The following is a 72,089-nucleotide window of genomic DNA, read 5'->3' as shown; positions in this document are numbered from 1 at the left end:
ACCAAGGAGATAGGTCTAAAATCTTCAACGCTCTCAGGGGAGGTTTTCTTTGGAATCAGTGCTATAAACGAGTAATTAATAGATACATCGGTAGCCAATATGGTATAACATATTTGTCAATGCATAAAATGGTTAGATTATTCAAACTTTCTTGTAACATTAATGATCTTAAGTTTTCAACAATTTTAACTTCAAAAAATTATGTCTGCAAATACAATTTTCACTAACATCATTAAGAGGATTCGATAAATAATCGAAACATTTGAATAACAATCCACAATTTTAATAAACTTGAGAATTTGAAATGTTGTTATTAACTCATTTGATAAAGTTTTTTGCGATACTTTTAACTCTAAACAACATTTGTATCGATATCATTAAGCCAATTATCATATTAACATTAAGTTATTGAAAAATAATTGAACATTTCTATGTTATATGGGATGTTGTAGCACTATAGGCCAATAGTCACCCTTATTCTAATAATTTCCTTTATCGCTTAAAGGAAATTCATGTTCATATACCTTGGAGATCCATGATAATTTGTATATATCCATTTTCTAGTCTTGCACGGAAGTTCGGTTGTAGTAATGGGTAGCCTAAAAAGAAGTTAGGTTTAAGTATAATAATAAATTAAGACCATAAATGAAGGGAAGAAAGGAATAAGTTGTCCATGTTGATAATCTCTTTCTTGATCTTCTTATTCCTAAACCTCGTCATAGCATTGGAAGCAATATGACATATTCAATACGCATGAAATGTATGTGGAGGTGACCATATATTTCCCAGTATATCAATCGTGGCCATCAACCCAGGTGAACGGTCTGAGATCATACAAACCCCATCTTGAGTAACAACATAGGCATGCAAGTTTGACAGAAAGAATTTCTAGGCTTCCTTAGACTCATTTTTAATAATGGAAAAGGCAATGGGGAATATGTTTCTATCACCACCTTGTGCATCAGCTATCATCAAGACGTGTTTATATACACCATACAAAAAAATGTCATCCACTTGAACCATTTGTTTGCAGTAATGAAAACCTGCAATTGATGACTTGAAAGCCCATAAAAAGTCTCTAAAAACTCTCTTGCTTGGGATAACATGTCCATCAAATGTGGTCGCAGGATAAGTATAAGAGCAAACAATGGTTCATGGGATGAAATATTTTATTGCGTGCAATAGATGTGGAAGCTTATTGTACGAATAATCCCAATCAACGTACAATAGTGTCATAACTTTCCTCTTGGCCATCCATGAATTGTAGTAAGATGAAATATAATTAAATATTTTTCGTATTGATGCCACTATCATTGATATCGGGATCCTTGAATTTTTTCCAATAGTAGCTTGACGTATTCACATATGACATCGGAATCTAAGTGCTTGTGTTCTTGTGTTAAGGAGTTGAATGTGCAACTGTGCTGGTTGTGGAACCTTATGACTTCCTATAACATCTTTATGCGTATGTATGACACATATCCTCCACTTACAACAGACATTGTAGTTTATACACCTGACTAAATATGTCTTCTGATCAGACTCCACAATATTGAATTCCATATGAGCTTTGATACAAAACTTCTTCACCGCTAGTTGCGCATCCTTATTACTTTCAAACTGTGACCCAACTCTATTGATCTGTCATTTGAGGTACCCCAATGGGCTGCATATATATATGATATTTCAAGAATCTTAGGATTCCTCATGGCGTCATAGTTTATCTCATGCGTTGCAACTGTATAATGATATTGAGGCATCTAGGGTTACAAAATTTTTGGTTGTCTGGGTGTTAGTGGATGTACCCAAATTGGCGGAGCATTCTATAGTGCATGGCCACGAGAAACCACTGCCTCCAAACATCACCCTCTATATCAAACCTTTGTCCATCTAAAGCAGCCTCGGCGACACCAGATTCATTAATTATAGGCGTGTCATCATCTACCATAAGTGGAATAAAATTTTCATCATCCTCGCTAAAATCAACAAGGATTTCATCGAATCGCCCGACAAGGTTATATACATCTTCTGATGATCCTACTTCTTCGATCACGAGTGCAACAGTTGAGGAAGTAGGAACATCTATAGCTCCAGTCTATATCTCAATCATTTGATTACTAGAAGATAGATGAAAACCAACAATAAATGCTACATCGTCATCATTATCAAGCTGGATTGCTCCATATATGAGCGAAGTCTATGAAATTATGTAGTGATACCTCAAATATGATATAAAAACTCCAAGTTTTCTTTCAATTTTCATTTTCATTTATCGGTAAGATACATCTACATGGAACATCATGTTTACAGGCCTCTGTGACATGAAAAGAAAACTATCATCAGTTTGGACAACTTGGCCATTTGAGTGGATGACTGTGAAAATTTTGTTTGCCATAACTTGAGAGAATGTGTGGTATTTTCTTGCTCAATGTAGTTGTGAAAATAAAAATTCTTGTGAAGATACATCTGAAGTAAGCCAATTTAAAATAAAGACGACCCATCATTAATTACTTTTCAACAACTTTTCAGTGAAATGTCATCTCATAATGCACTATTCATCAACTTTTCAGTGGTCAATTAATGAACCGTATCAGTAACTTTTCAAAGGTCGTTTAATGCAGCAGTTAAACAACTTTTTAGAGGTCATTTAATGCAGCATTTAAGTAACTTTTCAAAAAACAGGTGAAATAGTGGTGCATTATCACTTCATATCAGAAAAATGTGTATTTCTCACATGCTAAAATAATGTACCATTTCACCAACTTTTGCATTGGTAATTTAATCATGTTCAACAACTTTTCAGTGATATATCAACTCAAGTCAGATAACTTTCCAGTGGTGCATTATCACTTCATATGTGAAAAACGTGTTTTTCATATATGCCAAATAATGCACATTTCACCAACTTTTGCAGTGGTTATTTAATCATCTTTAACAACTTTTCAGTGATATATCAACTCAAATTAGAAAACTTTTCAGTGGTGCATTGTTACTTCATATCAGAAAAAATGTGTATTTCACATAGGCCAAATAATACACTATTTCACCAACTTTTGCAGTGGTCATTTATTCATGTTTAACAACTTTTTAGTGATATATAAACTCAAATCAAAAAACTTTTCAGTGCTGCATTATCACTTCATATCAGAAAAACATGTATTTTACGTAGGCCAAATAATACACCATTTCACCAACTTTTTAGTGGTCATTTAATCATCTTCAACAATTATTAATATGAATGCGTTGAAAGTCATTTTACGTATTTGAAGCAAAAAACAAAACTAAAGCACCTTCAGTCTTTCACTTCCAAAGCTTGAGTTTTTTTCAAACATGTCAACTATTCGTGCAACTGTTTTTTACGATTGCAAATCTTTAACCATGTGTTTCGAAAAAATATTCAACTAGACGAGTTGAAGCTCACTATAGAAACAAGGGTTCAACTGGGAAGTAGTAGAAGAGTATCTTCGTTACATTATAAATTGTCACTATCATCAACGAGGTTTCATCTAAGCGATGATGTATACTTTGCTGGCATGATTTAGACATACTTCTATCATTCTTTGTCTGATGTCGATTTGTTTGTAGAGTTTGTTGATCTCGACCTTGCTCGTACAGTTGAGAATGGTGCTTCCAGTTTGAATAACCCACCAACTCAGACAAACGACCAAGAAACAAACATAGATGATGGAGACCTAGAAGCATGGTTCCAATTTGTACACGAAAGACAATAATAAAAAGAATGGAGAATTGAATAACTTAATATTACTTTTGACAAATCTACTGATTATGAAGATTAAAACATCTTAATCAATATTGTTATGTTTATGGTTTTATTTAATGTTTACGATGTTTGTAAGGTTAGTCATATTCACGTCCTTAAGGTAATGTATTAAGTTTAATGTTTTTTTCTTAATGTGCATTTCTCATGGTCCGTTATTGTTCTCTCCATAATGTCATGTTTGATGGTCTAATGTAATGTTCACAATTTGTTGCTCTTTTGAACAATATCTATCGCAATCTGATTAATTTTTTAAATATAAAATCTTTTCACATAGTTTTTAAATTATAAAAACAACAACTAAATATAAGCACTCAAATCTCATGTTATGGCTTTATTTTTTAAATAGATCATTACAAAAAACCAACCACACCAAAAAAAATATTTTAATCCAAAGGAACTCATCACCTCAACATTATTTTAATTATTCAATTCAAATTAAGAATATGAAAAAATGTAATAATTTTTTAATGAAAGTGACAAGTTTCTAAAGAAATATTAAAATAATAGATGATGAATATAAAAATAATATCCCATGGAACTCGTCAGGTGACGAGTTCCCCTGTATATATAAAATGTCATATATCTCAAAATAATCTTTTGACAACCCTAATTCCCTATTTTTTTCAAGCCACGATAATGAGCCAAAAACTTCAAAAAATACAAATTATTATGCAGTGATAACAACATCATCCGAATCACAATATCCACAATCGTTATCTCCACAATATCATATGTTATTAAAAATTCACAATCATGATACTTGTAGTGGTTGTAACTTCATTCGTTATGTGGTGACTCCTAAAATGCTATAGCTTAAGTTCAAGTATACACCAAGGCCCAAATAATACGTGGTAACTTAAAGAGCTATGAGTATCGTATCCACAAAGAGCAAAATGTTATCATTAGAGTCTCAGTTTTAATGAATTGATGGGTATGTAAAAGACACTATTTAAACGAGATAAAAATCAAGGTATGAAAGACCAGGTCATGCTATAGTACTACAAAGAGCGCCAATTCAGCAATCGAATAACACAGAATAAAATAATGCAAATCATACTTTAAGTAGGCAGAGTATACTACCTCTATGTGATTACCAATGATTAAAACCCTTCGAACTACTATAATCAACTTTCATTAATTAAAGGATTCAAAGTATTAACAAAGCTAAATAATTTGTCATATGTTTTTCAACATACACACTGCTACTCAGTAACACTAATGTTATAAAAAATGCAAAGCAAGTCAATCAACTCTATTTCTAGAAAATTAATTGAAAAAATATATGTTTAATCAATAATATTTCTACTAGTATTCATGAAGCAAATAGCACATAAAAGTAGTAGCAATACAAACATAAAATAATTAATCCAAAATATCATCCACAAAGTTTAAAAATATCTAAATCACTCCATCTCTGAACAACAAGCTTCGAATGGTGATATGTTGACTGTTGATGCTACTCAACGAGATCTCCTTATGTTGTAGCAATCCCTGGCAAGGGCTTAAGCTTCCATGGCATAAGATGGATTAACGTGGAGATAATACTTTTCAAATGGTTTTCCAATCATCCTTTAAGCTTGTAAAGTACTCCCATTTATAGTCTTGAGGAAATTTTCATCCTCCAATAGATTCCTTCCTCGTTTCAGGTGGTTTCCAGCCCATTGATAGTGGCCTAAGCAAGCTGTCTCATCCAAAAAGTTCTCCTAACCATATGGTGATTACTTGGCTGTTGCATCATCAACTCAGCATCTTCTGCAATGCTACAGCATCAAAGTAACAGTTTTGTATCAACAAAATTCAAATGCAACCCTAGACAACTCACAAAATTCTCAATATGAAAAATATATAAAACTAAACAAATATTATCCTAAAATGCTTCTAAAAATGCTTAAATTCAAACTAAACCTATGTGAAAAAGGTTACTAAAAATAACTCTTTTGGAGAGTTATCACACCCCCAAACCTAGACATTTACTTGCCCTCAACTAAAAATGAATGAAATGTACTAACTAAAAACAATGCCATAGAATATTTTTATAAAATCAACTCAGTAGATAAGTTTCTTTTTTAGCCCTCATTCAATATTGTATAGCATATATAAATTCTTGAATTAGGAAATACAATTTCATCTCATAAAAATTAGAATCCACAGAGTGCAGTGTGTGCAATTCTGGTGTATCTAATCAATACTTAGCTAAGTTAGAAAAATATGTACCTACTATGTTAAAGATGTTTAATGCTACACCAATATTCTTCTACCAATGTTGAATTTCCAACATATTTCTCACACTATGTTGGAGCTATTACTAGCATTACCCAACTTATTCTCTAAACTATGTTGGAGCTATTACCAACATTACCCAACTTATTTCCTAAGATCTCTTATTTTTTTTACAACATTGTTATAACATCTAATAAAGATAAGAGATTTACAACTTAAAAATTTATAAAGTATCTAAGTATTGAAAACATACACCTAGAGTGTGAAAATTATTCGTAAGGATCCTAATTTCAATAAGAGACTATAACATTCCATATAGCATTTCATACCAAATAATTATCATCATCGGGCATCACTAAAATTCCCTTGAAAAACTTCATTGATTTCTACAAAATTATCATATATAATTACAAATACAATTCCAATATGCAAAACTATATTCCTAAATGAAATATTTAACTAACAAAACACCCCCAAACCTAAGGAATGTATTGTCTCTAATGTATACAACAAACAAAAACAACAAAAACAAGAATAAAAACTAACACAATAAGCTAAAAAATGAGAAAGGGAAGTAGAAGTCCCATAAGTGGGTTTCCATGGGCTCTTTCGTAGGCTGAGAATGTTGGGATGGAGATGTTTCGCTGTAGTGAAAAGAGCATTCACTAGCTTCATTTTGATTGTCTCAAAGGACTTAAGCACTTCTTCATCAACAACGAACTTTCTGTTTTGCTCCAGCAAAGAACACAACGACTTAGCAATTTGAGAAAAATCCTTGATAAACCTTTTATAAAACCAATATGACCTAGAAAGCTTTGAATTTCCCTAAATTAGTTAGAGATGGTAGTTTTTCAATAACTCCAAACTTTTCCTTATCTGCTTCAATGTCACGGCAGGAAATACGGTGTTTGAGCACTATACCTTTCGTCACCATTAAATGGCATTTCTCCCAATTCAAAACCAAGTTGGTCTCCTCACATCTTCTCAATATTGCATCCAAATTAGCTAAGCAATGCTCAAAATCTTTCCCAAACACAGAAAAGTTATCCATGAATACCTCGAAGATAATCTTCTATCATATCGGAGAATATGTCCATCATGCAGCGTTAGAATGTCACTAGAGCATTGCATAACATAAATGGCATTCTATGGAAAACAAAGGTAGTATACGGACATGTGAAAGTTGTTTTCTCATAGTCCTCTGGTTCTATAGCATATGAATTGTAATGGAAAGTGACTTTTTCTCGTCGCTTTATTGAGTTTCCTAAAGTCCATGCATATCCTCCAACCAATACTAGTTCTTGTTGGCACTAATTCATTTTTATCATTTGTCACCACAGTAATGTCGCCTTTCTTCGGAACATATTGCACATGGCTGACCCAATTATTGTTCGAAATTGGATATATAATCACAACATCCAACCATGTGATAATCTCATTTCTAACCACTTCCTTCATGATTGGATTTAACCTTCGTTGATATTCAATCGAACTACTATTAGGGTCTTCTAAAAGAATTTTATGCATGGAAATGTTGGACTAATGTCTTTTATATCGATAATACTCTAGGCAATAGCTCTATTGTGTTGCTTCATCACAACAATCAGCTTCCTATGATTCTGTAAGCTGTACTGCCACAATGATTGGCAGTGTTTCATTATCTTCCAGATAAACATATTTCAAATTCTTTGGAAGAGGTTTCAATTCAAGTAAAAGTATTTCTTTAATAGACGGATTCGGAGATCAAATAATATGATCGGGCATTTCTAGAGGTTCAATATTATACAGGTAATAGCTACAACATTCACCCTCGACATCATCAAATAATTCTTCAATTGCTACCTAATTACTGGTGATAATATCAGTGTTGCAACATTCTTCCCAATACTCATGTGCAAAGACATCAATCACATCAAGTGAGAAACATTCAACATTGTCATTTATATAAAAAACATTCAAAACATTAAAAGTGATATGCTTATCATTTAGGAGCATGGTTAATTCTCTCTTTTCAACGTCAATTAAAGCTCAGCCCGTGGCAAGAAATGGGCGGCTAAGAATAATAGGAACATCTTTATCCACTCCATAGTCCAAAATGATGAAATCCGTATGAAAAGTGAACTAGTCTACTCTCACAAGCATGTTTTCCACAATTCCACTAGGATGCACGGTAGAACGATATGTGAATTGTAAAGTAATTGTAGTTAGTCTTGCTTCACCGCTATCAAATTTCCTAAAGAACATTAGATTTATGCTAGCACCCAAGTCACATAAAGCTTTACCTACAAATGTATCACCAATATTACAAGAAATAGTAAAAACTCCCTGGATATTTAAGCTTTGGTGGTAATTGACTTGTAGCCATAACACTGCATCCTTCGATAAGAGCGACAGTCTCAAATTCACCAAGTCTCATTTTCTTCGATAGAACTTCCCTCATGAATTTGATGTAATTTGAGTTTTGCTCTAAAGTATCAATCAACGGGATGTTAATTGTGAGTTGGTGAAGAACATCAATGAAAGCTTTATATTGTTGATCTTTCTTTGTCTTTTTAAAGTGCTGTAGAAATGGTGGAGGCATATTTGGTTGTTGTTGCTGAGGCACTGAAATAGGCAGTGTCAGATGTTACAGGTGTTGTTGTCGGCATTGAATCTGAATTACTACACTATCTTGCGTCTGATGTTGTGGTACAACTCATATATGACTCTAACTTAACTTCTTTGTTCTTTCCTTTACCATGCTTAGGAACCTCCATATTATTCTTCCTAGTCTCTTCAATTGGATCCCCAATATGAGTTACACCCCTTGTAGTAATAGCCTTGTAATGCTCTTTACCTTGCTGCTTTGGATTTTCAGGATCGTTAGGCAGCGTTCCTTGTAACCGATTATCGAGAGAATTTTCCATTTGACCCACTTGATTCTCTAGAGCCCTTAACGATGTTGACTGTCTCACCATGTACTCTTTCATCAAAGCTTCAAGAAAGGAAAAAGTGAAAGTTTGGGTTTAATATTGTCCTTCATATGTTTGCCTTTGTTGTGCCTAAGCAACTGGATGTTATGCTTAAGCAACTGGATGTTGTGCTTGTGGCTGCGACATTGGTTGGTGTTGATTGTACTATTAGGGCTGATAATGCTACTGTTGCAGATTAGCAATGTTTTGGCTTCTTTAAGAAAGATTGGGATGATTCCTGAAATTAACATTATATGTGTTGCCAAAAGCATTATCATTCCTTTGATAATTTTGCATATAGTAGACTAACACTGGATTTTGGGGGCATTGATCAAAGTTGTGATTATCTCCATAATTAACACAAGTGATAAAATATGCAGACTTGACCTCATACATTCCCCTGGTTTTTGTAATTTCCTCGCCATATCTATCAATGCTAAAATTTGAGATGCCATAAAGTTAAAAGTTTCAGAATATACGGCTGTAGCATTACATCGACCAAACATATTCCTTGTATTAGGGTATTGGCAATCATTAGTTGAGATCCTCTCCAGAATATCGCAAGCTTCATTATACGTCTTATCTAACAAAGCTCTATTTGTTGAAGCATCGACCAACATACAAGTGTGTATGTTTAACCCGTTGTAAAATATCTCAATTTGAGTCCAATGTGGGAACCCATGTATAGGACACTTCCACAGTGAATCTTTTAATCTTTCGCATGCTTTATACAAGCTTTCATCTTACATTTCCTTGAATGAAGTTAGATCATTTTGGATTTTAGCATTCATGTTCAGTGAGTTAAATCGTAGCAGAAATTTCTACGTTAACTCATTCCAATATGCTATAGCACCTGGTGGCAGTGAACTCAACCAAGCTCTTGCTTTGTCACGCATTGAATAAGGAAATAGCTTCAGCTTTAGTGCTTCCTTCAGAACATCTTGTTGAATAAATGAATTATAAACCTCCATGGATGCTCTCAAATGAGCCCTAGGATCTTCAGCAACAGACCATCCATATTGTCCCATAGATTGTAGCATTTGGAACATGATCGGATTCAACTCAAAGTTTGCAGCATATATCATTCGCCACATTATGCTCGGATGAAAATCATTCAGCGTTGGCACTACATGCTATCGGATAGGTCGATCATGATCATCCATGTTATAAAATGATTATCCCGCCCCATTGCTAGTCGACAACTCAGCATCCTCTCCATTCTGCAGTAGTGGTAAAACATTATTCCCTCATCCAACAATAATTGTTCGATTCCTTACAACTTCACAGCGTCGTCTCCTATAAGTCCCAACAATTTCTGGATCAAACGGTTCTAATTTGTCGTCACTATGGGGCATAAACTAGGAGAAATAAAAGCTAAAAAGTACCTTCAAAAAATAACAAAATAAGAAAAACTCTAAATCCTGTCAATGCTCTCTAGTAACGACACCAAAAACTTAATGGCTGCTAAAATGATATAGCTTAAGTGCAAGTATACACCAATTCCCAAGTAATAAGTTAGCTCAGCTACGAGTATCATATCCACATGGAGAAAATTGTTGTCATTAGATTCTCAGTTTTAAAGAATTGATGGAAATGTAAAATATGTTATTTAAATGAGATATAAATCAAGGTATGAAAGACCAAGTCATGCTACAACACTACAGAGAGTGTCAAGTCAACAATCGAATAATATGGAATAAAATAATGAAAATCATACTTTAAGTAGGAAGAGCATACTTTAAGTAGGCATAGCATACTACCTCAATGTGATTACCAATGATTAAAACCCTTCGAACTACTCTAATCAACTTTTATTAATTAAAGGATTCAAAGTATTAACAAAGCTAAACAATTGGCGTATGCTTTTCAACATACACACTGCTATTAAGTAACAACAATGCTATAAAAATGTACAGGAAGTCAATCAACTCTATTTCTAGAAAATTAATTAAAAAAGCATATGTTTAATCACTAATATTTCTACTAGTAATCATGAAGCAAATAACACACAAAACTAGTAGCAATACAAACATAAAATAATCATCTAAAATATTATCCATAAAGTTTAAAAACATCTAAATCACTCTCTCTCTCAACAGCAAGCTTTGGATGGTGATCTGTTGACTATTGATGCTACTCAGCGAGCTCTCCTTGCTGCAACAATCCCTGGCAAGGGACTTAAGCTTCCATGGCGTACAACATATTAACGTGGAGATAATTACTTTTCAAATGGTTTTCCAATCGTCTTTTAAGCTTGCAAAGTACTCCTACTTATAGTCTTGAGGAAATTTTCATCCTCTAATAGAGTGCTTTCATATTTCAGGTATTTTTTTAGCCCATTAACAGTTTCCCAAGCCAGCTGTCGCATTTAGAAAGTTCTCCTAACCATTTGGTGATTCCTTGGCTACTGTAGCATCAACTCAACATCTCATGCAATGCTACAACATCAGTGTAACCATTTTGCAACAACAAAATTTAATTTCAGCCCTAAACATCCCACAAAATTCTCAATATGCAAAATATTTAAAACTAAACAAATATGATCCTAAAATGCTCCTAAAAACGCTCAAGTTCAAACTAAACCTAGATGAAAAATGCTACTAAAGATAGCTCTTTTGGAGAGTTATCATTATGTCTGCAATAATGATAAGCACAACGACCGAAAACACAAATACAACTTATAATTTAAATCCCTTATTAGGGATTATTTTTTTTATTCACCAACAGTGCTACCAAAATCTCATAAACGGGCCTGGCCACAATCTACCCTCTCTTTACCCTGTCAGTACTAAAGGCAGAACTCAATCCCACATAACAATTGATAACCAACATGGAAACTTTGTTAGGAGATTAAATAGTACATTATTGCATCATTATAATATATAGAGCTTGCTAACCATATGCACGTATATCTATATTTATCGAACAAAGAAATCAAATAAGAATAAATTGTCAAAACTCATGGTGCAAAAATCTTATCGAAATTTGAAATTAAGAAGTATAAACTATCATCTATACTACAAAGCCAAACCCAATGTCAAAGTTTCAAGAGGCAATGGTGGCATTGAACTCTAAAAGAATTAGAACACAAGAAAGAGACCGAAATCATTATAGCAAGGAAACTAGGAGCACCTCAAAAGCAAGAGAAGAAAAAATGGCCATCTCACGTGGTATTTACGACCCAGAAAAAACAATGTGATTTTAAAGTTGGGCATTTGGTCTAGGAGCACCTCTAGATCCATCCCTGCTTCAACTAATGTTCATATTTCACAGTTTACAGGTAAAGTAGTTAGCATCCCATGCACGTATAGAACTCTATAGTATCATCTTTGTGGAGAAAGGGCTATTAAGACATGTATTTTTGTGAAACAATATGTTCCTCTATTAACAACTCAGAAACACCTTGCTACATATTCCACTAGTAGAAAAGCTAATAACTATCCAGTTCTCATAAGAGACTTCATCAACAACTAAAGGTATGAGTCATTTCTTGATAGTTTACTACCTACGGATGATATAATAATGATAAAACTTTACAAATGAACACATGGGCATTTGATCTAATGGTATGAATTTTACTTCGGATGCGAGAGGTTCTGAGTTCAATTCTCGAAATGCCCCTAAAATTTTCCATTAAACATTTAGTCTAGTGGTAAATTCATGCTTAGGATGCGACCTTTTCCATTTATGGTTCCATATCACGAAGCTCATTGGTGTACCTTTAACCTCATTATAGTAGACTCGAAAAAAGTAAACTTGACTACAAAAGGAAAAAATATAACAGAATAAAAGATAGATTTACATTTGACTGGTTGTTTAATAAAATTTTACTGAAAGAGCATATTTTTGCTTTGGGTGTGGGAAATCTATTGAGGGACGGAACTACGGTTTCAATGAATGTAAGTTTTATCTTCACAAGCTTTGCGCCCAGTTAGACTTACAACCTCAACTTAACCATCCTTTCCACCCTCAACACCTTCTCACTTTTCTCCCAAAATCACCTTATGATGTTGAATACAGGTGTAATTTTTGTGGTGGGATATTTTGGGGATTTGTTTATCATTGTGCTACTTGTGAGTTTGATCTGGACATCAACTGTGTTTTGCTTCAATCATCCATGTCTGTAAATCTTTCCTATTTATTTGCACCCTCACCCATTGTTCTTCATTTAAAACCATAAGGACCAAGTCAAATATGACTGCTACGGATGTAAGAAATCGTTATCTGGTCCGATTTACCACTATCTCAATTGTTCCTGCGAATCAAACTTTAACCTTCATAAGGAATGTGGTGAACTCCCCCTTGAGATAATTCACCACTACGACCATAACCATCCTCTTACTCTCTTGTTAAAGCCACCATCTCATCCTGATAAATGTGATTGTCATTTATGCAAAACCCAACTCAATGTAGGAGAATTTGTTTATTCTTGCTCTCTTTGCAACTTAGAGCTTACTCTTGATTATTTTTTCACCATGAACCATGTAATACCCCAAATATCAGGCCATTAACTTTATTGAAAAGATTTAAAATTTGAGGATTTATTTAATATATGATAAAGTATAAGAAAATAATTTAGAATTTTTTTTGTTAAGGCCAATTTCTAAGAATGAAAGAATGAAAGTGGTATTTTGGTCCTTTAAAGGGGAAATGAGTTGGGGCATTAAAGTAAAGTAAAGTAAAGGGGAAAAAAGGGAAGAGTGTTAATACCTTAGCTATTTTTTCTTCTTCTTTCCTGTGTTCATGTGTTCTCCTCCATAGATAAGATCATAACCAAGCTCCCGAGTCAAGCAAGAAAAAGGGCAAGAACAAAGTTGCCGAGTAGTTGGACATCACTGCAGCATAGTAGGGAAGCATATCAGGTGAGTGCATATATTGTAATTATATGGGTTGAGGGAGACTCACAATAAGTCAACCTCAAATGTTTAAATTAATGTATATTTTACCTTATATGATATATGTTTATAATGTGTGTGTGGAATTGATATTATGACTAATTTTTAGGGTAAGAACTGTTCTTAAAATAAAAGATTAATTGCATAGCTGTGCATTTGGCAGAAATGTGCCAATATTACAAGTTAGATGAAAGGCTAAATGCTTTTGAGTAAAAGATTAAATGATTAACAGTGTATTTTGACATAAACGATGTCATTTATTGATTTAATTAAAAGATTGTAAAGGAGGCTCACAAAGTAGACTAATTATCATGGTGTTGATAGTCAGTACATACTTATAAATAAAATTGTAGTTCCTTTACAAGATTATGCATCACTAAGTAAATATTTAACGTGTGATGATTTCACGCGTAGGTAAAAATCAAATATTTGCTGAGTAAGGAGTGCAACAGCAACAACCATAATCAATTAAAGGTTGACTCATCAATAACATTAGGACAGTCATACTCATTTTGAAACTTAACTGGCATGTAATAGAACTTAAGAAAATATTTTGTAATGTATTTAAAGTGATATTTTAGTAATATATTTCAATGAATATTTAATCATTGTGTTAAATTGTGTGGTTTTAAAATTTAAAACAAAAATTTTATGGGTTTTCAAATGAGTAAATGTTTTAAAAGTGATGTAAGATATGTATCTTGTATACGAAAATGTATACGAGAGATGGATGTTACAAACCATCATTCATCCAAGTCATGAACACCCCTGGATTTTTTAGGTAAACTTTCTACATAATAGGTATATTGTCTGGGAAGATCATCTTTCTACACAGTAAAATCAGTTGTTAAGTCAATGTTAAAAGTAAAAAAAATCAGATCTATTTGTTCCATAACAAGATTCTTTTGCAGTGAGTAAAAAATAAATAGATTTTTTCCATTTTCCAAAGTTCATTATTATGTACTTAGCCTTAATCTTATATTCATCAAGAAAAAAGAACAAGAAAATGAAATGAAAATGTGATTAACAAATAGCACAAATAAACATAATAAATATTTTATTGAATACACCTATTCATATTCCAATAAAAAATGTAGAACTAAAGGTAAATATTTTCATCCTTTCTTAGTGAGTACCCATATTCTAAGACTGCTTTTATTTCGTTTTTCTTGATCAACTAACATACTACACTATGAAGGGCTAGCTCTCCCCCTTCCTGCAACTGCAACCTCACTTACATACACTTTGGTGAAGGTTAGATTCAGGCCAACATATGTATGCAATATCCAAACAATTTCATCAGAAGCATTAAGATCTAAAGAGTATATAACCAGCTTTAAAAGTTATTGGGGTATTAAACCTAGATTAGATTTCTACTAGCTGCGAGTTGTTTGACAATTTCATTTTTTAAATTAATTTAAAGTATAAATCATGATACACTAGTTTTATTTTTTATTACATTGTCCAAACACTTGTTTGATCACATGAGGGTGGCAGTTCTGCCACATACTCTGGTAATCTCAATAGAAGATGATGTGATTATGGTCGATTTCAAGCTTTTAGATACTCAAGCGCTCACGCTGTTGTTGTATGTATGCATGTTAATGTTGATCTATACTCTTATGTTGATGATTGTTATAGCATGCATACTATGCACAATATATATATTTTTGAGTTTAGTATATCCCAAACGATGCTTATTGGCCACCGACTATTACTAAAGAATGGTTGTCAAATCCATAATTACATAGGAAGTTAAAGGGTCGACCTGAATCTAGTCGAATTCATACTGTTATGGATGATCCTCAACGAGAGCAAGGTCTACCAAAGCTTTATGACCACTACAGAGGTGAAGGCCACAACAGAAAGCATTGTCCACATAATCCTAAATATCGACATGGGTGATAAAACCTTCGTAATTGTGTTTTCATGTTGTTTGTTGTACTTTCTTTACTCTCTTTATGTACTTCTCTAATTTTTTATCTTTAGCTTCATTTTTTTAATTTTTTAACATCCTTAAACATCTTTATTTTTAAAATTTCATATATAATTATAAACTATTCATAAATAACTTTTAACTAAAAAAACTAGTTACTTCATTAGTAAACATAAATTTATACATATATTTAAAACATTTTTTCAACATAAAAAATCAACTTTTTGTCTTCTTCTTCTTTTCAATTTCCATACTATTTTTTTATTCCTCTTTATAAGTTGTTTGCTACGCCAGATTGGTAAGTATTCATACTTATTCTTCTTCTCGATTTTCATCTCCTTATTCTCTTCTTCAAGTTTCCTTATCTTCTTCAAGTTTCCTTCTCTCCTTATGTTCATCAAGTATCAACTTTATTGTCTTCTTTATCCACTCTTCATCTGAAGACGAGCTTGAATCTGAATCGTCAGATTTGATCGTCAGACCCAAAAAGACTGTTCGGGAAATCAGACTAATTTTTCCACTAATATATGATTTGATTCTCAAATTTTTTTTCTTTTTCACTCAATATATAAACACCATCACCTCACTCCTATTTATACAAAAAATATATCAATATGACTGTTGGAACTCGTCACGCCCACATGATAAGTTCCTTATCAATTTAAAATGAGGTCGTTGTTATAAATGGGTAGCTTTTTAAACCAAATGGAATTCGCCACTTCGGTATAACATGGTTTTTTTATTAAAAAATATATTTTGAAAAAAATTTATATTAAAAAAAACATTTTTGATGGAACTAGCATGTCGGCGTGACAAGTTTTGAGAAAAATAATAAAATATTACACCCAATTGTTGGGTCTATTAAAATATATTTTTCAATTGAACTCGTCATGCCGACATAATAAGTTCCAAGTATATTATAGAAATTTCGTAGTTTCCTAAATAAATTACTTTTTGCCGTAATGGATTAAATAATTAGCCCGTCTGGCCTAATGGGCCAATTTTTCTTACTTGCGAGTCATAATCGTTGTTGGTTTTTATTGCGGTTGGCCTTGTCTCAACCCGCTAAATGACTCCATTATGCTACTCATGCTTTGTTGTTGTGATTAGGGGTGCAAACAAGCCGAGTCGAGTATTGTTAAGCTCGACTCAAACTCGAAAAATTTAAATATAAGCTCAACTCGACTCAAAAACTCGCGAGCCTAAAATTTTCAAGCTCGACTCAAACTCAAAAGATAATATTTAAACTCGACTCGAACTCAAAAAAACTCCAAAACTTCAAGAGCTCAATTAAAACTCAAGATTCGAACTCGATTCAAGCTCGATTTATACTCGAAGCCTAAGAGGGGGTTTAAAAGACACGCCTCGATTAGAACCGAATGAGCTGCGTCATTGCCCCCAACGCAAATCTACCTTAAACATGTGTATCCTTGCCTTTTATAATATCCCCCGGCGCAAAGCTTCCCTAAACCTACCGATATGGGATATTGGGATCAATACATACCTTCCTCTTTCTTTTGTTCATCCACCACGTTCCCATGGTTGTAATGGACCTCTCTGCAAGGTAATTCTCGAACGAAACAAGCGGCTCTACATTGCCGTGATCAAGCACCAAACTCTCCTCTTCCTCCTCCCCAAATTTAATTCTTCCAGACCCCTCTCCAAATCACCCTTACGAGCAGATGAGGGACAGACAGTTTACCATGCATCTGAAACTGCATCAAAGAGTGCTCAAACCGTGAAGGTTCAGCCTATTGAAGTCCCTGAAATTCCAGTAGATGAATTAAAGGAAATCACAGATAATCTTGGCCCTAATTCTTTTATTAGAGAAGGCTCTTATGGTAGAGTATATCATGGAGTTCTTAAAAGTGGCACTACAGCAAAATGGGTCTATAGCGGCATTTCTAGTGGCGTTTTTTGAACAAACGCCGCTAAATACTAATACTTTTGTGGCGCTTTTATACAAACGCCGCTAAAGACTGTACTTTAGTGGCGTTTTTCTACAAACGCTGCCAAAATACAATCTTTAGTGGCGTTTTCAAAACAAACGCCGCTATATATTAGTACTTTAGTGGCGTTTTTTGAACAAACGCCGCTATAGACTAGTACTTTTGTTGCGTTTTTATACAAACGCCGCTAAAGTACTGTACTTTAGTGGCGTTTTTGAACAAACGCCTTTATAGACTAGTACTTTCGTGGCATTTTTATACAAACGCCGCTAAAGTACTGTACTTTAGTGGCGTTTTTTGAACAAACACTGCTGTAGACTAGGAATTACAGAACGATCCGAACCCGACGGGGAAACCCGAAACCCGACTAAGTTCGGGTTTGAAAAATTTTGGGTCGGGTCGGGTATCGGGTTTTTTCGGGGATTTTTTCAGGTTCGGGTTCTGTATCGGGGCAAGGTATCCCCGCCCCACCCCGACCCGATATATATATATATATAATATTTTATTATTTTATATTTTTTATATTTAAGTGATTTAACCTATCATATCAGTTCTATCTTTCCAAGATAAAAACCTTCATTTTTTTAAGGCTTTCTTTGGTGGATGGTTTTCCTACTTACTGTTTGCTTACAATATAACTCCAATTCAAACATGACGAATAGCCATGGACACTGTTTTCTTAATTTTAAAAAATGCTAGCACTTGCTTCTAAATTCAAACATTAAGAAGCTTTTAGCTTCAAATGGGAAACGAACATTATTTCCCTAAATGTTTAACAATATCTTCTTATTATAATAAACTACAAATTAGGGGGTGGATCAGTGGAGAATTGCACCTCTTGAAGAAGGCAAGCAGCAGCAGGCAACCAACGCCATGGAATTCGAAGAGATAATTTCGGGGGAATCTTCTCTTTCACATTTCCGGCGTAATCCGTTTCGAAAAGCAGCTTATCCCTTACATCCATCAAAACTTCCTGCAATGAAGAGGGAAAGAAGGAAATAGGGTTTTTTTTTTAAATCCAAAAAAAGGTACAAAAAACGACCTCTTCGATCACCTGTCGAGAAACAACAACATCACTAGTGTAACCATCATCAACCTCGGTACCCTTCAAATTCATCACCGACTTCACAATCTCATCTTTCTCGGCTTGACTCGAAACGCCGATCAGCTGGTAACAACTAACCGGGATATCAACAACGGCGTTTCCTGCGACGGTTGATCCACGCAAGTTAGAAGGAGAAGACGATGAAACCGGTGCGTTGTTCTCGACAATGCCGGCGACGCATTGTTAATTTTGATCAGCCTTAAAAATGAAGGTTTTTTTATTTTTTGTTAATTTTGGTTGTGTATATTTTGGTTCTAAATCTAGTACTCAGTTTTCTTTAATTATATTTTGAGGGGCTTTTAAATCGGATTTAATCTCTGGGACTTTGAAAATATGCTTGTCGTTCTAATTTCCATCGGGACTTTGAAGGAACAGATTCTCAGAAGCTTATATATGGCGAACTCGGAAGTCAAGGTTTGAAGGGGTATATCAGTGAGAAGATTAGTCTTCTTTCAAACTTGATAAGCCTGTAAGTATTAGTTATGCTACCCTTCTACGTCCTCAACTCAACATTATGTATACACAGTGAAGATATGAGGAATCAATGATTTACTAAGCATGATTACCTTTCTAACTTGTCGCACTTGGAGCATTTAACACAAATTATAGTCTTTCATTGCTGCTTCCTTGGGAATGACTTATCTTGTTAGTGAAAGTTACATGTTTTCTTTACAGAAATGGGTTCTCTTGGGGTTTGCGTTCCTTTTCCCAATTATCTGGGGAGCCCTCTTTTACATTTTGATTTGTGTTAAAGGAGAGAATTACTATGAACTTTGTGGCTGTGCCTAATGAATGTGAATCTTGAGTGGCTTTGTTAAGAGTAAAATTTGAGTCTTTGCATTAAAAATGGGTCTTTTCTTTCTTATTATGCCACCAATGTCTGCTATGTGTTAGACCTACATGAACCAATTATTCTTAGATGTTCATAGTTATTTGAATTTTGTTTGTGCAAAGGAGGTTAATATGTTTGCATTTGAACTCCGAAATTACTAAATATATGAACAAACTAAATTAAGCTCCGGGGTCATAGTTACTTGCACGAATGAAGTTGCTATCTTCTTGTCTTGTTTTCAATTCATAGATGAAGAATTATCCTTTTTTTGTGGACCCATGGTGGATCTTAACCCAATAGAATTGATTACTGCAGACTTGCATGTTTGTCACGCAATTTTATCACTTAAAAGCTCTTGCTTTCCGAGTTACTTTAAGAATTTAACATTGAAATTTGCTACAGATGCCCATTTCAGGAAAACTGGATTGCAAAGTAGGACATAGAAAAGTTACATGTATTTTTTAAATTGTTCAGGAACCTGAGTACTAATTCCTTGCACGATTGTAAGTGTTAATTCTTCCATTAAACTGAAGTGCACTGCAGACTCTTATAACAGTCTTTCTTCCATTTTTCTGGCATTTGTTTCCTTCTGCTAGGTGTTCTTTTTACTCTTAACGAGCAAAAATATTGTTTGATCACAGTTTGTGTTGTAAATTTCTGTAACAGCCTTTTTCTGTTAATTTTCTATATCCTACTTTACTTTTCGATGTTTCTGCAAGATGATTGATCAGTAGCTTCATGATTCAACTTTTTATAGAACCTTCTTGGACTATTGTGTTTCTTTTCTTGAAGTCGATTACTCTTATAAATTCCCAGGGAACATGCTCCAGTATAGAATATTATAGAGAGTAAATAGTCGGCTATTTGTTTCTTGTGGTTGCACACTTTATGTTCAAGTCTTTTTGGTGTCATTACTTTCTCTATCTTTTCCTATTATTATACATTTATTAGGATTTTTCTGTTTTTATGTTGGATGTAAAAACTATTTCTACTGGATGTGCATGAGAATGACATTGTAGCAATCATATAAGTTACGTCTATAATCCTTTATTACTTGATAACTTGTGTCATTTGGATGTTTAGGTACCTTTTGCCGTTGTTGCTTCAGTATGATTCAACTGTAGAGGAATGAGGAATCTGATACAGCAGAGTCCCATGGTGTTGGTGCTAGCATTCAAAAGAAGATTGGGAATGATGTTTGGAACTGTTGGAAATTGTGATGTTTGGAAATGTTGGATGAGGTAAATTGTGATATGGAAATTGTGATGTTTGGATCTGTTGGTTGAGGAATCACTATATTTCTTTGTCAACATTACTACTTTGACGTGAATGATTGCTATTATGATTTGATGTGGTCTTTTAATCTTATTGAATTTAATAGCTAGTCGTCTAATGATTATAAATTTTACTTCATTTTTTATGGTTTTTTTGTCGGAGTCGGTGACCAACGTTTGTACTTCCAACGGTAATCGACACGACTACGAAAGCTCCAATACATTTTTGAAACTAGGGTAAATTCAATTGCGCAAACAAATACCAAATTTACTGTTAAAAAGCATCGGCCGACTCCCTTTTTATTCTTCCTCGGATGTTTTGTAGGTTACCGTATGTTACAAATAATGTTGGGTAATGCTAATAGTCTCTGCTCTGCAACATGCCATTGGATAGAATTGTATATTTCTCACTTGTTATACATCAGGCCATTCACGGTGGTATGTACTTTCCTTGTATTACATATCTCGTTTATTTATTTTCTTCTGTTAGGGGTTAGAAAGCATGTACAGTTTGGCACAGAAAAACATTCAATTGAAACCAATGGCCTCTGCACATAAGTTGATGGGGCTTATAATTGAAATTCTTGGGGAAAATACTGAGGTGACAAATGGGGATAAAATATTAATTTACAATCTCCGTTAAATTCTCTTTTTGCTTCCTTATCTTTAAGTTAGATTGTGCTTTTGTCTGTTCTCAGGTTGTTTTAGCAGAATGCTTGAAAGGATTTGGTCCTTGGTAAGCTGTCATATTTCCATATTTATATATTTCAGTTTGTTAGGAATACAGTTTTAGAGCCTTTTTCTGGGTGTTATTGATTTAAAAATATGTTTGGTTCGATAAGCTGTTAGAAGTTATCATGAAATTCAAGCTTGGATGTTTCTGCACAATTATTAAGATATGTCTCTATATTTTGCTTATCATCATGATGGTTGCCCATGCCATAGAGTTGTTGACTGCTGGGACTGACCATGCAGAAATGTGTTGTTAACTTTTTTAACGTAAGATATAATGGATTTTCATATAAACTGATGATTTATTTGGATATGAAACTAGAGATCGGGTTTGCATTGCCATGGATGGGGCCTTTTCAAGTGGCATGCCAATTGGAGTAAGACCTCATGAAGCAAAATATCTGTGCAAGAAATGACAGGACGATACTAGCTCTGCATCATTGTTTTCCCATATAAACTAGATTTATCTCTTTGAATTTAAGCGCCTCATTGTGACGAAGAATTTTGAAGAATGTGTAAGATTAGAAGCAAAATATCTTAGATATTATTGTTTATTATATTTAATAATGTTGAACAACATTATATTTTACGTTAATGTAAACTTTGATTTATTATTATGGATTTCATTTTTCTTGTTATGGATTTTAAGTTTGTTGTTATGGATGTAAAGTTTATTGGAAAATGCTACAGGTTAAATTTAGGTAATAAAAGAGTAGAAAACAACATTTGACAAATTAGTTTTAATTTGCAAAATCAATTTCTTTTAGCTATAGAGAGGTAATTAGCGGCGTTTGTATCTTAAAACGCCGCTATAGATATGACCTTTTGCGGCGTTTGTTCAAAAAACGCCGCTATATACTAGATCTTTTGCGGTGTTTGTGGGAAAAACGCCGTTAAATCTCAAGACCTATTACGGCGTTTGTGAAAAAAACGCCGCTAAATCTCAACACCTATTGCGGCGTTTGTGGGAAAAACGCCGCTAAATATCAACACCTATTGCGGCGTTTGTGGGAAAAACGCCGCTAAATATCAACACCTATTGCGGCGTTTGTGGGAAAAACGTCGCTAAATCTCAACACCTATTACAGCGTTTGTTGGAAAAACGCCGCTAAATATCAACACCTATTGCGGCGTTTGTCCAACAAAACGCCGCTATATATTGTTATCTATTGCGGCGTTTTTTGTTACCAAACGCCGTGAACTTTAGCGACGCTATTTTCAGCGGCGTTTTTTGCGACGTTTGTCATAGTGCCGCAGGTGTTTTTTGCGGCGCTTAAAAACGCCGCTATAGGTAAAAAAAAACGCCGTAAATGTAAAGTTTTGCTGTAGTGTGGGCAGGCTGCAGCAATAAAAAAGTTAGATGCCAGCAAGCAACCTGAATACCTGATGATGAGTTTTTAGCCCAGGTTCAATTAACAGCTATAATTCATTCCATTTACTGCATCTCAACGATAGTAATTTTGGAGTTTCAGATTTTTATCCTCTGATTCATGATTTTCAGGTTTCCATGGCATCAAGGTCGAAGCATGAAAACTTTGTTCAATTACTTGGTTATTGTGTTGATGGGAGCTCCAGTATTCTTGCCTATGAAATTTGCATCCAATGGATCGTTGCATGATATTCTCCATGGTATATGTGACGATGCTTCTTTCATTGCTCCTGTTATAAAAAAAGTTGAAAAGCATACAAGGGTGTGATGATGCTTGAAGCGATGATCTGACGCAATTATAAAATTTAAAGTTTCTTTCTCTTTTAGAAACAGAATCTCCATTTTGTAATATTTGCATGTATTGCTGTTAATATCACAATATTTTTATTCTTTAATTCAGGGAGAAAAATTGTCAAGGGAGCTCAGCTGGGTCCTGTTCTAACATGGGCTCAAAGAGTAAAAATTGATGTAGGAGCTGCCAAAGGACTCGAGTACTTGCATGAGAAGGCTGATCTTCACATCATTCATCGTGACATTAAGTCCAGAAATGTGCTAATATTTGATGATGACGTTGCCAAGATTGAAGACTTTGATTTATCTAACCAGGCTCCTGATATGGCAGCTCGTCTTCATTCCACTCGTGTACTTGGAACCTTTGGTTATCATGCACCCGAGTATGTAATTTATTGTTCTTCTTACACTTCATGATATTTTATATAGCTATTATGAATTGTTTGTTGGAACTTGAAAATTTATAAGTTGACATTTGATTACTGAGATGTTTCAGAAAACAAGCATAACTTTAACAACCTAAAGTTATCGTTCTATATAGCTTATTTTTTGAATGAATGCCTTGAACATCGGCTGTTTTGTTTGTTTGGTTGCCAGATATGCAATGACTGGGCAATTAAATGCCAAGAGTGATGTATACAGCAAGCCATCCAGTGATGCAAAAACCAGCTGATAATATCTTTGCCTGATTCCATTGAAGTGTCAGAAATTTAGTATAGTTATCATTTGCAATATGCTTTTTTCAATTCAATTCCGAAACAGAACATACCCTTTTCAACCAATCATGTCTGCAATCCTACCACTAGCGACAGTTAGCACCAAACATTGCACCAATAGTTAAGATGGAACCAAACATTGAAAACTGGAAAAAGAAATCCGATAACAAGTTAGTGTCGGTCGATAACAAGTTAGTGTCGATCGATAACAAGTTTAATTTTACATTTAAGTGAATTTAATCATCATTCTAAAGTTAGTATATTTAGCTTAAATTAGTCCTCACATTTAGGTTTCTCTTAATTTAGTCCCTGTTTAGGATTGTTTTCTTTAATTAGTTGTGTATATTTATTTTGCATGTTGATATGTTTATATATAAGTATGCGAATGATTTATTTAGGAGTCACATAATATCATTTTGCATAATTTGTATGTTACCTTCATGTGCATAACTTAACCCCTATCACATAATTGGATCAAGAATTTAGGGTTTAAGAGTTAGAGTTTAGGTTTAGGGTTTATGTTTTAGGATGTTTAAGGTTTAGTGTTTAGGGGTTAGGGTTTAAGATTTTTAATATATTTTTAATAATGTAATTTTAAAAAATCTAAAATTATAATATAACATTTTTTCGAGCTGCTCACGAGCTTTTCGAGTCGAATATCGAGTAGCTCGTTTCGGCTCGTTAAGAACTCGAGTCGAGCTCGAGTCTATTCGATCCGAGTATTTATCGAGCCTTGATCGAGTCGATCTCAAATAGCTCGCGATCTGTCTCGTCTCATTTACAGCCCTAGTTGTGATGAAAAGGTGGAATATCATAAGAATTTAGAGTTAAATTTGTTTTCGCTTTGTTTTGACGGAGGGAAATCACCACCGCATCGTAGGCTCGAGCGGCTTCTTTGATAAGGTCTCAAGCCAAACCCTGATTTTTTTTTTCGTGAGTCTTTCATCTGTGCCGCGAATTGAGCCTTTGTTTATTTGTTATTGAGCCGACTTGTAAGTCCAAGCTAAATCTTTGTTTACAAGCTTCAAATCCAATGTGTTCCACCACCTATTTCATAGCTACTTTAAAAAAAAATTATCCTATTTTTTTAACATGAAATTTAAACTAATGCACCTTCAGTGATTAAGTTAAAACAACAGAAAGTATAATAAGTGAAATAAAAGATAGAATAAAATGTAATTGCTAAATTTGTAATTTACCCAATTGTTTTAGCTTTAAGCCACAATAAAAATAGAGAACTCTGAGCAATTGTTGGTCCTAAGAACGCAGAAGTTGTAGAAGCCGCTAAGAACCCTAATTTTTCACCTTTTATCATCTTACGGTCTAGCCCTATACAGCCGCCCATCTCATACTCAGAAGCTCTTGGAAAGTCAACGATTATTTCCCATTTCTTTTGGCGTAGCCAGTAGAACGAAAGAAGAAGAGGACAGAAGGCAAAGCTCAAAAATACTGGGTATGAAGCTTTTCAACGAAGATGCTGATCTCCAAAACGATGATATATCGAAGATTGAAATCAACAAAGAGTATGCTCGAAGATTCGAGCACAACAAGAAGCGGGAGGATCTCCAGAGGTACGAGAAACTGAAGAAGAGAGGTCATGTTGAATCATCTGAAGAAAAATCTTCTTCTGACGACGACGACGAGGACAGTGAGTTATTCAGTGACGAAATTACCCTGCGAAAGAAAGATGAAGATTTCTTCAAAGCTCTACTCAGTGTAATGAATTTCCTTTCAGTCCCTACTCTTTAAAGAAAAACCTAATTAGTGCTATGTTTTAGTTGCTCTCCGATTTTTGATTGATTATGATTTTGCTTTTATTATCATGTTTTGATTTGTAGAATCGTTTTTAGGAAGAAAAAGAAAAGCAAATAGCGTGAATGATAAATATATTAAGTTTTCATTTTATTCAACCAATTTTCAGTTATTACGTTTGTAATTTAGATAAAATGTTTGCTTTGACGTTAGTAATCTGACTTACTTTTGAATCGATCGCTTGTTAGTGATATGAGATAAGTGTTGTCTTTTACTACATTGGTGTGGAAATTGAAACTTTTTCAATTTATACATTTTGGAATTTCAATGTTCTAACCTAGGTGAGAAGCCGTGATCCGAGATTGAAGGAAAAAGATGTGAAGCTTTTTGAATCTGATGATGAGGAAAGCAGCAAAGAAGATGAAGAAAACAGGCAGAAAGAAAAGAAAGATAAGAAGTCAATGTATTTAAAAGATGTGGTTGCAAAGCACTTGATTGAAGAAGGGCCTGATTTTGAGGAACAGGATGCTCTTGCTAAGGCGAAAAAGACTTATAATGAGGAACAAGAAGAGATAAAGAAGGCTCTTTTGGACGCAACAGAAGAATTTGAAAATGAAGATGATGGAGGTTTCTTGAGAGTAAAGGAAAAAGGGGGCAAGTATGATGAGGAAAAAGAAGACTCAAATAATGGAGAACTTTCAAAGAAGTTGGAAGAATATTTTGGGGAAGACACGGAAATGGATGAGAATGCCAAGTTCTTGAAGGAGTTTTTTAGGAACAAGATGTGGATAGATAAGGAAAGGAAAGGTGGGGATCTTGAGATTGATAATGAGGTAGTGGATGAGGTGTTGAGGGATGAAGAGGAGATTGAGAGGCAAGAGGGGTATGAGTTGGAGTATAACTTTAGGCATGAGGAGAATGCTGAGGATAGAGTTATAGGGTACTCTAGGAAAGTAGAGGGGTCAGTGAGGAAGAAGGAGAGCAAGAGGAAGTCACAAAGAGAAAGGAAGGAGGAGAGAATGAGGGTTGCAGAAATGGAAAGGAAAGAGGAGTTGAAGCATCTAAAGAATCTGAAGAAGGAAGAAATTAAGGAGAGAATGGAGAAGGTTATGGAGATTGCAGGCATTAAGAAAGATGACTGTCCGATTAGTGCAAAGGATTTGGAGGAGGAGTTTGATCCTGAGGAGTATGATAAGATGATGAAGGCTGTATTTGATGAGAAATATTATGATGATGAAGATGTGGAGTTAAATAGTGATAGTGATAATGTTGAGAAACCAGACTTCGATAAGGAGGATGAGTTGCTTGGACTTCCTAAAGGGTGGGATGTGCTTGAGTCTAATGATGGTTTCTTGGCTGCAAGGGAAAGGAATAAGCAAAAATTACAGAGTGATGGGTGTCTTGATTCAGGAGAAGAAGAAAAGGGAGAGGAGGTTGAAGACAGAAATGAAGATGATTGTGAAGACGAGAGTGAAGAACACAAAAGTGAAGATGAAGAAGATAATGAGGAAAGTAAGGAAGAGGAAACCGAGGATGGTAAGCGGAAAAGGAAGCAGAAAATGTCTGCTGTTCAGAAAGCTTTACAGGATATGTGGGAGGAATTTTATAATTTGGACTATGAGGATACAATTGGTGACTTGAAAACTAGATTTAAATATGTCAAGATCAAACCAAATAGATATGGGTTGAAACCTAGAGAGATATTGGCTTTGGATGAGAAAGAGTTGAACCAATATGTTTCATTGAAGAAACTTGCTCCATATACGGACAAGGAATGGAAGGTACCCAATAGTAAGAGGTACCAGCAGAAATTGAGGATTAAGGAGCTTCTCAGGGAGAAGCGAAATGGTCACAAGTTTGGTAAGAAAAGGTCAAGAGATGCTGCTAATAAATCGAACGACGATAAGGACAAAAAACTGGAGGATTCAAATGGTGATTTGACGAATTTATCTGAGAAGGGCAAGACAAAGCATCGTCAAGCAACCAACATATCAGAGTCAAGACGGAAAGCATATGGATTGATTTCTTCTAAACCAAAAAAGAACAAACACACGCATTGATTGACCAACAAAAGTAGTTTGGTACGTGTCAGTAAGAATTTCACTCGTTTTTAAATTTATGTAATTGGGTTGTTTCTTAGACTTTTTTATGCCATTATATTTTACAGTTTGAATTGGTACAGCTCTATGGGAAGGTAGTTCTTTTTTTTTTTTGGTTCGAGAGATGGGACGATCTGATTGGTTACATTAATGAATGCAGAATGCAGTATACGGCGAAGAGGAAATCTGTGGGCATTTGAGGAATGCAAAAAAAGTGTCAAAGTGAAGGCTTGGATTTGCTTACACTTGAAGTAATTTTATTGATAAAAACATTTTTTTCTTCCTATTTTGATATATGGAACTGACTGTAGTGCTTCATGAAAGTGATTTTTACCCACTTGGGATGCTTGGGTCTCTTGATTAGATTGAAGCAGTTTTGGTGTTTAGAATTGTTAAACTACATCTTTCTTTAGTAGTGGATGTTGATTTATAAAGGTTGCATTTGTAAGAGTTTGCAAATTATATTGCATTCAGGAAGAGGCTGGGTTCCCCCCCCCCCACCCAATTGAAGGACTTGAGTTATGGTCTCTAAACATGAAATTGTTAGGGTCGTATTTTATTTAAAAAACTGTAAATCCCATGGTTATTTATTCATTAATAGAGTTTGTGCATGGTGTTTCCTATTGGCAAGTGTATGGGAGTGCTGAGCCGGTGCCAAGGAACTAAAAGTTGTTTTTCAATTCTTCATACACGTTTTAACATAGATGGGAATAATATGGAGTCGCCATGTGATGTTTCATTGTTGATATTGGTGGTGTTTGTGTAGTAAAAGGAATCCTTTGATTTGTCCTTGTTTCTTCTTCTTCCAATCATAACAATTGTTGCATGCATGTTTTGATATTTTCTCAAAGACTGCAAAGCCACTGATGATGGGAGAGCTCAGAAACTGAATAAGAAAGATGATGCGTCTTCTCAAACAAAACAACATGGCCTTTACTTTTAGGTTACATTAAAGATGTAAAATTCCAATGGATAAGTGTAAATGCCATTGTGATAGGTCTTCTGATCCCTACACTTTCTTCAAGTATCGAATTGGAAGGCATTATCTAATCCTAACAGGGCATCGCCCCTATGTTTCACCTATCACAATTAGAATTCAATGTTACAATAAAATATCATACTTCAATATCCTCGTTACAGTAGCTCAAAGTCCCTAATACTAATTAATTATCAAATAATGCTTAATGAAATAGAAAACTAAGGTTTCATGCGAAAATTCTCAACGAAATATTATAAAATGTGAATGAGAATGTATCCGCCCTATGCCACACTATCCATCAAAGTCACGGCTCTCTTTTTAACCAAATGCTGCATGAAATGTTGGCAACAAATATGTATTCAAATCCCATATATTCCTTTCATTTCATCTTCCCTATTCAGAGATCATAACATAGAAGATGCTTTATCAAGAAAATAACCTAATCTGGTTAGGGTAACCATGGGAATTCTTCAAACAAATTTAACACAAAAACCTATTGTGTTTTCAATCTTAAACCCTTTTGGATGTTTTTTTTTGGGGCGGGGGAGGGGGGGCAATGACACTATGATGCCCTATACCCTAGAATTCGGGCCTGTTAATCATCAAAAATTCAAGTCAAATTATGCACGGTTTCCGTCCGCTGCAGCCAGTTTTCTTCTCTGTTGATGTTCTGCTACCTTATAATCTACCACTTCTCGAAATAGGCTCGGGTCAAGAACACAATTCTCGCTCCCATAAACAGCTGCTTGAACACTGGCCATCAGTTTAGCTATTTCCCTTCCCGAAAATCCATCGGTTTTCGTTGCAGCTTCTCTTAGAATATCGTCTGTCAGCCCTTTGATCTCAATCTTCTGCTGCTGCTTCTTGAAAAGGTTTTCAAACAAACCAGGTTTTCTCGAACCAGCCTGAGCTATGTACTTGTCCAGATAGAGCTTTAGCAGTTTGAAGCGTTCATCTTCCCCAGGCAAAGGGAATTCCAGTACTTCATCAATTCGATCCGCCACAGCCGAATCAAGGTCACCAGGACGGTTCGTAGCAAGAGCAAGGACTATGTCCTTCGACTGGTCACCTGTGCGGAATAGAAGTGCGTTGAGTGCACTTCTTTGAGCTTCACTCATGTAGGTTTTGTTCCGTCTGCAAAAGAAAGTTCAGCCAAACTAATCAATATTCAAAGGTAACCTCCGAGTTATCAATGAAATCTAATGTTATCATCCGTGGTCATTACTTTTGTAAACAACAATTATCGAGTAATTCTATATCCAACATGTAGTTTTTCCCACTTAGCATAAGACTAATTCCACATCTGGGTAAACAGTAACAAAAAAAACACTGTTTCATTATTGAGAAATATGTTAGACTCAAGAGTAAGTGTCAAATACAAGTATCTGACTAACGCGTGTTCAATTTTTTGTCTGTCTTCACATCGGACATGGTTGTCCGAGCAACATAACTAAATGATGTCGACTTACTCGCATAAAAATGCATCAGCTTCATCAATGAACAGCAGCAAGCCTCTCTTGGACTTCTTAGCCCAGTCAAATAACTGGTGTATCTTCGTAACTGCTTGTGGTCCCAAAGGAGCAACATCTCCACCGGTCATCAATGCATAATCTAATCCCTGAACCATACGATATCAGAGAATGAAAAATAAACAGAACGGCACCGGAGTTCAAACATTTTCTATGAGTTATTTTAATGTTGCATACAAACATATCAACCAACAACCAGAATTGAAATATTCATAGAAGCTTATACATTCATAACCAACATATTGACATGTTTTCGGAACTTCCATAACTGTCCGAACTTATGTTGTTCTGAATCTTCATTTTTCATCAAGTAGTAGTGTTCAACACATTTTTGTACACTCGAATGTATACCCAAAGTCTAGTATTTAGACTGAACCATCCAAAAGATGGTAAAACAATCAAAATATGCATTTCTTTAAAATAAAACTGAACGTTCTTTCATAACAAAGAGATGAACTTTTGCAAAATAAAAGATATATAAATGTAAGTGATAAATGAATATTTAAGGTATACGAGTTCATACAGATTTACGAGCCAGTTCTCTTGCAGCCATTGTTTTTCCTGTTCCAGGAGGGCCATAAAACAGCATATTCCTAAACGGTGCTTGGTGGGCTTTTGTGTTAGCTGTTGCACCTGCTAGCTGCTGAATTTGTTTTTGAAGAGATGGGTGCAAAATCACATCACCAAACCCATTTCCATTTTTTGATGATGTTTTGTCACCATTGCTTGATAGCGAGCTCATAGCACGTGTAAAGATGCCAGACCAAGGATACTTCCTCCTGGAAGATTCTCGGATAAGTGACGGCTGACCCAGTATTCTATCCACGTAGCCCCAAATCACCCTTGCACCTTCCCTGCATCATAAGGACGACAAATGAATAAGCAATTACACTCAAAATTGTGGCAAATAAATGAATTGATAATCAAGAGCACCAAATTCTGATAAAAGAATATAGAATGATGTATCAGGTATGTAACTTAGATTTCACCAAGTCTTCGAGAAAATACAGAGAGAGAAGTTCTTAATCTTAACATCCCCAAAATGTTTCATCCATTAGGTAGAACTTTGGGCAAAAGAAATATTTATCTCAACACCCAATTATTTAAAATGAATTATCATTACCAGTCCTAAAATAAAATGAATAATTCTTTGGTTCAAAATTCGTGAGTCTATACCAACTCGGATATGTTGGAAGATACTGAAACACCAAAAGATATGTTAGAAGAAATATTTCCAGTTTATACAAGGGGGATGCATGTGCACCCACAGAGAAAAATGCACTCGGAGTGTGCTTCGAGCTGCCAGGTTTCGAGTATTAACTGTTGAGTCCTTTTAGTTTTCTTTATCAGTTCAAAGCTACAATTTCCTTTACAAATTCCAAGACAGTGTTCTCCAACAAAGAATTTTCTGAAACACCTGGAGCATATTGTGTGAGATTTCTTCCAAAAAATACAGACTAACAGAACATTCAATAGAGAATTCACAAATCTGAGAAGCTGGTATTGGCACATAAATGCAATAGTTTTTAGGGTTTATTTAACAGGAAAAAGCCAATAGAATGGGTAAAGGAACATCAACAATCATTGCAAATTACTTTTATTATAAGTAACAATACTGTTATGCAAAAACAAAGGAAGCTTTAGAGTTTTAGGCAGAAAAATATGAAGCTCCTTAAATCAAAAACAATAAATATTCAAGAAAAATAATTAAATCTATAAAGGGACAAGAACATTCTGGCACCGAACTAGTTTAATGAACTTCTCGAATAATTCACCAATACCTCAAACATATACAATTATGCAAGGTGACAAATCTTGAAGCAATGTCCATTATTTACCTGGTAGTATAAATGCCTGCTGCCAGAGCAGTCGACCCTCCAACAGCCACAACCAGCTTGTTTTGATCTGTCAAAATGGCTCGCAAACCACCTATATAAAAACATATTGCCCACATTAATCCACACCTTAAGCAGTAAAAGGTAATCCAATGTGACTTAGAAACATGTCAAAGTCACGTCATTCAGCAACAATTATATTTTGGTCCAGTGAAGATGCATCACTAAGTAAACAAATAATGGATTTAATACGGTGAGAAAACGAAGAAGTGGCAGGACTAATTAGTGCCATGCGTTTCTTCTAACAGGTTGATTATACAGAAACTGGAGAAAAGGTGAGAACAGGATATGCCTCCCTTTCTCTCCACAACAAATGTACAATCTTTTTAAAATTACATCTGAAGAAAATATTAAAATAAGAATGGCATTTCAGAATCTAGCTGTTTAAAAGCTTCATACAATGATGGAATGCATGATATGGAATCAATACCTCCAATATGATCAAAAGTAGTATTTATTGCAGCAACCCACTTCTCTCTTTCTGCATTTGCACGATCTACAAGCATGCGCCTATTGACTTCTTCTGCAAGCTTTGCTTCATGGGCTCTACCTTCTGCTTCTGCCATAGCTCTCACTCTGATTGTTTCACGTTCGATCTCAGCTTTCTCCCTCTCTGTTTGTCGACGTTGCGCTTGAATCTGTTCTTCTGTAGCTCTCCGAGCTTGCTCCTGTCTAATTGATGATTCTTCTTGCAGTTTTACAAGTTCCTGATTCCTGGCTCTTTGGTATTCATTTTCTGCCTACAATAACATAAGCCTCTATTTCATTTTCCATATATTTCATGGTAACTATTTCGTGAATGCAAAAGTATCCATAGGTACATGCCTGCATCCTCTTCCTTGACAATTCATCCTCATAACGAGCCATCTGTGACTTTGTTTGGGCTTGATGCTGAGTTAGCTTCTTCTGTTCATCATATATTACCCTTTGTCTCTCCTGCCAGAAACCAGCCAGGGTAATAGGAAACAATAACGATAAGAAAAATGGCATACCATATTGGATTTCAAGATGCAGCACCACATTTGAAAGCAAGTTTAGAAAAGAAAAGGATAGAGCACACAAAATACAGAACATTCTGGTTCCAGAACCCGGTGAACCAGCTTTTCAAATGATTTACCTACCAAAGGCCATCAAGGTGGTGTTTGTTCCTTGCCATCTTGACATTCTAACCGAATGTGTTTGGTGGGTATTCAAATGTTGGGAAGATGACATTGCAACATTTGGTTTACACTGGGAAGTGCTAAAAAATGCAGGGCCAATAAAGTACTAACATTACAGTGTTTAGTAAAATAAGCGCTTTGCTACAAATGTGGTGGTGATTTCCAAAATTATCTTTAAGCATAAAAGGGTTGTTTACGCAAATCAGACTTGTAATGAAAATGCTAATTTACTAACTCCATTGTGTTAAACATTACTTTCACTCCTAAAACAAATTGGAAAATAATTACGGAAAATATTTTACGATAAATTTCAGAAGCAGAACATCAAGTGCTAACCTTGAAATATTAACTTAATCACACAACTAACTTCGCAATGTAATACAAAAGGCTCCACAGCCTTACGTGACAATCCACTCAAGAGAATGTGCATTAAGAATTCGCAAAAAAATATGGAAATCTAAAAAATTTTACTAACTAGACTCTAGAGGAACATCATATGCAATATGGGATAGGAGAATCAAAATAAAAGAATTTTCTGATTACAACTTAAAATGAGATTCTTATGCTTAAAATGGTCAAGAGCCGCGACAAAATTAAGAATGTCAGACCAAAATAAATGCAAAAGAACATATTGACCTTGATGTTATAAAGGGTCGACACTTGCGAATTCAAAAAATAATCTTTAAACCACAAACTATTAATTGATTAACTGAAAAGGTGATAACAAGAGAAAATTTCAGAAGAAATCTTACTGTTTCAGCTTGGGCTTGCATTGCCTTAAATTCTGCAGTTCTTTCAGCCAACTCTGCCTGCCTTGTCTCCTCTTGCTTCTTCATAAGTTCAAAAGCCTGCACCAAAAACAAGCCATCACCTTCAAAATTTTACTACTTTAGCAAAATGAATAAACCAAAATTACAGAAAATGAAAAAATTAAATCCTCATTTAAAAAAAGAAAAACTTGGCATAAAATCACAAAACCCTTAAAAATGCGAAACCAAAGAAACCAACTTTCCTGAAGGCCTTAAAACCCAAATCTAACCTATATAACAACAAAGAAAATTCTCTTTTTTTATTTAAAAAAAACATTTTAGAAGCAAAGCTGAAACCTTTTTGGCATTGGCAGAGCTGCTGATTTCCCTCAAAGCCTTGGCTCCTCTCTCCAAAGCCTCGGGATCAAATCCAGCCGAGGACGTCCTAGGGTTATCATTCCTAGCCTTAACACTTCCGGAAGCCTCCTTATCAGCCGGAACCGCCGGTGAAGCAGACAGCTGAGACGTCAGTTTCCCTGAAGAAGACTGAGGAGAACCTGAAGAAAAAGAAGCAGCAGAAGGAGAAGAAAATAAAGGGATATTGAAGGGTCCATCAGAAAAAGCAACATTTTGATTGGTTTGGGATAAAAGTGAAGAAGAAGAAGCAGAAGCTGCTGCTAAAGCTGAAATCAGTCCCATTGCGTAAGTTTTTGCCATTTTCGTTTCGAACCCAAAAAGAAACGTTGGATCGGTGTTGAGGTCCTAAGTCTTTCTCGTCAAAAGCTACTGGCTTTAGAAGCACCAAATTTGAGTTCCCATGGAGAAAAGAAGTGGGAAAATAAAAAGAAAGACGCAAATGAAAGAATGAAAGGTTCAGGGTTTTGGTAGGGTTTGTGTTTCTAGGGTGAAACGGCTGTTTTTGGAGGGTGCGTTTTAATTGAGCCAGAACCCTTCTGAACCGAGCTAACGAACCGGATTGGACAATATAATACAAGGTAAACGATAATTTTAATACCTAAATTATTATTTTTGTTCCGTCTTTACTTTATTTTAAAAATCTAGTATGTTTTTTTTGCATTTATATGGATAAATTACACCATTCGTTACTCAAGTTTCTTCTTACTCATGTTTTGACCATTAAAGTTTAAAAATTTTCAATCTAACTATTAAACTTTCGCACGAACCAATCGACTTCAGTGGTTAAGAAACTCTTTATTCTCCCTAGAGGTCTCGAACTTATGCACCGGTAAGGGTATGAGCATTCATTTTCAATTTGTTAAGAGTCCATAAACAAATACTACCTAGTATTCACCCCAGATTTATCAACAAAAAAACTACTCAACTTTCAAATTACTTATGTTTTAATCACTCATGGCATGGCATTTATTATTATTATTTTATCAATATATAATTAAAATAAAAATCAAATTTGAAAGTTAGAATGATTAAATTAGGAGTAATTTAAAAGTTAAATAATTAAATTAAAAAAATAAACTTCAATGACCAAAATAAGAGTGAAAAGATAGTTGAATGATGAATTATGTAATTTACCCATAAAAATGTAAATCTATATAACAAAACAAATATAACATATAAATATTCAATAACTCGTTATATATTCAATAACACGTAATACAAAATAATATTCAAATACTTTAAAATTTATATATTATGATTTTTAATAAATCCAACTTCATACAAATATAAAAATAATTGAAGTATTATAAGTCTAAAGGATACACATGATTAAATTTATTATTTCAATTAGTATAGATGATCTTATATATCAACTTGAAGATATTGATTTGAGCATGTAATTTTTAGATTTAAGTAATTAAAGTTAAAATTATTAATAATTTTGAAATTATTCTATCTCATTTTTTATTGGTATGTCTCGAAATATGATCTAAAAATACTTTCATTTCTAAGATTATTATTATTTTTATTAAGTTAAGGTAATTACAAAGTAGTATTATTCTAAATATTCTTTTAATCACGGAGGTAAGTTAGTTTGTGCCTAAGATTTTCATTATTAAATTTTATTATATTTTATAAAAGAAATAAATTATACTATTAGACATTAATGTATTGTCTCTTTTATATTTTAATTATTCTTTTTTTTATAAAATTCTGACTAATAAAAATTTAATAACGATATCAATATTTTATATAATTTTTCAAATTCTTATATAACATGTAGTGCAATTAGCTAAATATAATGAAAGAAAATATGTTGGTACTTTTTTCAAAAAAGCAAATACTAAAATACAAACAATAAAACCAATTTTGCGGATCTAGAAATTAAAAAATAGGGGTTCAAAATTTTAATACTCAATTCTAAAAAAATTTGGATGTGCAAATTTTCTTATTTTTTCTATTCTCGTTAGTAAACTAAACTTGTACTACCCCAAATATCATGTCAGTGACTTTATAGAAAAATTTTAAATTTGAGGATTTATTTGAATAAAAGATGAGAAATGATTTGGAGTAGTGGTTTAGACTAAATTCTAACAATGGATGAATTAAGAGGGCATTAGGAAAAGGGAAAAAGGAAAAGGGAAAATCAAAATTTAAGCCATCCATGCTTATTCTTATTCACGTATTCACGTGTTCTCCTCCATAGCCAAAGATAAGTTTCATCTAATTAGTTTTTTTCCCTTTAGTTTTGGTTTGTTATTGAAACCTTGAGTGTTATAGAGGCCTAAGGAAGGGTTAAAGAGGATTAAAACTAATGAGATTAAGAAAATGGGTTTTTGAATGGTATGTTGAAATATGAGTTTTTATTGAGGTTTATTAGTAGATTTGACTTGTCAAAGAAGTAAATAAGAGATTAGAAGCTTTAGATGTGATTAAAAACATGTTAGAAAAAGTGGTATGATTTTTAGTTTGAGATGTTCTTTGGAGATTTTAGATGTTATAAGAAGCTAAATGAATGAAAGTTAGTTGAGATAAGTAAGGAAGAGTTAATAGTATTGTTGGAGACTAAATTAAGGGAATTTGACCAAATGTCGGTAAAAATCGAGCTGAAAATGGAAAATCTGGGTAAGGGTATAGTAGTGATACTATAGGTTTAAATGGGTAGAAATACGATGAACAGTATCGGTACTGATGCAATTAGTATAGATATTGTTGGGGTATAGATACTAAAAGAAAAGTATCGATACTAAAAGAAAAGTATCGATACCATGGATTCCAAAACGCCGAAATGGTATAGATACTGAAAGGGAGTATCGGTACCATAATATAGACGTATTGATACCATGGTATGGGTACCGATACTATTGAGCCAAGAATTATAAGATAGACTGAAATTGTTATAGAAATTGAAGATAATAGTACTTTTGAGTATTATTAAAGTATAAATGTTAGATAATATACTAACATTTGTATGGTATGTGTACTAAATGAGTGCTTGTGTAGATTATAACCAAGCTCCCGAGTCAAGCAAGAAAAAGGGCAAGGACAAAGTTTTCGATTAGTTGAATGCCACTAAAGCATATTAAGGAAACATATCAGGTGAGTGGATATATTGTAATTATATGGGTTGAGGGAGACTCGCAATAAGTCCACCTCAAATGTTTAAACTAATGTATGTTTTAACTTATATGATATATGTTTATAATGTGTGTGAAATTGATATTATGAATGATTTTTAGGGTATAAACTGTTTTAAAATAAAAGATTAAACGTCTAACTATGCATTTGGTAGAAAGGTGTTAATCATGCAAGTTAGATGAAAGGTTAAATGTTTTTAGGTAAAAGATTAAACGCCTAACTGTTCATGTAACACCCATTTCCCGTATAGTTTTCGTACACAAGTCATAGGTGTCACATGACTTTTAAAAACATTCACCCATTTGTAAAACTCATAAAATTTTATTTGCAATTTAAAACCAAAAAAATTTTAATACAATAATAAAATAGTCATTGAAATCTATTACCAGAGTTATCACTTTAAATACATTCTATAACAATTTTTCTTAATTTTGATTACATGCCAGTAATTTTTTTTCCAAAATAAACCTGATTGTCATACTGTTACTGATGAGAATCAACCTTAGATTGATGATAGTTGCTACTGCTCCTAGTATCCGACTAGTCTTTGTTGTTACCTACGCGTGAAATCAATACACATTAAGTATATACTTAGTGAGACATAATATTGTAAAGAACAATAATGTATACATAAGTATATTTTGGTTATTTGGTTTTGAACTAATTCGTATCATCTATAAGAATTAGATAAGTCTCTATTATTTAAATCAAATTTCTTTCATACTATCATCGTAAACATTCTTGGTATTTTCAACCTATTTTTCTTTATGTACATTTTCCCATTATTCTTTAGTAATTATTCATTATTTTTATTTAGGGCATCCTTTCATGCCTTTAATGCACCGTTATTCATTTCATTTATGGCATCCTTTCATGTCTTTAATGTACCATTATACATTTCATTTATGGCATCCTTTCATGCCTTTAATGCACCGTTATGTATTTCATTATTGGCATCCTTTCATGCCTTTAATGCACAGTTATGCATTTTATTTATGGCACACTTTTATGCATTTAATGCACCGTTATGCATTTCATTTATGGCATCCTTTCATGCCTTTAATACACCGTTATTCGTTTCATTTATGGCATTTGGTAATCACCATACATATATGAAGCAACACGCATCTATGACTATCATAACATATAAGTACATAATAAATGCACTCACCTTGCTTGCCGCGTTATTATATCAAAAATGCAAATCTGACTACTCGGGTACTTTATCTTTGCCTTTTGTTTTGCTTGACTCGGGAGTTTGATTACGATCTACACAAGCATCCATTAAAGACATATACCATACTAAATGTTAGTATATTCCTAACATTTATACTTTAATAATATTCACAAGTAATATTATTTAATTTTCTATAACAATTTCAACTTATCCTATAATTTATGTCTCAATAGTATCGGTACCCCTACCATGGTACCAATACTACTATATTGTGGTATCGATACTCCCTTACAATATCAATACAATTTATGTATTTTGTAATCATTGGTATCGATACCTTCTCCATAGTATCGATACCCTCTCTTAGTATCGATACCAATTGCATCGGTATCGATATCGTTAAACTGATTCTTCCAATTTTAAGCCTATAGTATCGGATTGTTATATCAGTACCGATACTCTTACCCAGATTTTCCATTTTGCAACCCGATTCTTACCCAAATTTGGTCAAATTTCCTTATTTTTACACCCAACAATACTATTAAACTCTTATTTACTTATCCCTAATAACTTTCCTTCATTTAACTTCTTAAAACATCTAAAATCTCCCAAGAACATTTCAATCTAAGAATCACACCACTTTTTCTAACATGTTTTTTAAACCCATCCAATGCTTCTAATCTCTTATTTACTTCATTGACAAGTAAAATATACTAATAAACATCAATAAAATCTCATATCTTAATATATTATTCCAAAACCCATTTTCTTAAATCTCTAATATTTCATCCATCTCCTAGTTTTAACCTTATTTAACCCTTCCTTAAGCTTACATATCACTTAAGGTTGTAATAATAAACCATAATCGAAAGGAAAAAAACTAATTAGATGAGATTTACCTTAGCTATGGAGGAGGTATAAAGTCACTGGAGGAAGAAGAATAGAAATAACTTAACCTTTTTCTTTTTAATTTTCCCCTTCTTAAATCCCTATTAAAATTTGAGTTTTAAAATTCATTTTATTCCAAATGACCAAAATACCCTTTTAATCATCCATTGCTACAATTTAGTCTAAATCACTATTCCAAATCATTTTCTCATCTTTTATCATTTATTATAATAAATCCTCAAATTTTAAAACTTTTCACTTAAGTCACTGACCTGATATTTAGGGTATTACAATTCTCCCCCTTAAGAAAATTCGTCCTCGAATTTAAAGACTTTATGCTTTTACCACAACACTTCAACTAGAGGAATCGTTTTGGTACGCGGTTTCTGGATTTCTCAAGTCTAGATCTGTATTGGTTCTTTTTCATAATTCAAATATGATCGAATCTTTATTTTCCCCAATGTAAGAACATGCAATGAATCTTATCGGTAATTAATACGCAATGACACTTGAAAACATTATAGTTCTTATCCATTTTGGGAGACAAAAGCTAACTGATAAAATCTCATAAGGTTCAAAAATTCTCGAATTTAGTCAAAACCTCAATACTTCCTTCCAATGCGATACTTTCATAAAAACTTTATCACGTTCTTGTTGTTCAGTCACTTTTCTCTTTAGATCAACATAAGACTTTTGTTTATCAGAAGCGATCTTAAAAATTATCTTGGGTAACTTTCATTTTATAATTCATTTCTTTCATTAAATCAGGGCCAACTAGATTTCGATCTTTTAACTCAAACTAATTTAATGGTGTTTAACATTTTCTCTCATATAAGGCTTCGTATACAACCATCTTGATGTTCGATTAATAACTGTTATTGCAAGCAAATTCTTCTAAAAGCAAATATTTTTCCCCTGATCTATATTCCATTCATGAATCGAGATTGATTGAAACAATTTAGAAGATACTTGATGTTCATCTTTTCCTCTAATAGTACGTCAGATATTTCACTAAAATTTTCGTGATGGCTCTTTTCAAACCAGGCCACCCAACCGACTCTTTAAATCTTGGTACATCTTGTTTCCACCTGAATGCATAGTCAACGGACTTAATGCCTCAACAAGAATATCTTTCTAAATTCTTAATCGACGGGAATATAAGGTCTCCCACGATAATACGAACATCCGTCGAACTTGAACTAAAAAGTCTTTAATCTCTTCATTTTCTACTTATACAATTCTTATCAAGAAATTTTCGTCTTTCCTTTGTAATTTTATTATTAGTTCTAATAAAACATCAGTGTCATCTTTAATTCATCCCACAGTGCCATTTTCATTCAACGTTAATTGTGCATCCATAGTTCCTAAAACTGCAAAAGGTTCTGAGCAAGTACCTCCACAACAACATTGGCCTTTCCTGGAAGATAATCAATGATCACTTAATACACCTTTAAAGGTTATGTCCATATTTTTTGTCTCTGGTTCACTCTCTTCAATTCCACAAGTATTTTAGACTTTTGTAATTAGCACAACTATAGCACCGCTCACTATACAGATAATGACATCAAATCTTTTAAGGCAACTCGACTACTGCCGACTCTAAATCATGCATAGATAATTCCTCTTGCGAGTCTTTAACTTTATCGAGGAATATGCCACAACCTTACATTTTTGTATAAGCACACTTCCTAAACTGTTGATAGATACATTAGTGAAAACCACATAATCCTTACCCAACTCAAGCTGTATAAACACTGGTGTCTCTATTACAATTCTCTTTAGCATTTCAAAACTTTCTTGACCCTTTTTCGTTCTACAAAAGACATATCATTCTTTAAAAACTTGGTTAGCAGTAAAGCTATCATCGAAAAGTTTTTCACTAACCTTCGATAGTAACCAGCAAGCCATCAAAGAAATACGAACATCCGTCGAACCTGGCCTCAAAAGTCCTTAATCTCTTCATTTTCTACTTATACAATTCTTATCAAGAAATTTTTTTCTTTCCTTTGTAATTCTATTATTATTTCTAATAAAACATCAGTGTCATCTTTAATTCATCCTACAATGCCATTTTTATACAACGCTAATTGCACATCCATAGGTCACAAAACTGTAAAAGGTTCTGAGCAAGTACCTCCACAACAACATTGGCCTTTCCTGGTATATAATCAATGATCACTTCATACACCTTTAAAGGTTCTGTCCATCTTTTCTGTCTCTAGTTCACTCTCTTCAATTCCACAAGTATTTTAGACTTTTGTAATTAGCACAACTATAGTACCAATCACTATACAGATAATAACGTCAAAACTTTTAAGGCAACTCGACTACTGTTGACTCTAAATCATGTGTAGATAATTCCTCTTGTGAGTCTTTAACTTTATCAAGGCATATACCACAACCTTACTACTAAATTAATCGATCGATGGAATTGGCCAAGGGGGGTGAATAGGAAATTAATAATTTGGTGGAAGCTTTTACAGAAAATTGAAAGTAATTGCACAGCGATTTAGAGTGGTTCGACTTTCTCAAACAAAGTCTACGTCCACTACCTTAGCTATCCACACTAAGGATTTTCCAACAAATTCACTAATTTGTTCTTTCTTTTGAGGCCAAAGAGATAACCTTACAACTCCCTCAAGAATATACCCCAATTCTTGAGAACACTCTTTCTCAAAGAGAAGATTACAAATTTGCAAACTTAATGAAAAACCTCACAAGGCAAATGTGTTTGCACAATTCCAGAACAAAGAAAGAACACTCAAGAATAATACAATTGAGCACAATAAGTGTTCTTGAAGGCAAAAATGAATATTGAATGAAATAGGCTTGAAAATGCTCAAACTTGAGGTTTGATGCTTTCTCTTTGATTCTCTCTTGATTCTTGTTGATTGTTGTTTCTTGTTGTTGATCAATGGCTTCTAAGCTTGTTTAAATACACCTTCAATTAATTCTTAACTTTGGGGATGATTAGTGGAGTCAATGGAGCCGTTTAAGTGTGAAAACAATTAATAAAACTGCTTGGGGCGTAGGGAGAATCGATACCCCCTCAAAGGGAATCGATTCCCTTAGTGTAAAATTCAAATATTTCGACCGTTGAACAGGGGGAATCGGTAAACCCTTAGGGGGAATCGGTTCCCTCCGAGCATTCTGGTATTTCTAGGAGCCAAACCATTCAGGGGGAATCGGTACCCCTTGAGGGGGAATCGGTTCCCTCTGGGCAATCTGCCCATTTTGGTTTGATTTTAATTAAGAAATGATTTTTGACTCGATTAAGGCTCGAAATACTTTGTAAATTTGTTTAACATATTTTTACACTTTAGTAAGGATTAAAATGAACTTTGAAAGACTTGGAGTAATATTTTGATATTTGAATAATTATATCGAATATACTTTAGAAAATATTTTATAAAATCTTAAAATTCATTTAACTTAATTTGTTATATCGAAACATCAAAATGTTTTTTAACAATCTCCACCTTTTTTATATAACAAAACATTTTAGTAATTTTAAGATTTTCTAAAACTTTTAAAATCAAGTTTTGAAATTACTCCCCCTTACTATAACACTTCTCCCCCTTTTTGTTAAATCAAAAAGACTCTAAAACATTTGAAACAGTGTTTTTGAAAGAAAAATTAGCCAATTGACATTTAGAAATTTAAAGCTTAAGCTGCTAAGAACACAATCAAAAGAGATATTAGCCAGTAGTTTCATAATCAATATTCATAAACGAATGTGAAATGGTAAAATTGGTCACGTATCTAAAATGATGCACAAAATTAAAATTTATGCAAATCCACATATAAGTTCAAATTATCCAAAAATAATATCAAACAATTAAGCATCCAAATTCAAACAATCCATAAATTCAAACATCCAAAATGTTAAAACAATACTTTCTAAGTACTAAAGCATGACAAAGAAATAAGCATCCGTAGGAGGATCAGGAGGAGGAAAATGAGCTCGTATAGCGGCCATCTCATGTGTGAGCGCATTAATACGTTCATTCATAGTTGCGTTGTTCGCGCGCATCTCCTCAAGAATTTCCAATTGTTGAGCTCCCATTGTGGATAAATGAGACTCTATGGAAGTGAAGCGTGAATCCATGGATGCATACTAGAAAGCAAATGTCTCCATAAAGGATTGAAAATATGGAGGCATTTGATCCTCTAGTCGTGCTTGTTCCTCGTACTGCTCCGGCTCATCGTCAGCGTCGTCAGCTTCCGGAGGTTGCTCTCCAGTACAAACCTAAATACCAGTCTCTTCATTGATCTTCCATCCCGATTTAGTTAAAGAAAAGAGATTGATTTGGTTTTTGAGTGGAAAAGCGGCATCAAGACCAACTCTAAGCTCGGCTTTAGAAAAATAGATTACTCAGAATACAACCGTAAACTAGAGATGAACAGAGTTTCTTATTAGGAACAAGATTTACGGTTTCGACAATTTCAGCAAAAATAATCTGAGGTAGGTTGATTTTAAGATTATTTTGGACACAATGTAGCCAAAATAGATCTAAGGCTCGAAGAGTGGAGTAACGGCCTTCAGATGGTCGAAACCACCAAGAGATCATTAAATGAAGGAAACGATCATGGAGATCTAAGACACTCGCACTACCCCTTCGTTTATACTGAGAACCTACCATTTGTTTTTCATTTTCTAAGCCGTCATTATCTAATCTTAATGCAGTGGCTATGTATTCCGGGTCAATATAAAAGAATCGTCCTAGAAGATAGGATCGAATTCCTATGGTTGCGGTTTTATCCCAGTTTTGGACACAAACGGCATTAGAGTAGAAGATACGAACAAGTTGGTGATAAACTATTGGTTCAAGTTCACAAAGTTTATCAAATTTCCACTCTCTAAGGGTAGGAAGATATCTAAAATTAATGTCTAACATAGCTTGAATAGATGGGATTCGTTCTTCCCGGATTTTGTATGACTTAAAGTATTGAGAATACCTAAAGCGTAGACAAAGTAGACTTTGTCTACGACCTGGTTCATTGAAGCACGAATTAAGAATAGTCATAGAAGGGTCATCGGGATTGGGATTAGGAATTTGTTGGATAGGAGGAGGATTTTGAGGTTGGTTTGATCGACTAGAGGAAGGTCTAGAACGTTTGTGAGACATGAATTAAGATAATCGGAATGGAAAGAGTAACCTGCAATTTTAAAACACATGTATGCAATAAATATCAATCCCAAAACTCAATTGAGTCCGCAATATTTCAAGGTTCTCTAAACCGAATCCTACTGGGAAAAGTTTTGAAAATTAATATTTGAAAAACAAGTTTTGAAAATTAATATGCGTATAGTTTTCATAGTAACAACATAATTAAATCAAAAACACAAATTTTGAATTTAATTAAAGATTTTTGTTTTTTTTTTCATTTTGAAAATTCAAGAACATATGAAAATTTGTGAGATTTTGATGAAATTAGTTGTAAACTTTAGTTTAGAAACATAAAATAATCAATGCCCGATATATAGTTCAACCTAGAACTAATTAAAACTAGTCCTAAAATGAAAATTGATAAAATAGAAGTTTTAGAAAAATACCTTGAAGATTTTTGAATTTGAGTGATATTGGATGAAGTTTGCACGATTTTAAAGATTCTAGCAGGTTTAGGAGATGAAATATGATGAAATTCCGACTTGAGAAAGTTGTTTTGAAGCAAAGTAGAGTTTTAGGGAGTTAGAAAGAGTGAATGGCGTGAGAAGAAAAGAAGAGAGGGTTTGAGAGAATAGGGTATTCTGGCCGTTTTAAATTCCAGACCCCGTGGGGGGAATCGGTTCCCCTTCAAGGAGGGTATCGATTCACTCTGCACCAAAATGCTAAAAAATCTAATTTTAAACACTCAAAATGCTAAATTAATTTGCTCCAGTGGCATTGGCAACTCATATATTGAAAATTAATCATGTTCAATCAATCAATTTTATCCTTAAACTTCATTTGAACATAAAAATAATTTTCACTAAGAATCATAAACTCCCCCTAACTAAAAGAAAAGAATGCAATCAAAAATTATTATTATTATAAGCAGTTTTCATTTATTCTTAAAAGAGCTAAAATAATTTAAACACTAAGTGAGGATAAGTCAGTTAAACCTAATTCTCTCCTAAGTGTCCAAAATCTTTCTTTTTCTAAAGGCTTTGTAAAGATATCCGCTAATTGGTGAAAAGTATCAACAAATTCTAGAACTACATCTTCCTTAGCGACATGGTCTCTAATGAAGTGATGTCTAACTTCAATATGCTTAGTTCTAGAGTGTTGGATGGGATTTTTAGTGAGACAAATAGCACTAGTATTGTCACACTTGATAGGAATGGTACCTACTTCAATTCCATAATCAAAAAGTTGTTGTTTCATCCATAAAACTTGTGCACAACAACTACCGACTGAAATGTATTCCGCTTCAGTGGTAGATAATGCAACACAGTTTTGTTTCTTTAAAAACCAAGAAATCATCATATTTCCAAGGAATTGGAAAGTACCGGAGGTGTTTTTCCTATCTAATTTTCATTCTCCATAATTCGCATCAGAGAAAGCATGCAAACTAAAGCTAGAGTCTCTAGGATACCAAAGTCCTAAACTATGAGTGTCCTTAAGGTATCTAAAGATTATCTTAACAGCTAGTAAATGCGATTCCTTAGGACATGATTGAAATCTAGCACATAAGAAAACATTAAACATAATGTCTGGTCTATTTGTGGTTAAATAAAGAAAAGAGCCAATCATTGACCTATATAATTTAACATCCACACATTTACCTCCTTCATCTTTGTCATGCTTTGTAGATGAGCTCATTGGAATGTCATGAGGTTTCCCATTTTCCAGTCCAAACTTCTTAAGCATATCCTTGACGTATTTAGCTTGATTGATGAAGATGTCATCTTTCTTTGCTTGATTTGGAGTCCCAAGAAAAAATAGAGCTCCCCCATCATGCTCATCTCGAATTCACTTTGCATTAGCTTAGAAAATTCTTGGCAAAGAACATTAATAGTAGAACCAAATATTATATCATCAACATAAATTTGAACTACTAATAAATCTTTACCTTTATGCTTTAAAAGCAATGTAGTATCAACCTTCCCTTTTGAAAAATCTTTTTCAATTAAAAATTTTGACAATCTTTCATACCAAGCTCTAGGAGCTTGTTTTAAACCATAAAACACTTTTGTCAATTTAAAACATGATCTGGAAATTTTGAATCTTCAAAACCAAGAGGTTGTTCCACATACACTTCTTCTTTTATAAAACCATTTAAAAATACACTTTTAACATCCATTTGATATAATTTAAATTCATTGAAACATGCAAATGCTAATAACATTCTAATTGCTTCCATCCTAGCTACGGGAGCGTATGTTTCATCATAGTCTATGGCTTCTTCTTGAGTATACCCTTGAACAACAAGTCTAGCCTTGTTTCTCACTATATTACCACTCTCATCAAGCTTATTTCTAAATACCCATCTAGTACCTACAGTAGACTTATTACTAGGCCTTTCAACTAATGTTCATACTTTACCTCTCTCAAATTGATTTAACTCTTCTTACATAGCCATAATCCAATGTTCATCATTTAATGCTTCTTTAATATTCTTAGGCTCTATGCATGAGATAAATGCCATATAATTACAAATATTTCTAAGAGAAGATCAAGTTGTTACCTCTTTGGATGGATCACCTATTATTTCACCATCCTTGACATAGTTGTATTCCTTTGGGTAAGAGACTTCCCTTTCTTCAATGGTTGGATTCTCGAGAGGATCTTGAGTTTCCTCATCTTTCGTTTCTTCCTTTGATGATGGTTCTCCAACGTCATGTTCAACGTCATTTATGTTTATAATACCTACATCATCATTCACACAAGAATCATTCCTCGAAAGGGGATTATCATCGAAAACAACATGTATAGACTCTTCTACAACTAAAGTTCTTTTATTAAATACTCGATAAGCTTTAGAATTTAAGGAATAACCCAGAAAAATTCCTTCATCACTTTTAGCATCAAATTTGCCAAGATTGTCTTTACTGTTGTTTAAAACAAAACATTTACATCCAAAAGGATGAAAATAGCTAATGTTAGGCTTTTTATCTTTAAAAAGGTTCATATGGAGTTTTCTTCAAAATAGGCCTAATCATTACTCGATTAATAACATAACAAGCGGTATTTGTGGCTTCCGCCCAAAAATATTTTGGCAAATTGTTTTCACAAAGCATGGTTCTAGCCATTTCTTCTAAAGTTCGAATTTTCCTCTCAATAACTCCATTTTGTTGAGGGGTTCTAGGTGCTAAAAAATTATGGCTAATACCATTAGAATTACAAAATTCCATAAATCCAAGAATTTCAAATTCAGTTCAATGATCACTCCTAACACTAGTTATAGAGTAACCTTTTTCATTTTGGATTACTTTTGAAACCGTGATGAATTTTTCTAATGCTTCATCTTTAGTTCTTAAGAATAGAACCCAAGTATATCTAGAATAGTCATCTACCAATACAAATGCATATTGTTTTCCGCCCAAGCTAGTAGTTCTAGATGGCCCAAAAAGATCTAAATGGATTAATTATAATACTCTACTAGTGGATACGTCGTTAATGGATTTAAAAGAAACTCGCTTTTGTTTTCCTTTAGCACAAGCATCATAGATTTTACCATTATCAAATTTTAGTTTAGGCAACACTCGAACTAAATCTCCTTGAATTAACCGTTGCAAAACACTCATACTAGCATGTCCTAGTCTCCTATGTCATAACCAACTATCATGCTCATCCTTAGCAACTAGGCATAAATTAGTCATATCTATAGAATCTAAATGCACCATGTAAATGTTTCTTATTCTATGACCAACAAGCATAATCCGATTAGATGCAATGTCAATGACTTTACAACCATTAATATCAAACATGACATTGAACCCCTTATCGCACAATTGGTTAATACTCAATAGATTATGCTTTAATCCATTCACATATAAAACATTCTTAATTTGTATGGAAGAGGTATTACCTATAGTGCATATACATTCAATGTGACCTTTTGAGTTATCACCAAAAGTCACCTCTCCTCCATTTTTTGTGTTGAGCTCTATGAACCGGCATTTGTCTCTGGTCATGTGTCTTGAGCATCCACTATCAAGGTACCATGAGTTTGAATTTGTTTCTCGTGCCTTGTAGCAATGTTCCTTTTCCTACAAACATAAATTAATTTTTTATTTTTGGTACCCAAATTCTTTTGGGTCCATATTCATTAGTTTCCAAAATCCTATTCCCCTTAGGTATCCATTTGTGAAGGATATCCTTATCTTTAGTAGTAATGAGTTCTTTAGGAACCCATATACTTCTAACGATTTTTCCATTAAAGGTTCTTCAGGGACCTCTATGATTATAGTTTTTAAAACTTTTTCTAACAAAGTTGAATTTTGAATTTTCTCAATTTTCAAAATGTTTTGTTCTAACTTTATCAAAAGAAGCTTTAAGATAATCAATTTCCTTTTGATGATCATCATTGACCTTTGAAAGTAAATTTTACAAATCAAAATTTTTCTTTTCAAACTCTTCTAGTTTGATTTGCAATTTTTTTATTTTACTTTCAAGATCATTGTTGGTCTTGAATATGAGATTATTTTCATTTTTCAATTTTGAAATATCATTTTTATACTTTACAAATAATTTCTCATAATCTGAAGTCAACCCATTATATTCCTCTAACAGCTTATCAAACGAATAATATTCAAAATTAAATGAGCTAGAGGTTACCTGAGAATCTTCCCCGAATGCCATCAAGCACAAGTTTGCTACTTCTTGTTCCTCTTCATCGGAATCTTCTTCATCGCTCCATGTAGCCATATGAGCCTTGTGATTCTTCTTGGATTGACCCTTTTTCTTTAATTGAGGGCAACCATATTTGATATGCCCCGTCTTTTTGCATTCGTAGCAAATGATCGGGTCATTCTCCTTTGGTTCAATTTTGAAGCCTTCATTTTGTTTGAATTTTCTTCCTCGGTTGGGCCTCATTAATTTTCTGAACTGTTTGGAAAATAATGTCATTTCCTCGTCATCATCATCTTCATTTGAATCACTCTCATCTTTTGTGGATTTGAGAGCAACACCAACGTTCTTCTTCTTCTCCTTCTCCTTCTCCTTTGGTGTCTCATCAGTCTTATCGAGGTCTAGCTCATCGTGAAGCATCATTTTAATGAGTAAGGAGTGAACCGATTAATTCTTCAAGGGTTAAGGACTTTAAGTTCTTAGCCTCAATGATAGTTGTCTTCTTTGATTGCCACGATTTTGGAAGTGAGTAAACCAACTTCGTCACAAGCTTTTCATTTGGAATAATCTCTCCATATGATTTGATACCATTTACAATCGTGGAAAATATATCCGTCATAGTTTTGATGTCTTTATCCGGTTTCATCCTGAAATTTTCATAGGTATGAGTTAGAAGACTAATTTTAGATTCTTTTACCTTGTCGGTGCCTTCATGAGTGACTTATAGTTTGTCCCATATTTCTTTGGCGGTTGTTCAAGATGAAACTCTTCCATATTCATCCGGTCCAAGAGCACAAAAAATAATATGGATGGCTTTGGAGTTGATTTAGAACATTATTGTCTCAACTTCACTCCACAATCTTGGGTGAGTGGAAGGTTTGATGTATCCATCTTCTATGGCATTCCATGCTCCCATGTCACTTGCTTGAATGAAGTACATCGTTATATTCTTCCAATAAGCATAGTTAGCTCCATTGAAGAAAGGAGGCTTATTGACAGGCATTGAATCGAAAACGAAGTCGGAGTTTGAAGCGTCGGCCATTGATGAATTGAATATCGATGTAACTCTTCCCGGATCTACTCAAGAGGTGATTAAACCTTCAAATGAGTGAGGCTCTGATACCAATTGTTGAGTTAATCGATCGATGGAATTGGCCAAGAGGGGGTGAATTGGTGATTAAAAATTTGGTGGAAGCTTTTGCAGAAAATTGAAAGTAATTACACAGTGATTTAGAGTGGTTCGACTTTCTCAAACAAAGTCTACGTCCACTACCTTAGCTATCCACACTAAGGATTTTCCAACAAATTCACTAATTTGTTCTTTCTTTTGAGGCCAAAAAAATAACCTTACAACACCCTCAAGAATATACCCCAATTCTTAAGAACACTCTTTCTCAAAGAGAATATTACAAATTTGCAAACTTAATGAAAAACCTCACAAGGCAAATGTGTTTGCACAATTCTAGAACAAATAAAGAACACTCAAGAATAATACAATTGAGCACAATAAGTGTTCTTGAAAGCAAAAATGAATATTGAATGAAATAGGCTTGAAAATGCTCAAATTTAAGGTTTGATGCTTTCTCTTTGATTCTCTCTTGATTCTTGTTGATTGTTGTTTCTTGTTGTTGATCAATGGCTTCTAAGCTTGTTTAAATACTCCTTCAATTGATTCTAAACGTTGGGATGATTAGTTGAATCAATGGAGCCGTTTAAGTATGAAAACAATTAATAAAACTGCTTGGAGCGTAGGGGGAATTGGTACCCCCTCATAGGGAATCGATTCCCTTAGTGTAAAATTCAAATATTTCGACCGTTGAACAGGGGGAATCGGTACCCCCTTGGGGGAATCAATTCCCTCCGAGCATTCTATTATTTCTCGGAGCCAAACCATTCAGGGGGAATCAATACCCCCTTGGGGGGAATCGGTTCCCTCTGGGCAATCTGCCCATTTTGGTTTGATTTTAATTAAGAAATGATTTTTGACTCGATTAAGGCTCGAAATACTTTGTAAACTTGTTTAACATATTTTTACACTTTAGTAAGGATTAAAATGAACTTTGAAAGACTTGGAGTAATATTTTGATATTCGAATAATTATATCGAATATACTTTAGAAAACCTTTTATAAAATCTTAAAATTCATTTAACTTAATTTGTTATATCGAAACATCAAAATGTTTTCAACACTTACCTTTTTACATAAGCACACTTCCTAAACTGTTGATACATGCATCAGTAAAAACCACATAATCCTTACCCAACTCAAGCTGTATAAATATTGGTGTCTCTATTACAATTTTCTTTAGCATTTCAAAACTCTCTTGACCCTTTTTCGTTCTACAAAATACATATCTTTCTTTAAAAACTTGGTTAGCAGTAAAGCTAACGTCAAAAGGTTTTTCACTAACCTTCGATAGTAGCCATCAAGCCCTCAAAGAAATTCAAAATTCAGGATAATTCTTTGGGAGTTTCCAGTCACTACAACATGATTTTTTCTTAGGATCTCTTCTTATACCTTATGCTAAAACAACATGGCCAAAGAAACTATCTCTGCTAACCAGAATTTCACATTGGAATAGTTTGGCATACAATTTCTTCTCTCGAAGAGTCTTATTTAACTGTCAAAATCTATTAATAACAACATAAGTTTATCTTTCTTTTCACTAATGACACAAATACTTTCCAAGATGAAATACTCGGACTAATAAAATTTTGATCAATCAACTCTTATAATTGAGCCCCTAATTCTCTTGGCTTACTTAAGTCATTTGATACGAAAGTAGAGAAACATGTTCAATACTTTAATAACCATCAACTTTGAATTCCACCTCTCAATCTGGAGGTAACCCCATAAATTTATCTAAAAGACATCTATAAATTCCCAATTTGGTGAAATTATCAGACAATTCTACTTTAATTAATTGAGTATATATCCCATTATCCAGAAAAGCTATATATATATATATTTCTGACATCATTTTCTTCACAATCATTATCGATATCACCTTGACCGATAATATTACTTTCTCACCAAAAATTATAATTTCCATATCCTCTGAATTTTTCTGAAATAATCGTCTTTGGAGACAAACAACCTATACCAATATGTTCTTAACTCATCAAATGATAATTCCATCTGGTTCACCTGGAACATAGCCCCTGGAATATTTTTCAAATGTTTACTACCTGTCCAACTCACACTTGCATTATGACCCAGGGTTTACCACTATCATCTCATTCAAGATTAAGTTGAATATAATATTTTTATTTTTAAAATCTTTTATTTTCTTCTTGAGGAAATCCGTGTAACTTGTCCAGATCCATTTAAAATATTCCCGAGCAATTGAAACATTTTCTCTCTCAACTATGAAAGTCTAATTATCCACATCATTTAATAAGAAAACTTGACAACTTTGTAGCAATAACTTCATAGTAGTTAATACTAAAAATTATACTAATAAAGAAATTTACTCTTTTCATATCATTACTAACTTGATAGTTTTCAAGTTCTCGAGAATTAATCTCGATTTTAAATAATAATTTATTGAAGTATGAAATGGGTAGAAAATCATTTTCACAAATTACCTTTTACAAATAACTCTATTAGGTCCATAAAACTAAACATTTATTCTTAAGAAACTTATAATCAGTTGATCCACTAATAACTCCTTTTTCTATAAGCTTTTAACATTCAATGTATTTACCGCTTACTCATTTCCTCTTACTCCAATTAACAATACTTTAAACAATTTAATGTTTCACTTAAGTATTCCTCAACTATTTAAGCTTACATGAAGAAACCTCATAATCATCTCTACATTCAGAAATCTCCTCTAGATCCTCATACAATTCAACTTCTCTTGGGTCTATTTTGATATCTACCTTCTTTTCAATATCATCTACTTTATTACCTTTGTCCTTAATTTCTGACACCTATTAGGACATATCTAATAATAACACTCAAGTTAATAAGGAATTACATCAATCACACTCTAATTGACACCATATCAGTAACTTTAACAATCTTAATGGCATGTAACCATTTTTCTCAATTCATTTAAACTTGGTTTCGGCCGAGAATCGGCTAAAATTGTAGCTCTAATACCAATAAATGTAACACCTATTTCCCGTATATGTTTCTGTACACAAGTCATAGGTGTCACATGACTTTTAAAAACATTCACTCATTTGTAAAACTCATAATTTTTTTTTTGAAATTTAAAACCAAAAACATTTTAATACAACAATAAAATAGTCGTTGAAACCTATTACCAGAGTTATCACTTTAAATACATTCTAGAGCAATTTTTCTTAATTTTGGTTACATTCCAGTAATTCTTTTCAAAATAAACCTGATTGTCCTACTATTACTGATGAGAATCAACCTTAGATTGATGATAGATGTTACTGCTCCCAGTATCCGATTAGTCTTTCTTGTTACCTACACGTGAAATCAACACACGTTAAGTATATACTTAGTGAGACATAATATTGTAAAGAACAATAATGTATACATAAGTATATTTTGGTTATTAGGTTTTGTCGTATCATCCATAAGGATTAAATAAGTCCCTATTATTTAAATCAAATTTCTTTCATACTATCATCGTAAACATTCTTCGTGTTTTCAACCTACTTTTCTTTCTGTAAATTTTTCCAATTATTCTTTAGTAATTATTCATTATTTTCATTTAGGGCATCCTTTCATGCCTTTAATGAACTGTTATGCATTTTATTTATGGCATTCGTTCATGCCTTTAATGCACCGTTATGCATTTCATTTATGACATCCTTTCATGCCTTTAATACACCGTTATAAATTTCATTTATGGCATCCTTTCATGCCTTGAATGCACCGTTATGAATTTCATTTATGGCATCCTTTCATGCCTTTAATGCACCGATATGCATTTCATTTATGGCATCCTTTCATGCCTTTAATGCACCATTATGCATTTCATTTATGGCATCCTTTCATGCCTTATGAACAGTTAGGCATTTAGTCTTTTAATTTAGAATAGTTTATACTCTAATAATTATACATAATATCAATTAACTCTTTTAATTAATTATAAACTCTGTAGTTTGCACACGTAGTGCCCATACGAAAATTCATAAACTTATTATGAATTTCTTAGTTTTTGAATACAGTTCCCAAACAGAAATTTATAAATTTATTATGAATTTCTTAGTTTTTGCATAGATAGTGCCAATACGGAAATTCATAAACTTATTATGAATTTCTTAGTTTTTTGCAAACACAGTGCCCATAAAATATTCATAAACTTATTATGAATTTCTTAGTTTTTGCACACACAATATCATTTGGTAATCACCATACATATATAAAGCAACATGCATCTATGACTATCATAACATATGAGTACATAATAAATGCACTCACCTGGCTTGCCTCGCTATTATATCAAAAACACAAATTTGACTACTCATCTACTTTATCTTTGCCTTTCATTTTGGTTGACTCGGGAGTTTGATTACAATCTACAAAAGCATCCATTAAAGACATATACCATACTAAATGTTAGTATATTCCCTAACATTTATACTTTAATAATATTCACAAGTACTATTATTTAATTTTCTATAATAGTTTCAACTTATCTTATAATTTCTGTCTCAATAGTATCGGTACCCCTACAATGGTATCGATACTACTATACTGTGGTACTGATACTCCCTTACAGTATCGATACCATTTCTGCATTTTGTAATCAATGGTATCGATATCTTCTCTATAGTATTGATACCCTCTCTCATTATCGATGCCAATTGCATCGGTATTGATATTGTTCAACTGATTCTTCCAATTTTCAGCCTATAGTATCGGTACTGTTTTATCAGTACCGATACCCTTACCCAGATTTTCCATTTTCAGCCCGATTCTTACCCAAATTTGGTCAAATTTCCTTATGTTTACACCTAACAATACTATTAAACTCTTCTTTACTTATCCCTACTAACTTTCATTCATTTAGCTTCTTAAAACATCTAAAATCACCCAAGAACATTTCAATGGAAGAATAACACCACTTTTTCTAACATGTTTTTAAATCCCTCCAATGCTTCTAATCTCTCATTTACTTCATTGGCAAGTCAAATATACTAATAAACATCAATAAAAACTCATATCTTAACATATCATTCCAAAACTCATTTTCTTAAATCTCCAATATTTCATCCATCTCCTAGTTTTAACCTTATTTAACTCTTCCTTAAGCTTACATATCACTTAACGTTGTAATAACAAACCATAATCGAAAGAAAAAACTAATTAGATGAGATTTACCTTTGTTATAGAGGAGGCACAAAGTCACGGGAGGAGAAAGAAGATAAATAACTTAACATTTTTCTTTTTAACTTTCTCCTTCTTAAATCCCTATTAAAATTTGAGTTTTAAAATTCATTTTATTATAAATGACCAAAATGCCCTTTTAATCATTCATTGTTACCATTTAGTCTAAATCATTATTCCAAATCATTTCTCATCTTTTATCATTTATTCTAATAAATCCTCATATTCTAAAACTTTTCACTAAAGTCACTGACCTGATATTTGGGGTATTACAATGCATTTGGAAGAAAGGTGCTAATCATGCAAGTTAGATGAAAAGTTAAATTCCTTTGTGTAAAAGATTAAACGTCTAACTGTGTATTTGGTAGAAATGTGCCAATCATGCAAGTTAGATGACAAGGTTAAATACCTTTGGGTAAAAGATTAAATGACTAACTGTGCATTTGGTAGAAATGTGCTAATAAAGCAAGTTAGACAAAAGGTTAAATGCCTTTAGAGGAAAGACTAAATGTTTAACAGTGCATTTTGACATAAACGATGTCATTCATTGATTTGACTAAAAATATTGTAAATGAGTCTCATGAAGTAGACGATTGATCATGGTTTTGATAGTCAGGACATGCTTATGAATAAATTGTAGTTTCTTTACAAGATTATGCATCATTAAGTAAATACTTAACGTGTGTTGATTTCACGCGCAGGTAAAAATCAAAGATTTGTCGAGTAAGGAGTGCAACAGCAACAACTATCATCAATTAATGGTTGACTCGTCAGTAACATTGGGAAAATCATACTCATTTTGAAACTTAGCTGGCATGTAATTAAACTTAAGAAAATATTTTGTATTGTATTTAAAGTGATAGTTTTTGTAATATGTTTCAATGAATGTTTTATCATTGTGTTAAATTGTGTTGTTTTTAAATTTGAAACAAAATTTTTACAGGTTTTTAAATGAGAAAATATTTTAAAAGTGATGTGACATATGTATCTCGTGTACGAAAAAGGTATACGGGAGATGGGTGTTACATTTATTGGTATCAGAGCTACAGGTTTAGCTGATTCTTGGCTAAAACCGAGTTTATTTGAAATAACAAAAATGGATTACATGCCACTAAGATTGTCAAGGTTAGTGATATGATGTCATTAGAGTGTGATTGATGACACTCCTGACTAACCGTAATATTATTACTATACATGTTCTAATAGATGTTAGAATCTTCGAACTCGCGTAGAGCGGGGGGAACAAGAAGTTAGAGAAGGGACTGGTAGCAAAAGTTACTAGGCTAATAATGAACTGTCGGTTCCATCTGAAAATGCTTGTGCGCCTGCACATCAAGGGATGTCGGTACCAAAGTTTAAAACTTTTATGTAAGCTCTCGATGACATATTGACCCATTTTAAAACCTTCTCTGCCTCCTCGTGCTCCTCCAGTATCGAGGATGTTTATCCCAAAGGAGCTAAAGAGATTAGGAGCTTCTCAATTTTGTGGAGAATAGGAGGAAGACCCTATGGAGGCTAACTTATGGCTTAATGATGTAATGGTAATGCTTGAAAGTCTTCACTGCTCGGATTCAGAGAAGTTAGGTGGAGATGTATCATTGCTAAGGGGATCAGCTCGAGTGTGGTGGTCAAATATTACAATGTATGCACTATCGGAACAATTGACCTATAGTTCTTCTAGGAAGAATTTAACAATAAGTCTATTGGTGAGCAGTTCAGACGAGCGATGTTTAAGAAGTTTCTCAATTTGAAACAAGGCAACTAAGGAGTACATGAGTACGAGGCTGAATATAATAAATTGAGTCATTTTTCTACTGAGGTGGTTCCCAATGACAAGACCCGACGCGATTGGTTTTTTGATGGATTGATGCCAAAGTTAAAAGAAATTATGTTGTCTCCACATCATGGATTGGACGATTGTCGCTAGAAGTGATTATTTCTGAAAGATGCGAAAGGCTCAAAAATTGTAGTGATCGACGAAAAAGTGAAATCACCATCCAATGTGATATCAGCCATGACTGCAAAAAAATTGATGTCAAAGGGGTGTATAGTATTCCTAGCTAATGTGGTAGATACTCGAGTGCCGAAAGTGAGACTAAATGATATTTCAAAAGTTAAGGAGTTTCCAGAGGTTTTTCTAGAGGAATTATCGGGTTTACCTCCAGATTATGAAATGGAATTCAATATTGAGGTTTACCCAGGTATCGAACATGTTCTATGACCCCATATCGAATGGCTCCAACGGAGTTAAGATAATTAAAAACCCAGTTGCTAGAGCTACTCGATAAATGATTTGTGAGACCCAGTGTTTCTCATTGGGGAACACATGTGTTGTTTGTGAAAAAGAAGGACGGGTCTATGCGATTATGCATCGACTACTGTCAGTTAAACAAAGTAACGATAAAGAATAAGTATCCTCTTCCAAGGATTGATTATTTATTCGATCAATTGAAAGGGATAGCAGTGATATTTAAAAATAGTTTTTCAGACTCGGTATGGACACTACGAATTTATGGTGATGTCATTTGGATTGACTAATGCTTCTGTTACATTTATGGACTTGATGAACCGAGTATTTCAACCTTACTTGGATCAATTCATGGTGGTATTTATAGATGACATTTTGGTGTATTCTAAGTCAAGAGAGGAACATGATGATCATCATCAGGTGGTTCTTCAGATACTACGAGAGAAAAATATGTATGCCAAATTGTCCAAGTGAAAATTTTGGTTATCTGAGATTTCTTTCCTTGGTCATATAGTCTCCGTAGAAGGCATAAGAGTAAATCCTAAAATGTTCTGAGCTATCATGGATTGGCAACCCCCAAAGAATGTTTCTGAAGTTAAAAGTTTCTTGGGGCTTGCTGGTTATTATAGACGGTTCGTGAAGAACTTTTCAATGTTAGCTTTGTCGTTAACTATGTTTTTGTGGAAAGATGTGCCATTTGTTTGGATGAAGAAATATCAATAAAGTTTTGAAAGGCTAAAAAATATTGTAACAGAAGCCCCAGTGCTTGTACAACCTGAGTTGGGTAAAGATTATGTAGCATATAGTGATGCATCTCATAATGGGTTGGGATGTGCACTCATGCAAGATGGAAAAGTAGTGGCTTATACCTCCAGATAGTTTATGAATCACGAGAAAAATTACCCGACACATGACTTGGAATTGGGAGCGGTAGTGTTTTCTTTGAAAATTTGGTGCCATTATCTGTACGGTGATCGTTGCCATGTTTACACGGATCACAAGAGTCTAAAGTACTTGCTGACTCAGAAAGAGCTGAATTTGAGATAGAGAAGATGGATTGAGCTTTTAAAAGATTATGATTTGATCATTGATTATCATCCAAGAAAAGCTAATGTGGTAGCTGATACACTCAGTTTAAAGACTTTTGCAGCTTTAAGGGCTTTGGATGTGTATATGTCTTTAAAGGAAGATGGTGCCTTGATTACTGATTTTAAGATAAATTCTATGCCTCTGGATCTGGTAAAAGAGCTGCAAGATCGAGATGAGAAATGCTTGATGAGAATGGAGCGAGTCGAAAAAAAAGAGACCAAAGACTTCGAAATGAGGGATAATGGATGTTTATATTATTGTGGTTGACTTTGCATTCCCGATAATGATGAATTGAAGAAAAATATTCTTTATGAGGCACACTATAGTCCTTTGATGATGCATCTAGGAGGGAATAAGGTGTATCACGATTTAAAGAGTCGTTATTGGTGGCCTGGTATGAAAAGAGCTGTGTCGGAGTTTGTTGCAAAATGTTTGGCATGTCAGCAAGTGAAAGCTGAGCATTAAGTGCCTTCCAGATTGCTACAACCAATATCCATTCTGGAGTGGAAGTGGGAACGAGTTACAATGGATTTATTTTAAGATTCTGGAAGTCCTTGCACGAGGCATTGGGTACTCGATTGAATTTCAGCATAGTTTTTCATCCGCAGACAGATGGGCAGTCCGAACAAACAATACAGATATTGGAGGATATGCTAAGGGAATGTGTGATTGAGTTTAAAGGATCATGGGAAATATATTTGCCTTTAATTGAATTTACTTATAATAACAGTTACCAATTGAGTATTAAGATGGCCCCGTATGAAGCTTTGTATGGGTGGAAATGAAGAACATCGTTAAATTGGTTTGGACTTAAAGATCGAAATCTAGTTGGCCCGGATTTGATGAAATAAATGGAGGAGAAAATAAAAATTATCCAGGATAATTTGAAGATAGCCTTCGATCGACAGAAATCTTATGCTGATTTGAAAAGAAAAGAAATCGAATTTCAAGTGAGAGACAAAGTATTTCTGAAGGTATCGCCTTGGAAGAAGACATTACGATTTAGGTGAAAAGGAAAGCTGAGTCCGAGATTCATTGGACCTTATGAGATCTTGAAAAGGGTCAGACCCGTAGCTTATCAATTAGCTTTGCCTCCGGATATGGACAAGATCCACAATGTGTTTCACGTATCGATGCTTAGAAGGTACAAATCGAATCCATCCCATGTCATCACCCCTGAAGAGATAGAAATCCGACCATATTTAACTTATGAGGAAGAACCAATACGGATCTTGGCAAAGGAAAACAAGAAATTGCGTAGCAAGAAAATTCCTTTAGTTAAAGTGCTCTGGCAGAATCCTAAGATGGAAGAAGCTACTTGGGAAAGAGATGAGGACACGAGGAAGCAATTTCCACACCTCTTCGTTTCAGATATTTCTTTAAATTCGAGGATGAATTTTCTTAAGGGTAGAATTTTAATACCCCAAATATCAGGTCAGTGACTTTATAGAAATTTTTTTTAAAATTTGAGGATATATTTGAATAAATGATAAAAGATGAGAAATGATTTGGAATATTGGTTTAGAATAAATTGTAACAATTGATTAATTAAGAGGGCATTTTGGTCCTTTAGAGGGAAATTAATTTAAAATTCATTTCTATTAGGGATTAGAAAAGGGAAAAGTGGAAAGTGGAAATCAAAATTTAAGCCATCCATACTTCTTCTTCTTCCTGTATTCTCGTGTTATCCTCCATAGCCAAAGGTAAGCTTCATCTAATTAGTTTTTTTCCTTTAGTTTTGGTTTGTTATTGAAACCTTGAGTGTTATAGAGGCTTAAGGAAGGGTTAAAGATGATTAAAACTAAGAAATGAATGATTTATTAGAGATTTAAGAAAATGGGTTTCTGAATGGTATGTTAAAATATGAGTTTTTGTTTAGGTTAATTAGTAGATTTGACTTGTCAAAGAAGTAAATAAGACATTAGAAGCTTTTATATATGATTAAAAACATGTTAGAAAAAGTGGTATGATTTTTAGTTTGAGATGTTCTTTGGAGATTTTAGATGTTATAAGAAGCTAAATGAAGGAAAGTTACTTGAGATAAGTAAATAATAGTTTAATAATATTATTGGAGGTTAAATTAAGGGAATTTGACCAAATGTGGGTAAAAATCGAGTTGAAAATGGAAAATCTGGGTAAGGGTATTGATACTGATAGAACAGTATTTATATTATAGGTTTAAATGGGTATATATACGATGAACAGTATCGATATTGATGTAATTAGTATCGATATTGTTAGGGTATCGATACTAAAAGAAAAGTATCAATACCATGGATTCCAGAATGCCGAAATGGTATCGATATTAAAAGGGAGTATCGGTACCATAGTATAGAAGTATCGATATCATGGTATGGGTACCAATACTATTTTTCCATGAATTATAAGATAGGTTGAAATTGTTATAGAAATTGAAAATAATAGTACTTTTGAGTATTATTAAAGTATAAATGTTAGATAATATACTAACATTTTTATGGTATGTGTACTAAATGGGTGCTTGTGTAGATTATAACCAAGCTCCCGAGTCAAGCAAGGACAAAGTTGCCAAGTAGTTGGACGTCACTACATCATATTAGGGAAGCATATCAGGTAAGTGCATATATTGTAATTATATGGGTTGAGGGAGACTCACAATAAGCCCACCTCAAATGTTTAAATTAATGTATGTTTTACCTTATATGATATATGTATGTTTATAATGTGTGTGGAATTGATATTATGAATGATTTTTAAGGTAGGAACTGTTTTAAAATAAAAGATTAAACGTCTAACTGTGCATTTCGTAGAAAGGTGTCAATTATGCAAGTTAGATGAAAGGTTAAATGCCTTTGGGTAAAAGATTAAACGCCTAACTGTGCATTTGGTAGAAAGGTGCCAATCATGCAAGTTAGATGAAAGGTTAAATGTCTTTAGGTAAAAGATTAAACGCCTTTGGGTAAAAGATTAAACGGCTAACTGTGCATTTGGCAGAAAGGTGCCAATCATGCAAGTTAGATGAAAAATGTTAAATGTCTTTGGGTAAAAGATTAAATGCCTAACTGTGCATTTGGCAGAAAGGTGCCAATAATGCAAGTTGGATGAAATGTTAAATGCCTTTAGAGGAAAGACTAAATGCTTAACAGTGGATTTTGACATAAACGGTGTCATTCATTTATTTGACTAAAAAGATTGTAAATGAGTCTCGCGAAGTAGACTATTTATCATGGTTTTGATAGTCATGACATGCTTATGAATAAATTGTAGTTTCTTTACAAGATTATGCATCACTAAGTAAATACTTAACGTGTGTTGATTTCACGCGTATGTAAAAATCAAAGATTTGCCAAGTAAGGAGTGCAGTAGCAACAACTATCATCAATTAAAGGTTGACTCATCAGTAACATTGGGACAATCATACTCATTTTGAAACTTAGTTGGCATGTAATTGAACTTAAGAAAATATTTTGTAATGTATTTAAAGTGATAGTTTTAGTAATATGTTTCAATGAATGTTTTATCATTGTGTTAAATTGTGTAGTTTTAAATTTTGAAACAAAATTTTACATGTTTTCAAATGAGAAAATGTTTTAAAAGTGATATGACATATGCATCTCGTGTACGAAAAGGTATACGGGAGATGGGTGTTACAAAACTAAATTTAACATTTTTCTCAAAATAATGGATGTGCAATGACTCTTGTATAGAGCCATGTACATCCCCCTCGAATAAAACATCTATTTAATAAGAGGAGGGTAAAACCATTACATTGAGACCTTCAGATTAGGATAATCATCAATATATATATATGGAGGATGGCCAACATTTGAGACAAAAAAAAAGTAAAAACAATAAGTGAACAATTTAGGAGAATGTTCATCTTTGCGATGAAATCTATCTTTGTATCCGTTTCACGATATATTTTCTAAAAAGAGTAAACATAATAAATGAACCATTCAAGGGAATGTTCATCTTTGCAATGAAATCTATCGTTGTATTCGTTTCACGATATATTTTAAAAAAAAGTAAAAATAATAAGTGAACCATTCAGTGGAATTTTCATCTTTGCGATGAAATCTATAGTTGTATCCGTTTCGCGATATACTTTCTAAAAATCGATGAACTAAGACTTATTATAGAGATTTGTAATAGATTTAAAAATACGATCCGCAGACGAAAAAGAAAAATAACGACGAGTCTATTGCTATTAGTACTTTCGATAAACCTCACTTCCCTACACCTTTAACATTCCAATCCCCAAAGTCTTCACCAGACTGCCTCCCGTTGATAATATTTGTCCACACACACATGGCCTAAGATAATCATCCCTTTTAAAATTTAAAATTATCATATATTTGATATATTCTCTTTATATTTTTCATTAATAATTCATTTCCGTTCTTTTAGAATTTTATAAGTTCACATCCTCTTAAAATGTTATCATGTTAAATCTAAATTGTTATATAAATTTTTAATATTTTTTGCTGCAACCGAAAATATTATGTATAAAGATAATATTTTTCGGTTCAATCTAAAATAGTATTCTATCCAACCTAAAAAATTATGTTATTGATAATATTTCCGATTGTAAGTGATTTTTACTATTTTCTAACCTTACGTAAACAAATTATATTGTACTCTCCCAACATCATTCATGTTTATTGAATTCCATTAGTACTAGGGTTGAGCATTCGATCGAGTTGAGTCTAGTCTAGTCAAAAAATTTCGAGTTATTCGAGTTGATGAGTCATATTTTACAACTCGGAGTTGACTTAAAAAATTTTCAAGTCGAATCGAATTTTCGAGTTTGTGTTTAAATTTAATTATCAATATTTATAATATTATGATATTGTTTGATTTCAATTTAAATGGGTTTTATGATCATATACAATACATATATATATAACAATTCATTCCTGTGTGATTTTTTATAAAAAAAAATACAATACAATACATATATATTTCTTTCATATGTGATATACATATATCATACAAAATTGAAAGACTCGACTCAAACTTGAAAATTCATCCACTAAATACTAAAATTTTCGAGTTATTTGAGTTGTATTTTACAACTCGATTTGAACTTGAAATTTTTTCGAGTCGAGTCGAAAAAATCGATTTTTCGAGTCGAGGCTTTGCTCACCCCTAATCAGGACACCAACTGTTATACCATATTCAGATTATAGAAATGAAATCAGAAAATCACCAAGACTTTACTGATTCAGCCCCGAGTTCCAAACACTGACGAATGCAAATGTGAGTAAATCACATAGTTGTGGTTCAATAGCTAAATATTAAAATACTTTTAGGGTTCCAAGTTCAATTCTTCTATAATATCAATATTAAAAGTGACATATTGATTATTGATGATGATGTCACCTTCTTAATAGTCAAATAAAATTATTAAAAAAATAACATGTTAATTAAGGTTGATGAGAAAAAAAAATAGTATAAAATTTTAAAAGTATCATCTTGGGTCATTGTTAAAACTTTTTGACGATTATGCATGAATCAAACTGTTTTAATAATCGAAAGATTATTGTCATCTTTAAAAAACTAATCAAAAAAACTTTTAACGATTATGATCAAGAAAAACTACTAGTCTTTGGAAACACCGAGCATGAAGTAGGACATTGATGTGGGAAGAAGAAGATGAATTCAATCCCGATCCATTGGTGTAGGCAGAAGGAAAACGAAGATGATCATTGTCAGTATTGTAACGTTGACTATGTTAGTTGCCATCATCGACTTTGTAGTTTATTTGGGTGATAATTCAACCCTTGAAATTTTCTCGGGAAAATGGTTTAAATTCAAAGGAATCGATATAACAAAAGAATTTCAGTAATTCATATAGAACATTATAATCTGCTCGTATGGAGAAAAGAAATAAAAAGAAATGTCATTGAGGTGATTCACCTGTAGTACAAAGAATGTCTGATCAAGGGAACTGGAACGAGCCTCCGATTTGGTTAGTACCGGCCGGGGGGTTGATTGCAACCCAGAGGAGGGATATGGTGATTGCAATAAGACCTGACCATACAAAAACTATGGTGGGCGTCCGCCCTCTTCTTCCCATAAGACCTTTGGCAAACGGATAGAGATGAGTCAAAACCCAGAGACTGAAGAAAACGCCTCCGAGCAGACGACTCCACTGCGGTATGACACTGTATATCGTTCGGCTAAACCCAACTGCTATTGCTATTAAGTTCACCATCATGATCGTTATCGGTGGTATCATCAGAGATGTCCATTTCACGATGTAGAGATCCGCAAACTCGTCATCCACATCGTCTCCTGCGGATTTTGATGTCAAAGTGAAAGAAATCTCGATCCCGGCAATCACTTTCAATAGCCCCTGAAGCACGGCAGCAAGATGAGCGCTTGTGCCCCCAATCAACCAAAACTGCTCATTCCTCCACCATTCTTCCAACTCGATGCCGGACCACTTAATTTCGAGCACGGCAAGCATACAAAGAGTCACTGTAATGATGAGGAGATACGCCAGGAAAGTGACGTTGAGAGTCTGCACGATAAACTGGCCAGAGAAGAGGGAAAGTGCAGGGAGGAAGCAGTAGACGATCAGAAAAATCGAGGTGAAAGGGTAGATTCCGACATTTAGATATGCAATCCTCTGCAATAACTTCATTCGTGGACTGGCAAGGAAGGCATTGTTACGAGAAAAGAAGATCTCAACAGAACCAGTAGCCCAACGTAGGACTTGGTGAAGCCTGTCGGTGAGATTGATTGGAGCAGTTCCACGGAAAGCATCTCGCTTGGTTACACAGTAAACTGATTTCCATCCTCTATTATGCATTCTATATCCTGTGACCACATCCTCGGTAACAGAACCATAAATCCACCCAACACGGTTTCCCCACTCGGTTTTGTCCTCGTACCAGCATGAAATGACACTGATTGCCTCTGCAACAGTTGAGGCATCTAGAAGTTCGCGAGGAATGGTTAGAGCACCAGGTGGACGCCCGTTCTTCACAGCAGGATGATCTGCAAGGGGACGACCTTGAAATTCAGCCACTGGAATTGAATCAATGAGAAATGTCGAATTCCCAAACCGCTTCGGAATCAAGGAGAAATTCATCTCCTCGTCATCAAAATCACCCATTCTCAGTGCACGATTTTCCTCGGGAGTGTGTGCCATTGAGGAATGCTTCTTGCCATGACCAAAGCAGCAACTACAGCAACCGGTATGGTGTTCTTTTGATCGAGGTGGATCGAAGCCATAAAGGGCAATCCTTCGAAAGAGGCATCCGGTTCCGACATAGACAGGGCCCATAAGCCCATCAAGAGCTCTCATGTTCACGTCAAAGAAAACAGTATTGTGATTGGCATATCGATCCGAAGGGTCAATACCCTCAAACCTCTGAGGGAACTGGACATAACAAAGGCGGTCACCTCCTCGATCCATCATGAAGCACATGCCTTCCCTCATTGCCTGAGAGTTGTAGATATAGTGGTCACAGTCAAGGTTCAGGATGAATGGGCCATTTGACATGATTGCAGATGCCCGAACCAGGGCATTCATGGCACCTGCCTTCTTGTTGTGATCATAGCCCGGGCGCTTCTCACGAGAAACATAAACAAGCAACGGGAGACGAATATCAACATCAATGAGATCAATGAGCCCATCATCAGCAGTTCCACGCAATGGTTCATCACTTGGAGGTTTCAACATCACCTGCGGAATCAAGATTAAAGTCACATTATCAGATTTTCTCGACTTTACTTTTCGATCAATGGGAAACTCATAAAACACAGTATTACCGATCCAAAGCACAACACAAAGGGGGGGGGAATGTGAAACCTGATGACAAAATATATACCTGTATAATACCAGCATGGTCACCCCGAGAGTGCTCGGTTGCTGAATTCAACCAAGTCCCAGGCCAATGAGTTCCATCAGCCATCCATGTCGCTTTTGGAATTTTCACACTCTCTACTGGTTCATCCCCTCTATTCTGTCTCTGAAGCTTCATTGCCTTGATTTCCTCCCTTGCGTGAAAGGCATCTGATCTACGGCGGATGGAATCTGGCAAACCATTGATACGAACCTTGAATTCATCATATTCACGTTTGACTCTACGACGGTCTTTTGACAAAATCTTGTTTGACTTTGTTCTTGTAAGGATCCCTCTTCAGATTGAAGTAAGATTCTGGATTCCTTGGTTCAATATCATGTTTACGACAAAATGGAACCCATATGTTAGCAAAGCTTGCTGCTTCAGCCATGGCCTCGAATGTTAAAAGTGCTCCTCCATCATCGGAAACATAACAAGCAAGTTTTTCAACAGGGTAGTCAGCAGCTAGAATTGACAAGATAGTGTTTACAGTGACAAGAGGCGGTTCTTTCTCAGGATCTGCAGTAGAGACAAAGACATCGATTCCCGGAAGGTCAGACTTTCCAGTAGGGTTGCTAGGACTTGGTGTTTCAAATTTTTCCTTCAACACATTAAGATCCGTAGCACGATTGATCGGGCAGAGCTTGGGTAATTGGTCGAGAAGCCACGAAAAAGCAAACCAAATTTCACAAACCACGGACATTCCCCATAGCCATATCGCATCCTTGTTTGGATTGGTGACCCTCCACTCCAAAAACAAGGCAAGAACAACAACTCGTATAAAAATTAAAAGCCTGCAATCAAACATGGCAGTGAAAGCAAGGTTAAGGTAACGATGAATCACCAACAACAAAGACACGAATGCATGCAGTTCACATGGAAAGCTTATTAGTAGAAACGGAAATGATCCATTTCTTGTCAAACAATGCTAAAATGAACTACTGCATCCGCTAACATGCAGGTTAAAAGTTTCAATGAACAGGCTGGTAATAATGTTGCACAGGAATATTTACTAATAGATGTTTTAATTAAAAGTCTGAAGCATATATATAACTGATTTTTTAGTGCAATCATGTAAGCTTCAGTGCATCTGCATTTCATTTTATTGGGTAGTTCTCATTAATGTCCTAGCTTAGACACAAATGCGGCAAAATGAAAGTACAATTTTCAAAGATGCAGCATAGTGTCAAATTATATTATATGCAATGATTCAGAAATGGAGACTATACCTGTATGGACTGAGAATAGCTGCTGGTATTTTTAATTTCCGAGTAAGTGGCCTCCATGGTTTGCTCATCAACTCTGTTGGCTCAACAATGTCATCATCGTCTCCGTTTCTCAGATTACCATCCTTTGGCCATATAGCATTGCCATAACCATAAGTCCCTCTAGTCTCAAACAGCCACCGATTGTGATCAAAATCTCCAGTTTGACTCCTCATTAGTGCCGACTTTGTTGACTTCATTAAAGACAATCTCCTCTCCATTTGCGACATTGTACCAGGAGGAGGAAGTGGAAGTGGCCTGGAATTATTATCCACCGCTGTTTCATCTAGATCTGTGTTCTTATACGGCTCCTTACATCCAGGACATATTCCACCCCCAGTTTTCACTGCATCAATGTAACAATCCCGACAAATTTTGAAATCACACTCACATGGGAGAATATCCAGACCGCGTTCATCGCTCATCACATTTGCATCACACCCAGGAATTGCACATGAGGATCCTTTCGCACCAGCCATCTGGGGATGGTTCGCTTCGGATTCTGTCACTTTGTCCATAAGATGAGCTCGGGTTACACTATTGAACCCACCAGTAAAAAGTGAATTCGACACGTATTGCTCCTCAACCTTCTGAGAAATAGAAGGGTCCATCAGTTGGTTGTCAGGGGTAGGTGGTATATGCACCGTATAGTTCATGAAATCACTACCACCAAGCTCACTTTCAAGATCATCCCTTGAATAGCTCACATATTGACCCAAGGAAGTTCTCCTCGCAAACGTCACAGTTGGAGGCATGGGAAGCTTATGTGACTCAGATGCATCTGAGGAAATCGATAAAGATGATCGATTCCCTATAAAAGACTTTGATGCCATATTTTAGCACCAGAGAATTATCCAAAGATCCTGAATTTCCATAATACAGCATATTATCAGTAGAAGCGTTGTATAACATTTTTTTTTACTGAATTGCAATTATCGAGCGAAAATAACTACAAACACACTCATGATTTGGAAATACAACAATTTATGGTAAAGATTCAGACACCATATATAACTTTTTAAGTTCAAATTCTGCAAACAACTAAAATGTTGCTTTTACTAAGCTCGGCAATCCAAAAAGTTTTCCTCAGCTTCCCACAGTTTCTTAGCAACCAAACAAAATAAATCATTGTTATCTTCTAATTCTAACATCACTGAAAAGGTATCACATAACACGAAATCTACAGAAAAAAAAATCAAAGAAAATGGGAAGTAAAGAAAGACAAATAAGCATACCTGAAAACTAAAACTACAAAAACCCGAGTAACATGACACTAAATATCCAAAAGGCTAACACAAGAAACCCAAATAGAAAACAATAACCTTCACCCCAAAGTCCATATTTCCCCCCTCTTTCTCCCTCATTTTCCCATCAACCAAACAAAAAAATTCAAGAAAACGAAAACCCAATTTCACTTCAAGGAAGAAAAGATCAAAGCATGTCTAAAAAAAACAGATCTTGTACTGAGCATTAGCAACCATAAAAATAAAACTCACCCTTTTTCTCCCCGTCAACTTATGGAAACACTTGAAAACTCTTTAAAAGGGATAAATTTTGATCCTTTTTTTGTCCAATCTTGACGTTGGTTATCTGAGAACCTCTCAAAACCCCGAACAATTCAAACCCTTTTTTATTCTACGATTCTCGGTCTCCAACTGTTGCCTGTCTGTTTATAAACTTGTAAAACGAGACCAAGTCAGGAGAAGCAAAACTACAAGCACTGAGATATCACGACTGGTCGACTATATATATATACATATTATTTTGTGGCATTAATCTAAAAAAAATAAAAGGAAAAACAGGGCATGTTTTTTTGCATATAGCTAAGGATGAGCTGGGATTCTGTGTAATAAAAGGATAAATTTCGTAGTAATGGAGTGTTTTTTATTGGAAAGTGGCGAAGTGAAGGAGAGGAGAACGTGTGAATTGATCGTCATGGATATGAATGAGTTGGTCTTTGCCGGCCTACCTTCATTTTTATTTATGTTTTTTATTTTTTACAAATTAAAAAATATATATGTATTCTAAACTCTTTGGGTATTTTGTATAAATATGAGCATCATATGAAAAATAATAAAATATAAACTTGATATATTGATGTATTGAACTTCAATGATATGAGTTATTAAATTTTTTGGGTGAAGTATATAAATAATCCTTCGAATATATGATGGTGTTTTATTGAGTTATTCGATGATTAAAAGTTATAAAATAACCATCGATTGTAGGTTGATGCTTTGTTAAGTCTTCGGCTATTAAAAGTTATAAAATAATCACTCGATTAATCATACGTTTCAAACTCATTTTTTTGGTTAAGAAATTGACGGTTGTCTGAGATGGACATGAACATGTTGAATGAGATAAGATAAACTCTGATCCTATAACTTTTTGTGTTATATTTTATGGATTGACTATTTGTTCACATTATGTCATCGAACTAATACTTAAAACATTATGTCTTCGAACTAGTATTTAAAACATTATGTCATTAAGTCAGTACTTGAAAGCAACAATGATGTCAGTAGACATCATTAAAATATAATTTTATCGTATCACATTCAATAGGTTAACGTGCAACTACAATCAATTTTTAACAGAAAATAACGAGTTTGGAACATATGAATAGTTTGGGTAACCATTTTGTGACTTTTAATCGTCGAATGACTCAATAAAATAACACCCTATGATTAGATATCATTTTATAACTTTTAATAGTTGATGTACTCAACAAAGTAACACTTTATAGTAAGAGATCATTTGTATACTTCAAGTTTTGGTATTGTGAACCAAATAAATTAGGTTAAAAAGATCGTTCTCATAATATATATAATATTTTATTTAAATTAATGGGTTAATAAATCGAATATTAATGATTTTATAAAAAAAAATCATTGGTTATTCAATTTTATAATATTTTAAATATTTTATATCGTAAAAGTAATATATATATATATATATTTGAGGTTTGGACAAGTTTTGTATAGGTGTTATCATATTAAAAAACTTCATTAATTTTTTTTTGATAAATAACCTTATGTCAGATTAGTTAGAAAAATAACATTCAAACGGTTCACGTAAAATTATCTCGCGTCCTATAAAACGTGTTTAATGGATCTCGCGTTTTATAGGGTGCGAAACCCATTAACTTTTTTGGATAAAATCATTTAATATTATATAAAGATAAATAATAAATACATGAACTCATTTTTCATAAAATGTGATACTTAACTTCGCTTTTTACAAAACGTATGTAATTTATGTGGATAATTTGAGAGTTATTTTTTTAACTAGTTTGACGGAGGAGTAATTTCTCAAAAAAAATTAATGGAGGTTTTTAATATAATAATGTCTTTTGTTTAGGTGTTGGAATTGGACAAGAGATGAGAAAGAGTGGGTTCCTCTAACATGGTCAAAAGGAGCAAACCGAGTAAGTCAATGCAAGAATCATAAAATTTAGGAGGGGTATTACGGGAATTCAGGCAAAATTAAGAAGGAGTATTATGGGAATTCAGGCAAAATTAAGACAAAAAATGATATTATAAATGGCAGTTTGAGAAATGGAAAGGACTTCTCTAAAATGTTCATACCCCAATCACCCACATCTTTTACCCCATTCATATTTTTTCTTTTAAAATGTTTTCCATCATTGCTTGTTTCATTTTATTT

At 33.9% G+C, this 72,089-nt stretch overlaps 3 protein-coding genes, 1 long non-coding RNA gene and 2 pseudogenes across 4 annotated transcripts; 3 read left to right on the top strand and 3 right to left on the bottom strand.

Moving 5' to 3' along the window:
* Positions 1–17,203: 17,203 nt before the first annotated feature.
* On the top strand, positions 17,204–24,078 carry LOC120174037 (annotated as a pseudogene).
* Positions 21,281–22,128, top strand: LOC120174095 (nuclear pore complex protein NUP85-like). Its single transcript, XM_039181068.1, has 4 exons — positions 21,281–21,381; positions 21,434–21,544; positions 21,642–21,679; positions 21,869–22,128. The coding sequence occupies exons 1-4, from the start codon at positions 21,289–21,291 to the stop codon at positions 21,930–21,932; spliced, it is 306 nt and encodes a 101-aa protein (XP_039036999.1). The 5' UTR covers positions 21,281–21,288; the 3' UTR covers positions 21,933–22,128.
* A 1,299-nt stretch (positions 24,079–25,377) lies between the features above and the next one.
* On the top strand, positions 25,378–28,377 carry LOC120174116 (protein kri1-like). Its single transcript, XM_039181081.1, has 3 exons — positions 25,378–25,827; positions 26,205–27,944; positions 28,123–28,377. The coding sequence occupies exons 1-2, from the start codon at positions 25,567–25,569 to the stop codon at positions 27,921–27,923; spliced, it is 1,980 nt and encodes a 659-aa protein (XP_039037012.1). The 5' UTR covers positions 25,378–25,566; the 3' UTR covers positions 27,924–27,944; positions 28,123–28,377.
* LOC120174118 lies at positions 27,853–47,741 on the bottom strand. The gene is made up of 3 exons (XR_005521128.1): positions 47,728–47,741; positions 40,227–40,232; positions 27,853–27,966 (listed from the first exon to the last, which is right to left on the bottom strand). It is a non-coding gene; the product is annotated as an uncharacterized LOC120174118 (long non-coding RNA).
* LOC120174117 (ATPase family AAA domain-containing protein 3-B-like) lies at positions 29,298–43,297 on the bottom strand. Its single transcript, XM_039181082.1, has 9 exons — positions 43,288–43,297; positions 34,632–35,046; positions 34,278–34,373; positions 33,191–33,301; positions 32,796–33,105; positions 32,309–32,399; positions 30,994–31,324; positions 30,411–30,559; positions 29,298–30,075 (listed from the first exon to the last, which is right to left on the bottom strand). Exons 2-9 carry the CDS (start codon positions 34,989–34,991, stop codon positions 29,562–29,564), a joined length of 1,962 nt encoding a protein of 653 aa, XP_039037013.1. The 5' UTR covers positions 34,992–35,046; positions 43,288–43,297; the 3' UTR covers positions 29,298–29,561.
* A 17,438-nt stretch (positions 47,742–65,179) lies between the features above and the next one.
* On the bottom strand, positions 65,180–69,281 carry LOC120174119 (annotated as a pseudogene).
* Between the last annotated feature and the right edge of the window lie 2,808 nt (positions 69,282–72,089).

Source organism: Hibiscus syriacus, unplaced genomic scaffold (genome assembly GCF_006381635.1).
Source record: "Hibiscus syriacus cultivar Baekdansim isolate YM2019G1 unplaced genomic scaffold, ASM638163v2 tig00112000_pilon, whole genome shotgun sequence".
NCBI lineage: Eukaryota > Viridiplantae > Streptophyta > Magnoliopsida > Malvales > Malvaceae > Hibiscus > Hibiscus syriacus.
Note: the sequence above shows the minus strand (reverse complement) of the source record. Positions and strands in the feature narration are given on the sequence as shown.

Coding starts and splice junctions, on each gene's coding strand:
- LOC120174095 (XM_039181068.1), top strand. CDS start 21,289: ATGTTGGGTAATGCTAATAGTCTCTGCTCTGCAACATGCCATTGGATA. Junction 21,382..21,433: donor ACATCAGGCCATTCACGGTG/GTATGTACTTTC, acceptor TTCTTCTGTTAG/GGGTTAGAAAGCATGTACAG. Junction 21,545..21,641: donor TTCTTGGGGAAAATACTGAG/GTGACAAATGGG, acceptor GTCTGTTCTCAG/GTTGTTTTAGCAGAATGCTT.
- LOC120174116 (XM_039181081.1), top strand. CDS start 25,567: ATGAAGCTTTTCAACGAAGATGCTGATCTCCAAAACGATGATATATCG. Junction 25,828..26,204: donor TCTTCAAAGCTCTACTCAGT/GTAATGAATTTC, acceptor GTTCTAACCTAG/GTGAGAAGCCGTGATCCGAG.
- LOC120174117 (XM_039181082.1), bottom strand. CDS start 34,991: ATGGCAAAAACTTACGCAATGGGACTGATTTCAGCTTTAGCAGCAGCT. Junction 33,302..34,277: donor TGCAAGCCCAAGCTGAAACA/GTAAGATTTCTT, acceptor GGTTTCTGGCAG/GAGAGACAAAGGGTAATATA. Junction 33,106..33,190: donor TGTCAAGGAAGAGGATGCAG/GCATGTACCTAT, acceptor ATGTTATTGTAG/GCAGAAAATGAATACCAAAG.